At 44.3% G+C, this 72,089-nt stretch overlaps 1 protein-coding gene across 2 annotated transcripts; it reads left to right on the top strand.

The window, feature by feature from the left end:
* The first annotated feature begins 29,562 nt into the window (after positions 1 to 29,562).
* Positions 29,563 to 56,347, top strand: GEMIN4 (gem nuclear organelle associated protein 4). Of its 2 annotated transcripts, XM_073615132.1 has the most exons (4): positions 29,563 to 29,859; positions 31,280 to 31,456; positions 33,742 to 33,797; positions 52,454 to 56,347. In XM_073615132.1, the coding sequence occupies exons 3-4, from the start codon at positions 33,788 to 33,790 to the stop codon at positions 55,642 to 55,644; spliced, it is 3,201 nt and encodes a 1,066-aa protein (XP_073471233.1). In that variant the 5' UTR covers positions 29,563 to 29,859; positions 31,280 to 31,456; positions 33,742 to 33,787; the 3' UTR covers positions 55,645 to 56,347. The 2 variants fall into 2 exon arrangements, with proteins under 2 accessions (XP_073471233.1, XP_073471232.1); XM_073615131.1 differs by lacking the exon at positions 31,280 to 31,456.
* The last annotated feature ends 15,742 nt before the right edge of the window (positions 56,348 to 72,089 follow it).

Genomic DNA, 72,089 nt, shown 5'->3' with positions numbered 1-72,089 from the left:
CCCACTGACACAGGGCCATGTATTACTCCCACTGACCACTGACACAGGGCCATGTATTACTCCCACTGACATAGGGACATGTATTATTCCCACTGACACAGGGCCATGTATTACTCCCACTGACCACTGACACGGGGCCATGTATTACCCCACTGACATAGGGCCATGTATTACTCCCACTGACATAGGGCCATGTATTACTCCCACTGACATAGGGCCATGTAATACTCCCACTGTTATAGAGACATGTATTATTCCCACTGACATAGGGAAATGTATTACTCCCACTGACAACTGATATAGGGACATGTATTATTCCCACTGACATAGGGACATGTATTATTCCCACTGACATAGGGACATGTATTATTTCCACTGACCACTGACACAAGGCCATGTATTACTCCCACTGACATAGGGACATGTATTATTCCCACTGACATAGGGACATGTATTACTCCCACTGACCACTGATATAGGGACCTGTATTATTCCCACTGACCACTGACATAGGGACATGTATTTTTCCCACTGACATAGGGACATTTATTATTTCCACTGACCACTGAAACAGAGCCATGTATTACTCCCACTGACATAGGGACATGTATTATTCCCGCTGACACAGGGACATGTATTATTCCCACTGACATAGAGACATGTATTATTTCCACTGACCACTGACATAGGGACATGTATTATTCCCACTGACACGGGGCCATGTATTACTCCCACTGACACAGGGCCATGAATTACTCCCACTGACCACTGACACAGGGCCATGAATTACTCCCACTGACACAGGGCCATGTATTACTTCCACTGACACAGGGCCATGTATTACCCCCACTGACACAGGGCCATGTATTACTCCCACTGACACAGGGCCATGTATTACTCCCACTGACACAGGGCCACGTATTACTCCCACTGACCACTGACACAGGGACATGTATTATTCCCACTGACATAGGGCCATGTATTATTCCCACTGACATAGGGACATGTATTGCTCCCAATGACCACTGATATAGGGACATGTATCATTCCCACTGACATAGGGACATGTATTATTTCCACTGACACAGGGCCACGTATTTCTCCCACTGACCACTGACACAGGGCCATGTATTACTCCTACTGACATAGGGCCATGTATTACTCCCACTGACCACTGACACAGGGCCATGTATTACTCCCACTGACATAGGGACATGTATTATTCCCACTGACATAGGGACATGTATTACTCCCACTGACCACTGATATAGGGACATGTATTATTCCCAATGACATAGGGACATGTATTATTCCCACTGACACTGGGCCACGTATTACTCCCACTGACCACTGACACAGGGACATGTATTACTTCCACTGACCACTGACACAGGGCTATGTATTACCCCCACTGACACAGGGCCATGTATTACTCCCACTGACACAGGGCCATGTATTACTCCCACTGACCACTGACACAGGGCCATGTATTACTCCCACTGACATAGGGACATGTATTATTCCCACTGACATAGGGACATGTATTATTCCCACTAACATAGGGACATGTATTATTCCCACTGACATAGGGACATGTATTATTTCCACTGACCTCTGACACAGGGCCATGTATTACTCCCACTGACATAGGGACATGTATTACACCCACTGACACAGGGCCATGTATTACTCCCACTGACATAGGGACATGTATTATTCCCACTGACATAGGGACATGTATTACTCCCACTGACCACTGATATAGGGACCCGTATTATTCCCACTGACCACTGACATAGGGACATGTATTATTCCCACTGACATAGGGACATGTATTATTTCCACTGACCACTGACACAGGGCCATGTATTACTCCCACTGACATAGGGACATGTATTATTCCCACTGACACAGAGACATGTATTATTTCCACTGACCACTGACATAGGGACATGTATTATTCCCACTGACATGGGGCCATGTATTACTCCCGCTGACACAGGGCCATGTATTACTCCCACTGACCACTGACACAGGGACATATATTATTCCCACTGACATAGGGACATGTATTATTCCCACTGACATGGGGCCATGTATTTCTCCCACTGACACAGGGCCATGTATTACTCCCACTGACCACTGACACAGGGACATGTATTATTCCCACTAACATAAGGACATGTATTACTCCCACTGACATAGGGCCATGTATTACTCCCACTGACACAAGGCCATGTATTACTCCCACTGCCATAGGGCCATGTATTACTCCCACTGACACAGGGCCATGTATTACCCCCACTGACACAGGGCCATGTATTACCCCCACTGACACAGGGCCATGTATTACCCCCACTGACACAGGGCCATGTATTACCCCCACTGACACAGGGCCATGTATTACCCCCACTGACACAGGGCCATGTATTACCCCCACTGACACAGGGCCATGTATTACCCCCACTGACACAGGGCCATGTATTACCCCCACTGACACAGGGCCATGTATTACCCCCACTGACACAGGGCCATGTATTACCCACACTGACACAGGGCCATGTATTACCCCCACTAACACAGGGCCATGTATTACTCCCACTGACACAGGGACATGTATTACTCCCACTGACACAGGGCCACGTATTACTCCCACTGACCACTGACACAGGGCCATGTATTATTCCCACTGACATAGGGCCATGTATTACTCCCACTGACACAGGGCCAGGCATGTACTGGCCATTGGGACTACAGGGAGTTTCCCGGTGGGCCGATGGCTCAGTGGGCCGATTTCAGTGACAGTGGACCGCTGCCTCCCTCCAGTCCTCTGTCCCCCCCCCCCCGCAGTGCTCACCTCCTCTCCCTGGCTAGTTATGCAGCGCGCCTGAATACAGACATGAGGCTCAGTAGTCAACAATTAGAAGCTCATCATACGATCTGGAAGGAGGGCGGCCTCACTTTCCTGCCTAATCTTGTTCCATTGGGGGGGGGGGCGCCAAACTGATTCTTTGCCCCAGGTGAAATAATGTCTAGCTTCCCCACTGATACTGCCTATAAGAGAAATAATGTAGAACGGCTAATAGCTAGTGGGGGGGGGGGGGGGGGCTTGGGTGGCAAGCCGGCATGGGAGAGACCTGTCAAAGTGGGCCAGTCTGGGTGAAGTCCAGGGCCAAATTTTTGTCCCAGTCCAGCCCTGCACAGGGCCATGTATTACTCCCACTGATCACTGACACAGGGCCATGTATTACTCCCACTGACATAGGGACATGTATTATTCCCACTGACATAGGGACATGTATTACTCCCACTGACATGGGGCCATGTATTACTCCCACTGACACAGGGCCATGTATTATTCCCACTGACATAGGGCCATGTATTACTCCCACTGTTATAGAGACATGTATTATTCCCACTGACATAGGGACATGTATTACTCCCACTGACATAGGGCCATGTATTACCCCCACTGACACAGGGCCATGTATTACTCGTACTGACATAGGGACATGTATTATTCCCACTGACATAGGGACATGTATTACTCCCACTGACCACTGATATAGGGACCTGTATTATTCCCACTGACCACTGACATAGGGACATGTATTATTCCCACTGACATATGGACATGTATTTTTCCCACTGACATAGGGACATGTATTATTCCCACTGACAGAGGGACATGTATTATTCCCACTGACATAGGGACATGTATTATTTCCACTGACTACTGACATAGGGCCATGTATTACTCCCACTGACATAGGGACATGTATTATTCCCACTGACATTGGGACATGTATTATTCCCACTGACATAGAGACATGTATTATTTCCACTGACCACTGACATAGGGACATGTATTATTCCCACTGACACAGGGCCATGTATTACTCTCACTGACCACTGACACAGGGACATGTATTACCCCCACTGACATAGGGACATGTATTACCCCCACTGACACAGGGCCATGTATTACTCCCACTGACATAGGGACATGTATTATTTCCACTGACCTCTGACACAGGGCCATGTATTACTCCCACTGACATAGGGACATGTATTACCCCCACTGACCACTGATATAGGGACCTGTATTATTCCCACTGACCACTCACATAGGGACATGTATTATTCCCACTGACATAGGGACATGTATTTTTTCCACTGACCACTGACACAGGGCCATGTATTACTCCCACTGACACAGGGCCATGTATTACTCCCACTGACATAGGGACATGTATTATTTCCACTGACATAGGGACATGTATTATTCCCACTGACATAGGGCCATGTATTACTCCCACTGACCACTGACACAGGGACATGTATTATTCCCACTGACATAGGGACATGTATTACTCCCACTGACATGGGGCCATGTATTACTCCCACTGACACAGGGCCATGTATTACTTCCATAGACCACTGACACAGGGACATGTATTATTCCCACTGACATAGGGCCATGTATTACTCCCACTGACCACTGACACAGGGCCATGTATTACCCCCACTGACACAGGGCCATGTATTACTCCCACTGACACAGGGCCATGTATTACTCCCACTGACATAGGGACATGTATTATTCCCACTGACATAGGAACATGTATTATTCCCACTGACACAGGGCCATGTATTACTCCCACTGACATAGGGACATGTATTACACCCACTGACACAGGGCCATGTGTTACTCCCACTGACATAGGGACATGTATTATTCCCACTGACCACTGATATAGGGACCTGTATTATTCCCACTGACCACTGACATAGGGACATGTATTATTCCCACTGACATAGGGACATGTATTATTTCCACTGACCACTGACACAGGGCCATGTATTACTCCCACTGACACAGGGCCATGTATTACTCCCACTGCCACAGGGCCATGTATTACCCCCACTGACACAGGGCCATGTATTACTCCCACTGACATAGGGACATGTATGATTCCCACTGACATAGAGACATGTATTATTTCCACTGACCACTGACATAGGGACATGTATTATTCCCACTGACATGGGGCCATGTATTACTCCCACTGACACAGGGCCATGTATTACTCCCACTGACACAGGGACATGTATTATTCCCACTAACATAGGGACATGTATTACTCCCACTGCCATAGGGCCATGTATTACCCCCACTGACACAGGGCCATGTATTACCTCCACTGACACAGGGCCATGTATTACCCCCACTGACACAGGGCCATGTATTACCCCCACTGACACAGGGCCATGTATTACCCCCACTGACACAGGGCCATGTATTACCCCCACTGACACAGGGCCATGTATTACCCCCACTGACACAGGGCCATGTATTACCCCCACTGACACAGGGCCATGTATTACTCCCACTGACACAGGGACATGTATTACTCCCACTGACACAGGGCCACGTATTACTCCCACTGACCACTGACACAGGGACATCTATTACTCCCACTGACATAGGGCCATGTATTACTCCCACTGACATGGGGCCATGTATTACTCCCACTGACCACTGACACAGGGACATGTATTATTCCCACTAACATAGGGACATGTATTACTCCCACTGCCTAAGGGCCATGTATTACCCCCACTGACACAGGGCCATGTATTACCCCCACTGACACAGGGCCATGTATTACCCCCACTGACACAGGGCCATGTATTACCCCCACTGACACAGGGCCATGTATTACCCCCACTGACACAGGGCCATGTATTACTCCCACTGACACAGGGACATGTATTACTCCCACTGACACAGGGCCACGTATTACTCCCACTGACCACTGACACAGGGACATGTATTATTCCCACTGACATAGGGCCATGTATTACTCCCACTGACACAGGGCCATGTATTACTCCCACTGACCACTGACACAGGGCCATGTATTACTCCCACTGACATAGGGACATGTATTATTCCCACTGACACGGGGCCATGTATTACTCCCACTGACATAGGGCCATGTATTACTCCCACTGACACAGGGCCATGTATTACTCCCACTGTTATAGAGACATGTATTATTCCCACTGACATAGGGACATGTATTACTCCCACTGACATAGGGCCATGTATTACTCCCACTGACACAGGGCCATGTATTACTCCCAATGACACAGGACCATGTATTACTCCCACTGTTATAGAGACATGTATTATTCCCACTGACATAGGGACATGTATTACTCCCACTGACAACTGATATAGGGACATGTATTATTCCCACTGACATAGGGACATGTATTATTTCCACTGACCACTGACACAAGGCCATGTATTACTCCCACTGACATAGGGCCATGTATTACTCCCACTGACACAAGGCCATGTATTACTCCCACTGCCATAGGGCCATGTATTACGCCCACTGACACAGGGCCATGTATTACCCCCACTGACACAGGGCCATGTATTACCCCCACTAACACAGGGCCATGTATTACCCCCACTGACACAGGGCCATGTATTACTCCCACTGACACAGGGCCACGTATTACTCCCACTGACCACTGACACAGGGACATGTATTATTTCCACTGACATAGGGCCATGTATTACTCCCACTGACACAGGGCCATGTATTACTTCCACTGTTATAGAGACATATATTATTCCCACTGACATAGGGACATGTATTACTCCCTCTGACACAGGGCCATGTATTACTCCCACTGCCATAGGGCCAGGTATTACTCCCACTGACACAGGGCCATGTATTACCCCCACTGACACAGGGCCATGTATTACGCCCACTGACACAGGGCCATGTATTACCCCCACTGACACAGGGCCATGTATTATTATTATTATTATATTATTATTATACAGTATTTATATAGCGCCAACAGTTTACGTAGCGCTTTACAACTTGAGGGTAGACAGTACAAGTACAATACAATTTGATACAGTAGGAATCAGAGGGCCCTGCTCCTTAGAGCTTACAATCTAAGAGGGGAGGTCAAGAGATACAAGAGGTAATAACTGTGGGTGATGTGCTGATTGAGAAGATAAATGTACAGTTGTTAGGTGGGGGCCAGATAGGCTTCTCTGAAGAGATGAGTTTTCAGGGATCGTCTGAAAGTGGATAAAGTAGGAGAAAAACGGACGGATTGGGGTAGAGCATTCCAGAGGATGGGGGAGGCTCTGGAGAAGTCCTGAAGGCGAGCATGGGATGAGGTGACAAGGGAGTTTGAGAGCAGGAGGTCTTGGGAGGAGCGAAGAGAACGATTAGGTTGGTATTTTGTGACTAGGTTAGAGATGTAGCTAGGGGCCAAGTTGTGGATGGCTTTGTAAGTTATAGTTAGTATCTTGAATTTAATTCGGTGACTGAGTGGCAGCCAATGGAGGGATTGGCAGAGGGGTGTAGCAGACGCTGAGCGGTTTGTGTGGTGGATGAGCCTGGCCGCAGCGTTCATGATAGACTGAAGTGGGGATAGCCTATTTAGAGGTAAACCAATGAGGAGGGAGTTGCAGTAGTCAAGGCGGGAGATGACCAGGGAGTGGATTAGAAGCTTTGTGGTGTCAATGGTTAGGAAGGGGCGTATCTTGGAGATGTTGCGAAGACAGAGGCGGCAAGCTTTGGATAGTGATAGAATGTGGGGTCGAAAGGTTAGTTCAGAGTCCAGGATTACACCTAGGACCTTGGCGTGGGGAGAAGGGTTGATAGTTGAGCCGTTGATCTTGACAGGGAGATCAGGGGAAGTGGCACCTGAGGGAGGAAATATCATGAGCTCGGTTTTGGATAGGTTGAGTTTGAGAAAGTGATGTGACATCCAGGCTGATATGTCTGCTAATAAGTTGGTAATGCGTGAGGAGACAGATGGAGAGAGCTGGGGGGTGGAGAGATAGATTTGGGTGTCATCAGCGTAGAGATGATATTTAAAGCCGTGGGAGGCAATCAACTGACCCAAGGAGGTGGTGTAGATTGAGAAAAGGAGAGGTCCGAGAACAGAACCTTGGGGGACCCCAACGGAAAAAGGAAGAGGAGAGGAGGAAGTAGAGTTGTAAGTGACACTGAAGGAGCGGTGGGATAGGTAGGATGAGAACCAGCGAAGAGTGCAGTCACGGAGACCAAAGGAGTGGAGTTTTTCGAGGAGGAGTGGGTGGTCCACTGTGTCAAAGGCAGCAGAGAGATCCAGGAGAAGTAGTACAGAATAGTGTCCATTGGCTTTAGCCATTAGTAGGTCATTTGAGAGTTTAAGGAGAGCAGTTTCCGTGGAGTGTTGAGGGCGAAAACCGGACTGAAGAGGATCAAGAAGTTTATTCATGGTCAGATGGTCACTTAATCGGTTGTAGACCAGTCTTTCAAGAAGTTTGGAGGAGAAGGAGAGTAAGGAGATGGGACGTAAGTTGTTGAGATTGGTGGGATCCAGTGAGGGCTTTTTTAGTATGGGGGTGACTAGCGCATGTTTTAGAGAGTTTGGGAAGATGCCACAAGAGAGGGAGAGGTTGAAAATGTGAGTTAGAGAGCGTAGAATCGAGTCAGAGGGTGAGCGTAGCATTTGCGAGGGAACAGGATCCAGGGGGCAAGTGGTTAGATGAGTGCTAGATAAAAGTTTAGCAACCTCAGTAGTAGTAGCAGGGTTGAATGAGGGAAGTAATGACTGTATCTGTGGACATGGGGTGTTGCATGGGGGAGGTTTTTGCGCATTGGCGATCTCCTCATGAATTGTATCAATCTTAGTTTTGAAGTGATTGGCAATCTCCTGGGTGGTGATTGAGTTGGTGGGTGGAGGCAGTGGAGGACAGAGTAGAGTGTTGAAGGTAGAGAAGAGTTGACGTGGACTGGATGAGAAGGTGTTGATGAGTGTGATAAAGTAGGTCTGTTTGGCAGTGTGAAGGCAGGAGTAGTATTTTAGGAGGGCAGATTTATATTGTGTGAAGTCTTCCTGGGTCTTAGTCTTATGCCACAGGCGCTCAAGAGCGCGGCTACGTTTTCTGAGACTTCTGGTGTCACCTGTTTGCCAGGGTTGTAGCAGTCGGGGCCTAATTCTGCGTGTAGTGAGGGGGGCCAGCTTGTCTAGGGAGGAGGACAGTGAGCTGTTGTAAATGAAAGTAGCTAGGTTGGGGCAGGACAGGGGGGAGATTTTGTCATAGAGGTGATCAGTAGCAGAGTAGAGAAGAGAAGGGTTGAGGTGGCGAAGGTTTCTGCGTGTAACTGTTGGGCGGTTGGAGGGAGAAGAGGTGGAAGACAAGGAGAGAGCAAAACTAATAAGGTGGTGATCAGAGAGTGGGAATGGATTGTTGGAAAGGTTGCACGGAGTGCACAGATAGGAGAAGGCAAGGTCAAGGGTGTTGCCGTTGGAGTGGGTAGGAGCCTGTATCCATTGCTTCAGGTCAAGCGATGAGGTTAGACTGAGAAGTTTAGAAGTAATAGTAGTGTTAGTGTTGACAGGGATGTTGAAGTCCCCAAGAATAATTGTGGGGATTTCAGAAGAGAGAAAGTAGGGTAGCCAGGCAGAGAAGTCATCAAGAAAGGCTGATACCGGTCCAGGGGGCCGGTAGATGACAGCAATTCTTAGAGAAATGGGAGAGAAAAGACGAATGCAATGTGCCTCAAAAGAGGAGAGTGTCAGAGAGGGAGGTGGGTGAAGAACCTGATAGGTGCTGCATGGGGCTAGAAGGATTCCCACTCCACCTCCCTTCCGTCCACTTGGTCTGGGGGAGTGAGTCCAAAGAAGGCCCCCATGGGAGAGGGAAGCAGGAGAAATAGTATCCGATTCATGAAGCCAGGTTTCAGTAATGGCAAGTAGGTTAAAGGAATTTGTGATGAAGAGGTCGTGGAGGGCGGTGAGTTTGTTGCAGACAGAACGTGCATTCCACAGGGCACAGGAAAAGGGGGGGCTGGTTTTGGAAAGAGGAATATGGACTAAGTTCTGTGGGTTGCGGCTCCTGCCAGAGGGTGTAGGGGGATGGGAGTGTTGGGCAAAGACAGATGATGGTGGCCCAGGGTTTGGGGATATGTCACCAGAGATTAGGAGAAGCAGGAGGGTGAGGGAGGTAATGTGGGACTGTGATTTATGTGAAGGGGCATGTCTCAGAGTACTGGAGGTTTTATCAGTGTATGGATGTAGAATGAGCGAGAGTTGGTAAGAGCAGTAGTAGGGGGAAGACAGAAGGCAGGGTGATATGTATAAGCAGGCGGGTGGAGAGGGGGGGTGAAGGTAAGAGAGTTTGAGGAGAGAGGACAGGAGTGTCAGAAGCAGTGGTAGAGAGTGCATGTTACAGAGTGGAAGGAGAGCTTAATAGAGAGCTTATTACGCCCACTGACACAGGGCCATGTATTACCCCCACTAACACAGGGCCATGTATTACCCCCACTGACACAGGGCCATGTATTACTCCCACTGACACAGGGACATGTATTACTCCCACTGACACAGGGCCACGTATTACTCCCACTGACCACTGACACAGGGACATCTATTATTCCCACTGACATAGGGCCATGTATTACTCCCACTGACATGGGGCCATGTATTACTCCCACTGACCACTGACACAGGAACATGTATTATTCCCACTGACATAGGGCCATGTATTACTCCCACTGACACAGGGCCATGTATTACTCCCACTGACCACTGACACAGGGCCGAGTATTACTCCCACTGACAAAGGGACATGTATTATTCCCACTGACACGGGGCCATGTATTACTCCCACTGACATAGGGCCATGTATTACTCCCACTGACACAGGGCCATGTATTACTCCCACTGTTATAGAGACATATATTATTCCCACTGACATAGGGACATGTATTACTCCCACTGACACAGGGCCATGTATTACTCCCACTGTTATAGAGACATGTATTATTCTCACTGACATAGGGACATGTATTACTCCCAATGACAACTGATATAGGGACATGTATTACTCCCAATGACAACTGATATAGGGACATGTATTATTCCCCCTGACATAGGGACATGTATTATTCCCACTGACATAGGGACATGTATTATTTCCACTGACCACTGACACAAGGCCATGTATTACTCCCACTGACATAGGGCCATGTATTACCCCCACTGACACAGGGCCATGTATTACTCCCACTGACATAGGGACATGTATTATTCCCAATAACATAGGGACATGTATTACTCCCACTGACCACTGACATAGGGACATGTATTATTCCCACTGACATAGGGACATGTATTATTTCCACTGACCACTGAAACAGGGCCATGTATTACTCCCACTGACATAGGGACATGTATTATTCCCACTGACATAGGGACATGTATTATTCCCACTGACATAGAGACATGTATTATTTCCACTGACCACTGACATAGGGACATGTATTACTCCCACTGACACAGGGCCATGTATTACTCTCACTGACCACTGACACAGGGACATGTATTATCCCCACTGACATAGGGACATGTATTACCCCCACTGACACAGGGCCATGTATTACTCCCACTGACATAGGGACATGTATTATTTCCACTGACCTATGACACAGGGCCATGTATTACTCCCACTGACACAGGGCCATGTATTACCCCCACTGACACAGGGCCATGTATTACCCCCACTGACACAGGGACATGTATTACTCCCACTGACACAGGGCCATGTATTACCCCCACTGACACAGGGACATGTATTACTCCCACTGACACAGGGCCATGTATTACTCCCACTGACACAGGGCCATGTATTACTCCCACTGACCACTGACACAGGGCCGAGTATTACTCCCACTGACATAGGGACATGTATTATTCCCACTGACATAGGCACATGTATTACTCCCACTGACACAGGGCTATGTATTACTCCCACTGACATAGGGACATGTATTACTCCCACTGACACAGGGCCATGTATTACTCCCACTGACCACTGACACAGGGCCATGTATTACTCCCACTGACATAGGGACATGTATTATTCCCACTGACACAGGGCCATGTATTACTCCCACTGACCACTGACACGGGGCCATGTATTACCCCACTAACATAGGGCCATGTATTACTCCCACTGACATAGGGCCATGTATTACCCCACTGACATAGGGCCATGTATTACTCCCACTGACATAGGGCCATGTATTACTCCCATTGACACAGGGCCATGTATTACTCCCACTGACACAGGGCCATGTATTACTCCCACTGTTATAGAGACATGTATTATTCCCACTGACATAGGGACATGTATTACTCCCACTGACAACTGATATAGGGACATGTATTATTCCCACTGACATAGGGACATGTATTATTCCCACTGACATAGGGACATGTATTATTTCCACTGACCACTGACACAAGGCCATGTATTACTCCCACTGACATAGGGACATGTATTATTCCCACTGACATAGGGACATGTATTACTCCCACTGACCACTGATATAGGGACATTTATTATTTCCACTGACCACTGAAACAGAGCCATGTATTACTCCCACTGACATAGGGACATGTATTATTCCCACTGACACAGGGACATGTATTATTCCCACTGACATAGAGACATGTATTATTTCCACTGACCACTGACATAGGGACATGTATTATTCCCACTGACATGGGGCCATGTATTACTCCCACTGACACAGGGCCATGTATTACTCTCACTGACCACTGACACAGGGACGTGTATTACCCCCACTGACATAGGGACATGTATTACCCCCACTGACACAGGGCCATGTATTACTCCCACTGACATAGGGACATGTATTATTTCCACTGACCTCTGACACAGGGCCATGTATTACTCCCACTGACATAGGGACATGTATTACTCCCACTGACCACTGATATAGGGACCTGTATTATTCCCACTGACCACTGACATAGGGACATGTATTATTCCCACTGACATAGGGACATGTATTTTTTCCACTGACCACTGACACAGGGCCATGTATTACTCCCACTGACACAGGGCCATGTATTACTCCCACTGACATAGGGACATGTATTATTTCCACTGACCACTGACACAGGGACATGTATTATTCCCACTGACGTAGGGCCATGTATTACTCCCACTGACCACTGACACAGGGACATGTATTATTCCCACTGATATGGGGCCATGTATTACTCCCACTGACACAGGGCCATGTATTACTTCCATAGACCACTGACACAGGGACATGTTTTATTCCCACTGACCACTGATATAGGGACATGTATTATTTCCACTAACCACTGACACAGGGCCATGTATTACTCCCACTGACCACTGATATAGGGACATGTATTACCCCCACTTACCACTGACACAGGGCCATGTATTACTCCCACTGACCACTGATATAGGGACATGTATTACTCCCACTTACCACTGACACAGGGCCATGTATTACCCCCACTGACATAGGGACATGTATTACTCCCACTGACATAGGGACATGTATTATTTCCACTGACATAGGGACATTTATTATTTCCACTGATCACTGACACAGGGACAAGTATTATTCCCACTGACATAGGGACATGTATTACTCCCACTGACACAGGGCCATGTATTACTCCCACTGACCACTGACACAGGGCCATGTATTACTCCCACTGCCATAGGGACATGTATTACTCCCACTGACACAGGGCCATGTATTACTCCCACTGACATAGGGACATGTATTATTTCCACTGACCATTGACACAGGGCCATGTATTACTCCCACTGCCATAGGGACATGTATTACTCCCACTGACACAGGGCCATGTATTACTCCCACTGACTCAGGGCCATGTATTACTCCCACTGACCACTGACACAGGGCCATGTATTATTCCCACTGACATAGGGACATGTATTACTCCCACTGATATAGGGACATGTATTATTCCCACTGACCACTGACATAGGGACATGTATTATTTCCACTGACCACTGACACAGGGCCGTGTATTACTCCCACTGACTCAGGGCCATGTATTACTCCCACTGACCACTGACACAGGGCCATGTATTATTCCCACTGACATAGGGACATGTATTATTCCCACTGACATAGGGACATGTATTATTCCCACTGACATAGGGACATGTATTATTCCCACTGACATAGGGACATGTATTACTCCCACTGATATAGGGACATGTATTATTCCCACTGACCACTGACATAGGGACATGTATTATTTCCACTGACCACTGACACAGGGCCGTGTATTACTCCCACTGACCACTGATATAGGGACATGTATTATTCCCACTGACCACTGACATAGGGACATGTATTATTTCCACTGACCACTGACACAGGGCCGTGTATTGCTCCCACTCACACAGGGCCATGTATTACCCCCCCTGACATAGGGACATGTATTATTACCACTGACATAGGGACATGTATTATTCCCACTGACCACTGACATAGGGACATGTATTATTCCCACTGACATAGGGACATGTATTATTCCCACTGACATAGGGACATGTATTATTCCCACTGACATGGGGCCATGTATTACTCCCACTGACACAGGGCCATGTATTACTCCCACTGACACAGGACCATGTATTACTCCCACTGACACAGGGCCATGTATTACTCCCACTGACACAGGGGCATGTATTACTCCCACTGACCACTGACACAGGGACATGTACTATTCCCACTGACATAGGCACATGTATTACTCCCACTGACACAAGGCCATGTATTACTCCCACTGCCATAGGGACATGTATTACTCCCACTGACACAGGGCTATGTATTACTCCCACTGACATAGGGACATGTATTATTACCACTGACATAGGGACATGTATTACTCCCACTGACACAGGGCTATGTATTACTCCCACTGACACAGGGCCATGTATTACTCCCACTGACACAGGGCCATGTATTACTCCCACTGACCACCGACACAGGGACATATATTATTCCCACTGACATGGGGCCATGTATTACTCCCACTGACCACTGACACAGGGACATGTATTATTCCCACTGACATAGGCACATGTATTACTCCCACTGACACAAGGCCATGTATTACTCCCACTGCCATAGGGACATGTATTACTCCCACTGACAAAGGGACATGTATTACTCCCACTGACATAGGGACATGTATTACTCCCACTGACAAAGGGACATGTATTACTCCCACTGACAAAGGGACATGTATTACTCCCACTGACATAGGGACATGTATTAAAAAAAAAACAAAAAAATGTAGAGCTGTGTGATACTGAACCTTACAAATGCATAAATAGTGCCATAAACAATGAAAATCAATATTGCTAAAAAATGTAACTATGAATATAAAAAAAAAAATATTTTGTGTAAGCAAGCTCACAGTGAAAAAATTAATATTATTCCTTAATATCAAGTGTCCAAAAAAAAAAAGAGAGATTTTTTCTCCCAATTTACATCAATCCACAGAGACAAAAGTGCAAATTGGGGTATTATACATATTAATGTCCAAAAGGTGACTCTAGTGATGATAATCCTGATCAGAAGAGGGTGACTTCACACACACATGCTGTCAAATTAGGCTGTTAGTGAATGTAACGAAGACAAAATGTATCCGAAGTTACGAATTATCCGAAATAACAAATGCCGTATCTAAACGAATGTAACGTAACAAATTAATAATAAATAACAATAATAACAAAAAACTTGTTATTATTATTATTAATTTGTTCCGTTACATTTGTTTAGATGTGACATTCATTATTTTGCATAATTCGTAACTTTGGATAAATTTGTATTCGCTACATTTACTAACAGCCAAATTTGAAAGGAACTTATAATTTAATAGCTATTAGTAGTTAGTTATTTTTTTGGATTTTCTAATTCGGAATATGAAAGTTCGGAATTTTTGAAAAAAGCACAAAACAAATTAAATGAAAATGAACAAATTTTTCGGCAGTGCACGTCTACTAGGGCCATATATTACTCCCACTGACACAGGGCCATATATTACTCCCACTGACACAGCGCCATGTATTACTCCCACTGACATAGGGACATGTACAGTATCTCACAAAAGTGAGTACACCCCACACGTTTCTGTAAATATTTTATTCTATCTTTTCATGTGACAACACTGAAGAAATTACACTTGCTTGTATAACAGTGTAAATTTGCTGTCCCCTCAAAATAACTCAAAACACAGCCATTAATGTCTAAACCGCTGGCAACAAAAGTGAGTACACCCCTAAGTGAAAATGTCCAATTTGGGCCCAAAGTGTCAATATTTTGTTTGGCCACCATTATTTTCCAAGAGAATATGAAAACACTGCGCTCTAATAGCAAAAATAAAATATATGTGAGCCAGCAGCTGCATACATTGTGACAAACAATAACTGGTAACTGGGAAAAAAATGCATGGAGTCAATGGTGCATGGAGCCAAACCTAGGTTGGAAAACGATATCCGGAACGGTGGAACCTCTGTCTCACTTCTCGACTTCTCTGGTGGGGTGAAGAAACATCAGGAAGGGCCGCCAACTGGGCGATATCCCCTTCCTTACGCTGCTTAGATTTTATTTTAATTGTGATCACTTTTATCCATTTTTTGTATGGTATTTTTAGAAATAAAAATGCCTGGTTTACCTGCACTATGCAGAAGCTTTTTATTTTTTATTTGCATATAACCCCGATGCAAGAAACTGCCTTCCAGTAGCCCTACTTCCACCACGGGGTCTGGATTAAATCTGTCCCTGGCTTCTCCTTGGAACACATCCTTGAGGTCTTTTGGCTGATATCCAGTTGGCGGCCCTTCCTGATGTTTCTTCACCCCACCAGAGAAGTCGAGAAGTGAGACAGAGGTTCCACCATTCCGGATATCGTTTTCCAGCCTAGGTTTGGCTCCATGCACCATTGACTCCATGTCATATGACAGTGGAGTCCATGTCATCTGGTAAGAGTACCCATCTTATCTTACTTCCTGATGTTTTCATTCTGATGCCCCATATCGAGATGGTTTACAGCTACGGAAGTTCTGTACCCCGTTGTTGACTCACAGTCACAGATCCACACCGTGCACCATTGACTTTATTTTCTAGTTTCACATTATTTTTTGGTCCATACCAGTTCCTCTTATTAATTTGAGTTTGGAATCATCCATTTACCATATGTGGATACTTTATACTGTGTTTGTTCATTTCATTTCACTTATGGTTTTTGCACATATGCTTTACTGTTCAGTACAGCATCTCTTATTTAATTTTCACTACACCTGAACTTGCTAATACTTCTTACCGCTGCATTTTTTTCCCAGTCACCATTGTTTTCCACCACTGCCTTAACCCTCTTGGGCATGGAGTTCACCAGAGCCTCACAGGTTGCCACTGGAGTCCTCTTCTACTCCTCCGTGATGACATCATGGAACTGGTGGATGTTAGAGACCTTGCGCTTCTCCATCTTCTGTTTTGAGAATGCCCCACAGATGCTCAATAGGGTTTAGGTCTGGAGACATGCTTGGCCAGTCCATCACCTTTACCCTCAGCTTCTTTAGCAAGGCAGTGGTCGTCTTGAAAGTGTGCTTGGGGACGTTATGCTGGAATACTTACTGCTCTGCGGTCCAGTCTCCGAAGGGAGGGGATCATGCTCTGCTTCATTATGTCACAGTACATGTTGGCATTCATGGTTCCCTCAATGAACTGTAGCTCCCCAGTGCTGGCAGCACTCATGCAGTCCCAGACCATGACACTCCCACCACCATTCTTGACTGTAGGCAAGACACACTTATCTTTGTACTCCTCACCTGGTTGCATCCCTCTGTCAGAACATAATAGAACAGCAGGGGAAATATTTGTACTAACATTGGATTGTTAGTACAGCAGCTCTGACTAGAGCTGTCAGTTTTGTTTCGGAACTTAACCAAAAAAAATCATAGGCAGTCCCTTAAGGGCCCGTACACACAATCAGAAAATTGTACGAAAAATACTGCTTTTGAAGCAATTGTACGATAATCTGATCATCGTTACACAGCTTTCGAGAGCTGATCATGACAGTTCATGCAAAATTACTGATTGGACAAGCACGGAAATCTTTCTCGTATGATACCAGATCGTACAATTTTCATTCAATCAGTACAGTTGTCATCCTAAAATAAAATACAAATACATTAATCAGTACAGTTGTCATCCGAAAATACAATACTTCACTCCTGAATTTTCATTCTGTAAGTTTAAAAGCCTCTTTTATTTTTGATATGAGACTAGCATGCAACAACAAAAAAAAAAAAACAGTTGATCATGCATCTGATAATCTCATCATGTGTACCAGGCATTAGACTAAATTCTGAGCTAGGTTTCCAGAACTTGGAATGGCACTTGAAAATCAGGCACAGTTGCATTCTCTTGAGGACATAATGAAGACTTATTCAAACTGTTCACTGTGCTTTTTAATACACATTCCTGCACAATAGTAATGTGTTATACATTACAGAGGCATTCAATCAATTTCTTTCAACATGGTATGGAATGCACCTGTGGCATGTTACTTTGTAAAAAAAAAAAAAAAGTCACTGTGAATGAGCCCTGAAGGAATGAATATAGCTGAACATGATTAATTATATACATTTCTCCCTGTACCACTGGATGGCAGCATATCCCAATATCACTTTGTCTCATATACTGTACAATACATAGCTACAAGTGCATTGTTTCTATATACACGTGTTACAATTTTAAAGCATAAAGCCTCAATTTTAAAAAAATATACTAACATATTACTACTATTCTGTTTTATTGCTATCTGTGTCCCCACTGTGAGAGATGTTTTTAAAAACACTTGCATCTGTTTTGCTCTGTTTGAGGGGCAATTTACAATGAATGGCACTGCAAGTGCAACAAATTCCTTTGTGCATTTCGTAAATGTGTGCAAAATTGTGCGATTTGGCATCAGCAGCCTTAAGCCCAGTACGCATTGGCCTCCATAATCCTTAAATGGAAGACGTTTGGGACGACCAGAACCCTTCCTAGAGCTGGCCGTCCGGCCAAACTGAGCTATGGGGGGAGAAGAGCCTGCTTTTATCTCCTGTGTGAAGAACTTGTCAGGAGTTATCAGGCTGATAACAGAAGAACAGGGCAGGAGAAAGCTATGGGACACAGGGCTTTGAAGAGAGATAACAAAACACTGCAGATATTTGTGCCCAGTTCAAATTTTATGAATCAGGTTTACATCCACTTTAAGCCTGGGCTCTGACTAAGCCATGCAAGGACATTCATCCTTTTCTCCTTCAACCACTTTGTGGTGATTTTTGCTGTGTGCTTTGGATCATTGTCATGTTGGAAGGTAAACCTTCTTCCCATTGACAACTTTCTGTCAGAGGGCAGCTGATTTTCCTCAAGAATGTGATGGAATTTTGCCCCATCTATTTTTCTACTATCCTGAGAAGTTCTCCAGTCCCTGCTGCAGAGAAACACCCTATAACAGGATATTACCAGCTTTATGTAGAAATGGTGCTCCTTGGATAGTAGTTGTATTGGATTTCCACGAGACATCGTTTGGTGTTGAGGCCAAATAATTAAATTTTAGTCTCATCTGACCACCTTAAACGCATCTTAAAGATTCTGAGGCCACATGAAAAAAGGTTTTATGGTCAGATGAGACTAAAATTGAATTATTTAGCCTATACACCAAACTATATATTTGGCGGAAATCCAATACATACGGATCACGATCCAAGTAACACCATACCTACAGTAAAGCATGGAAGTGGTAATATCCTGTTATGGGGGTGTTTCTCTGCAGCAGGGACTGGAGCACTTGTCAGGATAGAAGAAAAATGGATGGGGCAAAGTACTGTCAAATTCTTGAGTAAAATCTGCTGCCCTTTGCCAGAAAGTTGTCAATGGGAAGAAGCTTTACCTTCCAACATGACAATGACCCAAACACACAGCAAAATGACCACAAAGTGGTTGAAGGAGAAAAGGGTAAATGTCCTTGCATAGCCTAGTCAGAGCTCATTGAAAAATCTGTGGAATGACTTGAAGACTGCAGTCCACAAACGGTCACCATCAAATGTAACTGAACTTGAGCAATTCTTCAAAGAAGAGTAGTCTAGATGTGCAAAGTTAGTAGAAACATATCCCAACAAACTAAAGCCTGTAATTAAAGCAAAAGGTGGTTCAACAAAATACTGACATAAGGGGGTGATTCTTTTTCCAACTCAGTGATTCAGTGTTTGATTTTTTTTTTTTTGCAATGTTGGTGTTATATCTTTCACTTAAGTTGCACTAGTAAGTACAGCTGGATAAAACTGTGTCTCTCTTCTAGTGTGTTACTTTACTATCCAACAAGTCGTAATCACTCGTATATAGGTTAACAGCCTCCGTTTATGGCAACAGGATATTGAATCACTGGATGATGAGGAGTATACTCAGACATTGGACATTTTAATGAAGGTATCCTCATCTCCTTTGCAATGCCTGACTCAATTATTAATTGTCCACAGAGAGCATTATACTCCACAGAAATGACATTCCTGAGGAAGGGTCACAGATGTACTTTATCCACGGGTACCCTTATACACATGCTATGGCACTGCCCCAAACTATACAGATATTGTGAATATATTTTTACAATCCTCAATTCCCTATGTTCTATACAGATTCCGCTAGATCCAAAACTTGCTCTCTTGGGAGTGATACCAGAGGATGTGCTACCAGCTGAAGTGCACTCACTGTGGACAAGATCCCTATATTTGGCTCAAAAACATATCCTTCAGAAATAAATCTCGCCCACTCCCCCAACATATACCCAATGGCGGAGGCTTAACTTTAACTTGAGGAGAGAGGAGTTGACATACAAACACAGGGGTTGTCCTAAAAAATTCTGAAAATTTGGTCTTAATGGTTGGAAGCTAATGAGTCAACTAATACGTAAACAACTCCGGATAATGTAGAGCAGTGATAGTAAATTGAGTTGTACTCAGGATGGGAATTATACTCTGCTTACAGTAGTTTTAGCGGCACTTTACCGCTGTTTAAGTGGTGCTTTGCTGCTGCTAGCGGTGCGCTTTAACCCCCCCAAAGAAGCTCTTTGCAGGCGCATGGACAGCGCTGCCCATTGATTTCAATGGGGAGGGGCGGTGGAGGAGTGGTGTATACAGTGCTCCCGCACCGCTCCAAAGATGCTGCTTGCAGGACTTTTTTTCTTGTCCTGCAAGAGCACCGCTCCAGTGTGAAAGCACTTGGGATGTCACACTGGGGCTGCAGGTGAGGCAGTTTACAGGCGCTATTTTTAGCACTAAAGCGCCTGAAAAACGCCTCAGTGTGAAAGTAGCCAAAGCAGAGTAAAGAGGCAATACTACCACTGGGACATTTTTTTTTTACCTTTAGAGTGGTAGTAAACTGACGGCTTTTTGTAACAAAAAACCTGCAAGGCAAAGTTTTAATGTGCTAGTATGCATCGCATATTAGCACATTATGTGAAACTTACCTTAAAACGAAACCCTCCAGCGGCGTGCTATCATCACTCTGACAGGTCTTCCATCTTCACCCAGGCATCCATCTGGGTTGGCGGGCTCCAGTCTTTTGACTGGATGAGCTGCGATGACATGGTTCATGGCACAAGACTCTGTAGGAATGGCACCGGTATGCCATTCCTTCAGAGCGCATGCGCCAGTGACATCACCAGCGGCTTTGCAAGTAAATATCTCCTAAACGGTGCACATTTAGGAGATATTTACTGTACCTCATTATAGGCTTACCTATAGGTAACAATCAACCAAGGGAGTTTACTCCCACTTTAATGCATGAAATACATTAAAGAGGAGTTCCAGTCTGGATTTTTTTATTTTTAAGTCAGTAGCTACAAATACTGTAGCTGCTGACTTTTAATATTAGGACACTTACCTGTCCAGGGATCCCGCGATGTTGGCACCAGGGGCGGACTGACCCATCGGTCACTCGGACACGGACCGAGGGCCCGTGCCGCTAGGGGGCCCGTGAGAGCCTCTGCACCGGCAATACATGATGCAGTCTAACAGCAGGACGCGGCTGTGATAATATCTCTCAAAGCGCTGCTCCTTGCCGGCTCCTCCTTCCCTCCCGTCCACCCGAGATGCTTGCACATGACATCACCTGGGAGGAGAGGAGGAGCCGGCAAGGAGCTGTATCATCACAGTCGCGTCCTGCTGAATCCCTGTTAGAGTGCATCATGTATTCAGGCATCGGGTGAGGCGCTGCTTTTGCTGGAGGTACCATGGATGATGGCCACCATCACGGGGCAGCAGAGAGTACAGGTCCCGGGCCCCAACAGGACCGCAGGAGGCCCCTAGTCTCCTGAGCCCCCCTGTCCTCCACCCCCCCACAGTGTGTGTCCCCCTGTGCCTTACACCCCCCACAGTGTCCCCCTGTGCCTTACACCCCCCCAGTGTCCCCCTGTTCCTTACTCCCCCCACTGTGTCCCCCTGTTCCTTACACCCCCCCACTGTGTCCCCCTGTGCCTTACACCCCCCCCACAGTGTCCCCCTGTGCCTTACACCCCCCACAGTGTCCCCCTGTGCCTTACACCCCCCCCCACAGTGTCCTCCTGTTCCTCCCCCCCCCCACAGTGTCCCCCATGCTTTACACCCCCCCCACAGTGTCCTCCTGTTCCTTACACCCCCCACAGTGTCCCCCTGTGCCTTACATTCCCCACAGTGTCCCCCTATGCCTTACACCCCCCACAGTGTCCCCCTGTTCCTTACTCCCCCCCACTGTGTCCCCCTGTGCCTTCTCCCCCCACGGCTGCCCTGAGAGACACTGTGCTGTGTCTGGAGGATCCCAGTGTTCTGCTTTGTCCCCCGTGTTTTGGTTTGTGCCCTGCTATTTGCCCTACTGTGTGCCTCGTGGCCTGTGATGTGCCCTGCTGTGTACCCCTTGGATGTGCCATACTGTGTTCCACATGCCCTGTGATGCATCCTTTGCCCTGCTATGTGCCCCATGCCCTGCTGTGTACCACCTGATGTGACCTACCGTATGCCCTGTGATGTGCTCTACTGTGTGCCCCATGCCCTGTGATGTGCTGTGCACTCCCTGATGTGCCCTACTGTGTGCCCCATGCCCCGTGATGTGCCCTGCTGTGTACTGCCTAATATGCCCTGTGACCCATGATGTTCCCTACTGTGTGCCCCATGCCCTGTGTTGTGCTCTGTGCCCTGCTGTGGTCTCCTTGATGTGACCTGTGCTTTGCTGTGTACCCCCTGATGTACCCTACTGTTTGCCTCATGCCCTGTGATGTGTCATTTGCCCTGCTATGTGCCCCATTCCCTGCTGTGTACCGCCTGATGTGACTTACTGTGTGCCCTGTGATGTGCTCTACTGTGTGCCCCATGCCCTGTGATGTGCTGTGTACTCCCTGATGTGCCCCGCTGTGTGCCCAATGCCATGTGATGTGCTGTGTACTCCCTGATGTGCCCTACTGTGTGCCTCATGCCCTGTGATGTGCCCTGCTTTGTACCACCTGATGTGCCCTGCTGTGTGTCCTGTGATGTGCCCCATACCCTGTGATTTCAGTGCCCTGCTGTGTACCCCCTGATGTGCCCTACTGTATGTCCTGTGATGTGCCCCATGCCCTGTGATGTTCTCAGTGCCCTGCTGTGTATCCCCTGATGTGCCCTTTGCCCCATGATGTGCCTTCCTGTGTACCCTGTGATGTGCCCTACTGTGCCCCATGCCCTGTGTTGTTCCCTGCTGTGTACCCCTTGATATGCCCTGCTGTGTGCCCCATGCCCTGAGTTGTGCCTGCGCCCTGCTGTATGCCTTACTGTGTGCCCCATGATTTATGTAGGTGGGGCTTTGTGTAGGTGTGGCTTGCGTGTGGGTGGGGACATAGGGGGCCCCATGATCTTCTGTTGCCCGGGGGCCCCATGAGTTGTCAGTCCGCCCCTGGTTGGCACCCCGAGCCAACTTGGCAATTGGCTTTGAGTGAAGACGCCAGCATTGTAGATAAGGGAAACCGGCAGTGCAGCCTTGCAGCTTCACAGCCTGCTTCCTACAGCACATGTGTGAGTTGTGCTGCGCTTTCTGAATGGTCCCGCCATCTTCTGGGACCTCTGTGTGTCTCCCCCAGAAGGTAGCGGGTGGAAGGAGGAGGGAACAATAATGTTTTAGATCGCTGATCTTACCCAGAAGTGGGAGTAACTGTCAAAATGAACAAGTGGAACATCCCCTTTTGGGTGGAGCTCTGCTTTAAGGTTAAAAAACAGAAAATTGTTTCATAATTAATTTTTTTACCGTAATTTTCTTTTCCTGGTGCCTATTCATGGCAGCATACCTGTGACAAGCTCCGCCTTGGCTCCTCACTCAGGACCAGTGAATATTATAAAAGAAAAGGATTCGTGCACTCCCAGAATTCTCCTTTTTTTCCCCCTCATACCTCATGGCCAGTGAATGGTGGTCGAACGTCCCTTACCTCTGCAGTCGGCAGCTTCCAGCTGGGTTCAAGCCTCTCCCAGGTGCAGTCCCTATTCCTGGGCAGCTAAATGCGCTAAGATAGGGAGTCCCTTCTGTGGGTCTTTTGGGACAGCAGTTGTCTCTTAGCATTCTACATAATATAGCATACTGAGGGTGGGATTGTATGCTGCCTTGGATAGGCACCAGGAAAAGAAAATTACGGTAAGTATGAAACAAGGTTTTCTTGGTACCTCCATGGCAGTATACCCATGACAAATAACTAGCTGAAATGGGTGGGATGATGCATAGTAAAAGATTTATTTGAAAAAGAATTTAAAATAGGCAAATGGCGGCCTGATAGCTTGTATGTAGCCAGTTTCTACAGATAAGAAAGCTGCAATGTCTACTCTGTAACGACTCATAAATGCATGTTGGGGTCCACCATGATGCTACCCTTTAGATCGTTTTGATGGATACGTCTGCTCTGGCTGTCCAAGAAGCAGAAAACAATTGGGTGGTATACAGCCCAACTGAAGAGGGGGTTCCGGTCCCCTATACCTGTACACCTTTTTAACCGACTTGATTATCCATGAAACTATTGTACTAGAGCAGGGATCTGTAAACTATGGCTCCCCAGCTGCCACAGAACCACATGTCCTATGAGGTATTGTAAAGCTCTGATATTCACAGACATGACTAGACATGATGGATACTGTAGTTCCGGAATGGGCGGAGGGCCCCTATGATGCTTCTTTGACCCTGTCTTTTTTTTTTTGAGTATTACAAATAGGTTACATGAAAGTCTGAAATGAGTTGTGGCTTGAAGATAGTGTCTTAGTACCAAAGTAATATCGTCTTCATGAAGAAGGTCAAAATTGGATCTGAAAAGATTGGCAGGGCCCAAGGCTCAGAGATAGTAGAGGAAGAGGAGAACTTAGGGATGAATCCATGTACCATTGTAAGTTCCACTCTATCCGAGTACAAAAAATAATATTATTGTCTTCTGATCTCAGAGCCTGAAGTCCTGATACTCCCCAGCCCAATACCATCGCCACAAAGAAAAATTGTTTCTAAGTGAGATTCTACAAGGATGCTGAATCAGATGGGGCAAAAGGCTGTTTGGATAAGGGCTCCAGAGTGATAGAGAGTGGGAAAAATGTGTTTTAATGGTGGGCTTATCTTCCTGACTGTCTTGAAGAATTTGATTATTAAAGGATTTTTGGCCTATCTCTTGTTGTCACAGCAGAGATTGCCACCAGCTGTACCTTTAAATTGCTTAATCCTAATCCTAAATCAAGGTCTGCTTGCAGGAAGTCAAGGAGTTGGGAGGAAGAGGGTACATCGGGATTGAAGTTTTGCCATTTGAAAAAGATCTAAAGTTATTCCAAACCTTGTCCACGTATTGTTCATTGAAGGTTCCTGTGCTTTGAGCAGAGTTGAAACATTTCTGGAGGAACATCCTAATGATTAAAGCCTCTGTTTTAACATTCTAATGTAAAGGTTCAATCTGTGAGGATTCTGATGGATCTGATACCTTGAGCCAGAAGAAAGGGTATCAGGGGAATATTTACAGGTGGCTGGACACTAAGAAATATTGCCCTAGGGAATCATAGGTCTCCCTGCAAATATGGCAGGACTGTTATCACCGTTTATTGTTGATATTGCAAGTCTCGTTAGAATTTGAGGTAGGAGGAGGCCTAAATTAGATTGCATGCCCAAGGACTTGGACAGGGCATCTACTGCTTCTGCCCAAGGATGAGATAGATGTGAAATTAACCTCCGCAGTTTGGTATTGCTTGCTGTAGCAAAAGGATGCACTTCAGGAAAGGTCCACTGGCCCACAATCCAACTGAATAACTTCAGTTGTAGGGACCATTTGTTGGAATCCAGGAATCCTTGGGATAGGTGATCGGCGTCTGTGTTTAAGTGGGCTGGAAGATAGACTACACTTAGGTCCTTCAGATTCCCCTCTGCCAAAATGAAGATGGGTTCCACTTCCCTTAGTAAGGAACTGTTGGTTCCACCTTGGTGATGTATGTCTGATATTGCAGCTCTAGTGTCTATCCGAATCAGAATTGATTTGTCCTTGATCTGAGAGAGCAAATGCTGTCTTTGCGAGATAAGCCGCCTGGGTTTCCAGGATATTTGCGATGATGTCTGCCGCATTGATTGTTCTTGAACCAACATCTAGTTGCAATGTGCCTCCTAGCCTATTGCATTGGCGTCTGTGGTAACTCCAGAAGACATGCCTTAATGGACATGGCTTTACAGGCATCTCTCTCTTTGTCCACTAGTGCAGACCCCTGTGCATCAAACTTGTTTGATATATGGACTGGGATAGACGGTTTGCTCCATTGCTTCAGGAATTCTAGCTAAAAGGTGCCTGAGGTATCCATGTGTCCATGGGACCATCTGAATACAAAAAGACAAAAATCCCTATTAAGTTGAGTTAGCTTGAGGCTGTTATGTAGGACCATGTCCTCACTCTCCTTACTTTCTGAAAGATCGCCCACACTTTCTGAGATGGCAGGGACACTATCCCTTTTGCGGTGTTGAATAAGGCGCCTAAACTGGAGAAAAGAGGACTCGTTTGATGATTTACCATACAACCGTATCTTGATAGTGTAGGCCACAGCATCCAGCTGTGTTCCACTAGCTGGGCTGGATCTTTTGATAAAAGAAGGATATTATCTGGTTAGTGATAAGAACTGAGACCCAGCTCTCTTAAAGAAGCTTGGATAGTGGTCCGAGCCCTCGTGACTTTCCTCCTGTGACATGGGAAATGGCTTTCTGTAACCTTTCTGCAAAGAGTGATTTACCATCAAAAAAAGGGTACTTATACTAATTTTGTTTTGACAGTGTCAGCTGCCCATAGTTCTGACCACAATACCCATATGGCTATCACAAGTAGTGACATTGATCTTGCGAAGTAACGAATTTTATGCATCGCCGTCTCACCAGTGACATCTGCTAGGAGCCATAATTCGTCCAAAGCCTTGACTATATTTTCCCTAGGAACATTTTGATGAATCACTGTTTCCATGTTTTTGGTCCATGCCCATAGGGCTTTGGATACAGATAAGGCAATTGATGACTTTCAGGCATTTAGTAAGGCCATTTGGTAAGCTCCTTTAAGTTGGGGTCTATTCATCTGTCTAAAAGATTCTCAATTGAGGCTGAATTATCAATGGGTGAGATGAAATTCTTTGTTATACGAACCACTGCCGCATCTACCTCCGGCGGACTGCCTGGCATTGCAGAATCTTGTTCTGACCATGGATAAAGTTTTCCTAGGCAATTGAGAGGAAAAAAACATTTTTTCTTTTTTCCTTTCCTCTTCAACAATGTCTCCTATATCATCCATCAGAGTAAGCCTATGTTTCCACTATTGCGACCTTAAAGTTGCACGATTTTGCCACGATTTTGATGCGACTTGAAACAATGCCTGTGTATTCTTGAGGTCTATGGACCTCAAGCCGCATCAAAGTGGGACCAAAGTAGTGCAGGGACTACTCTGAAGTCGTTGCGACTTGAAATCGCACAGATAAATGGTACTCATTGGAAATTACAACTCGTCATGTGACTTTGCAGTCCCAAGTCACATGACAAGTCGCACTAGTGGAAACAGAGCCGAAAGAAGGAAACCTTCTTCTTTAGAAATGGGAAGTACATCTTTTGACTACTCAGATGTAGTGTGGGCTTTCTCCCAGCCAATAGCTGGCTTTACAGGCTGGACATAGGGCTGAACTAGGAAAAAGTTGAAGCCAGAGGGCCGAGCTCTTCTGAGGTATCCTCAGATGGCCCCCCATCATCCAGATGTCTAGGAGGGATACTTGCTGCGTGGTTAGAGGATTTTCTCGAGGATGGGCCAGGAAGAGTTAACTTCTCTGGGGGAGATTGAGCCAATTGCTGCAGAAGAACTGGGTGTTATCTGATGCGGGGAGGAGCCGCGAGAACCGCCGGGAGACCCCAGAAGACGAGGTTCTGGGCCACTCTGTGCAAAACAAGCTGCACAGTGGAGGTAAATTCTTTGTTATTTTTTTTTTTAAACTAACCCTTACAATCACTTTAAGATACAACTGCTGTCCCAAAAGACCCACAGAAGGGACTCCCTATCTTATTATCGCATTTAGCTGCCCAAGAATAGGGACTGCATCTGGGTGAGGCTTGAACCCGACTACAGAGGTAAGGGACCACCATTCACTGACCATGAGGGAAAAAAGGAGAATCCTGGGAGTGCACAAAATCCTTTTCTTTTATAACCACTTCCCACCCAGGCCAATTCTGACATTTCTCTCCTACATGTAAAATTCATCATTTTTTTGCTAGAAAATTACATAGAACCCCAAACATTATATATGCTTTTATTTTAGCAAAGACATTAGAGACATTAGAGAACACACTGGTGGTTGTTACAACTTTTTATCTCGCATGGTGTTTGCGCAGCAATTTTTTGAACAATTTTTTTTTCGGAAAAAAACAGTTTCATGCTTTAAAAAAAAAAAAAAACATTAAAGTTAGCCCAATTTTTTTGCATATTGTGAAAGATGTAGTTACGCCGAGTAAATAGATACCTAACATGTCACACTTCAAAATTGCTATCGCCATCCTAGGTTTACATAGCTCCCAGCTGTCCCTGGTTTGGAACAATGTCCCTCTGTCCCTCTTTCCTCCTCATTTTGGTCTGATCCATATAGTTGTATATAAAATGCACCTTTTTATTTTTCAAAAAGTGTTTCCCAGTGCTAAACCTTTCATCTAATTTCTAAATTGCTGCATTGCTGCATTTGTAAATGTCAAAAGCCAATATAAAGGAATAGGTTAAAAAAAAAAAAAAACGTGGGTTTAGGAATTTTTTTTTTTTTTTGTATAATCCTCCCTTAAAGGGGACGTGGCAGGGGGTGTGTCCTATGTCTACATACTTTTCCCATCTAAAACGGTTGGGAGGTATGTGTTTATACTTTGCTATGTGTATACACTATACAGGAGACAGAAGACACACCCACCCTCCCTATCCACTAATCACTATCCTGGGTTTCTAACTTTTCTCTGTGTATACGCCGTACAAGACTAAAGACACACCCACCCTTCCAATCCACCAATCACCAATCTCCTAAGTGTCGAGGCGCATCCAGATGACATCACTAGCTTTCATTTCTGTCTTAATGTCTCCATATCAGGGGCCATTTTTCAGTAGATTACCGAGCTCGGGAATAGCCTGGGCTTCAAAAAAATGTCCCCTATAGAAGGGTAGAGTTGTGTGAAGTGCACATTTCATACAGAATTTCTCCTCGCCGTTAGACGAGTGTGTGCTCCGTGTGTCAGGCTGCTATCTTCACCCTACGTGTTCTCCTCTGTCCTGTATGTGTGATACAATGGAAGTGATATGTCTCCTCTGAATAATACCTGAGGATTGTCACATGTGGCTCTAGACATAATTCCAGCTGTACCTACCTGCCGGGGACAGTCTATAACACCTGTAAGTAGCACCCTGTGGACTTTGATATTGATGTATGTGTATAGTTCTCTAAGTAAGTGTCCCCCAGGATAGAGAGCAGGGTGAAGTGCAGTGTAGATGGTAGACGCAGGTTCATATTTTCTTTACAGTGGTACACTCAGTATTAAAGCACACCTGTCACTTCATGTTCACATGGAGGAAGTGTAAACAATATCATTCCGTACACCTCAAGTATGTTTGGACACAAGTCTGAAGCCACCTGAGCTATCCCCGCCAGGAGGCTGTCAAAGCGGACAGCCAATCATAGGCAGGTAAAGGCATGCCTTGCAGCCACACATCTACAAGGGGCGTGTATGTGCAGGTCGCGGGAATGCCCTCCCCCGCCTATGATTGGCTGTCTGCAGTAACAGCCTCCTGGCAGGGATAGCTCAGGTGGCTTCAGACTTGTGTCCAAACATACTTGAGCTCATCTCTCCCTGCACCTGTAGTGCCTGTATCCTTGGGCATATGTCAGTGGGTAATGCAACATGCTTTTAAAGGAAAAGTTCACCTTTTGTAAAATATATAATGCATGCATGTCTTTTTGCAGGTAAAAAAATTGCATTTGTTGTATTTTGTTTTTTTTCCATTGCTGCCTTTAAAGCGTTTGTAAAGGTGTTTTTTTTTTTTTTTAAAATAACAAACATGTTATACTTACCTTCACTGTGCAGCTCGTTCTGCACAGAGTGGCCCCGAACCTGGTCTTCTGGGGTCCCTCGGCGGCTGTTTCAGCTCCTCCCCGCAAGCATTCACCACCTTAATGCGAGCTCCCTCGCACGGTGGTGAGTGCTTGCGGGCGCGCTCCCGTGATACAGCCGGCGGCTATAGCCGCTCACTGTATCACTCGGCCCCGCCCCCCGGCGCGCCGCGTCATCGGATGTGATTGACAGCAGCGCGAGCCAATGGCTGCGCTGCTTTCAATCCATCCACTGCAGCCAATCAGCGGCCAGGGTGAGCGGAGGAACAGATGTCGGGAACGCGAAGCTGACTTTCGAGGCGTCAGGTAAGTAAAACGGGGGGGCTGGGGGCGGCGGTTCTGTCAGAAGTTTTTTCACCTTAATGCATAGAATGCATTAAGGTGAAAAAATTTTTACCTTTACAACCCCTTTAAGCACTTCAATACCAGGCACTTTCGCCCCTTCCCGCCCAGGGCAATTTTCAGCTTTCAGCTCTGTCGCATTTTGAATGACAATTGTGCGGTCATCCATCACTGTACCCAAACTAGATTTTTTTTTATCATTTTGTTCCCACAAATAGAGCTTTCTTTTGGTGGTATTTGATCAACTCTGCGGTTTTTATTTTTTGCTAAACAAACTAAAAAAAAGAACAAAATTTTTGAAAAAAAAAATTTTTTTTTTTCTTCGTTTCGTTTATAAAATTTTGTTTTCTCCTTCACTGACAGGCACTGATGAGGATGCACTGATATGTAGAATTGATGGGCACTGATATGCAGCACTGATGGGCACCAATAGGCGGCACTGACATGCAGCACCGATGGGCACTGACTGGCGGCTGTGATGGGCACTGATTGGCAGATAGGTGGTACTGATTGGCACTGATGGGCAGCACTGATGTTGAGGTACTGACCGGTTTTACTGCTGGGCACTGAGATTGGCACTGTGGTGGGCACTGATTGGCACTTTGGGCACTGTGAGCTGTGTTTTTATGGGGCACTGACTAACAGCTTATGGGCACATTTTAAAACATGTTGTGGCACATCTGAGGGGGATGTGCTGATAATCAATTTGCTGATTATCAGCACAGACCACCCTCTGACAGGGAGAGCTCCCCTCACTGGGAGCCGGTGGCTCCCAGTGAGGGGAGCTCTGAGAGCTGATTGGAGGGAAGGGACACACGCCTACACCTGTCAATCAGCTAGAGATACCTCCCCTGTCACCTTTTTTCTCTTGGTGTCAGAAAAACTTGTCAGAAGTGATTCATGCTGATAGCAGAACGAAGCAACCAGAAATTATACTTAGTGCTGTGGATTGAGACAATTACACACTATAGAGGGATATGCTTTGTTCATATTTCATGTCTGAGGTTTACAGCCACTTTAACTGAGAACTACACAATGACTGACGGTACTTGTAGTCTAATGAATTCATAGGAAACTGTGAATGAATGATGGGGCCGTGTGGGCGGAGCCCCACACAGCCTTACTGGTTTCAAATTGTGACTGCAGGTGCGGGGAGATGACCTCCCACCTTCTGTCACAGAGCAGGGAGCACTGGCAACAGGAGGTGGGTGAGAAGGGGGAACACAGGAAGCGCTACCTGAGTGTAGTATTAGAGCACAATTTAATGGCAAAATAAGCAATAACACTCACAGGATTAAGATTAAAAACAGGCTTGTCTATATATGGTATCTCTCCTGGCGTCCAAGACAGACATCCACGCGTTGTGTAGATGGCAGGGGGTCCGCTGTCTGTCATGTGGCCACCAGGAAGTCAGCCCCCTGCCATCTGTCACCAGTCTTCTATTACTTAAATCCAAAAATCACAAAACACTTCTCCTGCGCTTGTGTACTGGGTCTAGGGATGTGTGGTGCATTCAACCCTTCTTGTATGAAAAGTCAATTGCCTTGCTGCCCTCCTCAGAACAATGGGTGTCTTTGGAACTGTAACATATAAGAAAGAAGGGAGGGCACACAACCTTGTGTATTACCAAAAATAATTTAAATAAAGGTAAAAACAGCAATGGTTCTACTCTCATAAAAACGTGGTAACAAGGCAACAGCAATAGCAAACAGTTTCTCTTAGGTCTGTAGTTAAAACCGGAGATGCCGGAGGACCATGCGGTATTGCGGGGTGGCTAACGCGTTTCAAGGGTGGACCCTCTTCCTCAGAGTCAAAGCAATTAATTTTATTACCTAAATCCACCCTGTGTATCTTCTCCACATGCAAACGTGTCCTTCAAGCCGTCATATACAGTGCAATCCAGTAACCAACAATCTTATGCTCTTGCTTAGTGACGGGATTGCACTGTATATGATGGCTTGAAGGACACATTTGCATGTGGAGTAGATTGGTGACATATATCATAAATAACACAGACACTGTTATATGGGGTACTGGAAAATAATTTATTGCAAACATTTTTTTTTTTGAAAAAGTATTATGTTGATTCTATATGAAATATGCTGAGATCATTTATTATTTAGGAAGTATCATATTGCACATTGATTTGCTGGAATGGAAGTATTGTGCGGCACTTTTAGGTATATTTGTTGATCATTGGTGTACATGGGAATACACTTCGTGTTAGCAGCAATACACATAGAGGTTGATTTACTAAAACTGGAGAGTGTAAAATCTGGTGCAGATCTGCATTTAAATCAGCTTCCAGGTTTTGTCAAAGCTTATTTGAACAAGCTGAAGTTAAAAGCTGATTGGCTACCATGTACAGCTGCACCAGTTTTCCAGTTTTAGCACTCTCCAGTTTTAGCCCCAGTTCATGCCGAATGCACTCTGTCAGTGCTATGTCATGTGCAGCTTGTTGACATCTGTGCAATTATTATGCACATGAAATCGCCCAAAATAGTGCAGGAACCTTTCAAAGTAGTGCAAGTTGGAGTTGCACCGATTTGAGCAGTTCCATAGGCACAAATAGGAATGCGACTTGTCATGCGATTTTAAACTGTCAAATTACATGACAAGTCACATCGGTGTGAACAGGGGCTTGGTAAATCCACCCCAGAGTGATTGAATCTTCACAATAAGTTGTTATATTTGCGCCAGGGTTTTTTTAAATGACCTTGTTAAAGGAGATCATGCCTTAAACAGGGCACTTGGAAGCTATATTTGTGTATATGAAAGCAGTTCTAATGGTAATATAAATAAATATGTAATGTCATTTTTGCTAGGTTAACACTTAAATGATGCTGTAAATTAGAGAAAAGTGACGAAACTATGGATTTTGGTAAGTTTTTCCTTTCTGTTTAATGATATTAGTACTCAAGCGCTGGTGTGGTAAAAAATATAAACAATAATAAAACTATATATATATATATATATATATATATATATATATATATATATAGTGATAAAAGCTGCAACCAAAAAGGTGATCTCTCACTAATACAAATAATATGAAATAAAAAATATATGGTGTGCTAATATCAAAAATGCTGATATTAATAAGTGCTATAGTGATTCCTATAGGTGGCTTAACCACTATATAAAGTGCAAAGTGCCTATAGACAAACCTGGAAAACTTATAATTAACAAATAAAAACAAATGTGCTAAATATTGGGTGTGCACAATGAACTAATTCCCACTCTAATGGTGAATTGCAACAAAGGTATATACATGCTTAAACCGATCACATCCGATGTTATTCCTGCTAGTAATATAAAGCCAGGTATATGAAATATTAGGTTTATGCAATGGACTGAATATCACTGATGACGAGTTATAAGCAGAAAGTGCATGTTTATAAGGTCCCATCCATTATTGTTTCCGCTGGTAAAGCTGAAGCCAGGTAAGGAAGCATGAGAAATAAATAGCAAGAAATAAAAATGATGGATCTTCCAGAAGATAGCTACCACATGAGATGGCTTGCAGTTCTAATTCAACCAGCTGATTTGATCACCCCTTTCTGTTCATAATCTCCATATCCTCCAGAGCTCAAACATATAACAGAAGAGAAAACAATAGTGTAATACTGCAAAACTAGTGTCAGCTAGCTAAAGCCGATACACTCACATACGCCCAGTGGAAAACAGCGGTTTGCGTCACAGGTCACGTGACATTCTCAAGTTTCCCTTGAGAATGTCACGTGACCTGTGATGCAACCCATCGGGAGGAGGAGCCAGTGACGTCAGCCACGAGTGTGCAGCTACACGAACAGGCTGTGAGGAGGAGTGAGCCTGACTGTCATTCACGCTGTTTTCCATTGAGCGTATGTGAGTGTATCGGCTTTACCTAACTGACACTAGTTTTGCAGTATTACACTATTGTTTTCTCTTCTGTTATATGTTTGAGCTCTGGAGGATATGGAGATTATGAACAGAAAGGGGTGATCGAATCAGCTGGTTGAATTAGAACTGCAAGCCATCTCATGTGGTAGCTATCTTCTGGAAGATCCATCATTTTTATTTCTCATGCTTCCTTACCTGGCTTCAGCTTTACCAGCGGAAACAATAATGGATGGGACCTTATAAACACGCACTTTCTGCTTATAACTCGTCATCAGTGATAGTCAGTCCATTGCATAAACCTAATATTTCATATACCTGGCTTTATATTACTAGCAGGAATAACATCGGATGTGATCGGTTTAAGCACATATATACCTTTGTTGCAATTCACCATTATAGTGGGAATTAGTTCATTGTGCACACCCAATATTTAGCACATTTGTTAATTATAAGTTTTCCAGGTTTGTCTACAGGCACTTTGCACTTTATATAGTGGTTAAGCCACCTATAGGAATCACTATAGCACTTATTAATATCAGCATTTGTGATATTAGCACACCATATATTTTTTATTTTCCTTTCTGTTGCATTTCTTACTTGTAGTTTAATACTGACAAGACAGTTCATTGTACATTCTTCTTTAGAATGATCAAAACTAGGTAATGCAATGGCCTATCTGAAGAATCCATTTCTTTTGTAGACAGACAGGTTTTTTTTTTTTTTTTTTTTTTTAATCTATCATCAGATTGTAACATGTTTGGTTATCTTAAAGCTGAATTCAAGAAAACTAGCTAAACTCGCCATTTAAATATACTATATACTGCACCCAGCATAAATGAGTACACCCCTTATGAAAAGTAAGATTTTAATCAATATCTCAATGAACACAAGAACAATTTCCAAAATTTGCTGAGTTTTATAGAACATTTGTTTAGCTCATTACATGGAAGTAAGGTTAACCACTTAAAGACCAGCCTCGTTTTGGATTTTAGGTGTTTACATGTTTAAAACAGTTTTTTTGCTAGAAAATTACTTAGAAACCCCAAACATTATATATTGTTTTTTTCTAACACCCTAGAGAATAAAATGGCGGTCATTGCAATACTTTTTTTTTGCACCGTATTTGCGCAGCGGTCTTACAAGCGCACTTTTTTTTGGAAAAAATTCACTTTTTTGAATAAAAAAATAAGACAACAGTAAAGTTAGCCCAATTTTTTTTTTTATATTGTGAAATATAATGTTACGCCAAGTAAATTGATACCCAACATGTCACGCTTCAAAATTGCGCCCGCTCGTGGAATGGCGTCAAACTTTTACCCTTAAAAATCTCCATAGGCGACGTTTAAAAAATTCTACAGGTTGCATGTTGTGTTACAGAGGAGGTCTAGGGCTAGAATTATTGCTCTCGCTCTACCGGTCGCGGCGACACCTCACATGTGTGGTTTGACCACCGTTTTCATATGCGGGCGCTACTCACGTATGCGTTGGCTTCTGCACGCGAGCTCGTTGGGACAGGGCGCTTTAAAAAAATTTTTTTTTTTGTTATTTATTTTACTTTATTTTTTCACTGTTTTAAAAAAAAAAAATTTGGATCACTTTTATTCCTATTACAAGGAATGTAAACATCCCTTGTAATAGAAAAAAGCATGACAGGTCCTCTTAAATATGAGATCTGGGGTCAAAAAGTCCTCAGATCTCATATTTAGACTTTAATGCAAAAAAAAAAAAAAAAAAAAAAAAAAGTCGTTTAAAAAAATGACACAAAAAAAAATGTGCCTTTAAGACAAGAAGACAAGTGGGCGGAGCTGACGTAATGACGTCGCTCCCGCCGTCCTATGGTATGGAGACGGGTGGGCGCCATCTTAGCCTCACTCGTCTCCATACTGAGGAAGTGAGAGGACCCAATCACCTCCGCCGCTACCGACGGCTCTGGTAAGCGGCGGGGGGCGCGGGAGGGGGGTGGCACCTCTCCCGCCACCGATTACGGTGATCTCGCGGCGAACCCACCGCAGAGACCACCATTATCGTGTACAGAACCGCTGGCCCTAAAGATGGATACCTTGGTCGTGGCAGCAGCTGCTGCCGTTACCAAGATATCCATCTTTAAAATAATGACATATATACAGTGGTCGGTCGGTAAGTGGTTAATAATATAACTTTAGATTACAAAATCTTCAGTTTTACTCAAATTAGTTGATGCAAAAATGAATATACCCCACAACAAAAACTGCTCCATCTAGTATTTGGCTGGCTTCAAAACTGTATGGCGTCGCAAAGGTGAGGAGTATAAAGAAAAATGCATTGTGCCTACAGTAAAACGTGGTGGTAGCAGTGTCCTTCTGTGGGGCTGCATGAGTGTTGCTGATGTCAGGGAGCTGCATTTCATTGAAGGTATCATGAATTCACAGGTGCACTGCTCTATATTGGAATAGAAGATGCTACCATCACTCTGTGCCCTTGGTCGTCGTGCACTTTTCCAACATGACAATGATCAAAAATACACATCTAAGGCCACTGTTGCATTTCTGAAGAAGAACAGGGTGAAACTGATTCAATGGGCAAGTATGTCTGCTGATCTGAACCCAAACACCTATGGGAAGTTCTGAAGAGACAAGTAGAGCATCACTCTACATCCAGCATCCAGGCTCTAAAAGAGGTCGTTCTTGAAGAATGGAAAAAGATGGGTGTTGCAATATGTCGCCAACTTGTTCATTCCATGCCTAGAAGACTTGGTGCTGTCCTTACAAATCATGGAGGTCATACAAAATACTAGATGACCTATGACCTCCATGATTTGTAAGGACAGCACCAAGTCTTCTAGGCATGGAATGAACAAGTTGGCGACATATTGCAACACCCATCTTTTTCCATTCTTCAAGAACGACCTCTTTTAGAGCCTGGATGCTGGATGTAGAGTGATGCTCTACTTGTCTCTTCAGAACTTCCCATAGGTGTTTGGGTTCAGATCAGCAGACATACTTGCCCATTGAATCACTTTCATCCTGTTCTTCTTCAGAAATGCAACAGTGGCCTTAGATGTGTATTTTTGATCATTGTCATGTTGGAAAAGTGCACGACGACCAAGGGCACAGAGTGATGGTAGCATCTTCTATTCCAATATAGAGCAGTGCACCTGTGAATTCATGATACCTTCAATGAAATGCAGCTTCCTGACATCAGCAACACTCATGCAGCCCCACAGAAGGACACTGCTACCACCACGTTTTACTGTAGGCACCATACATTTTTCTTTATACTCCTCACCTTTGCGACGCCATACAGTTTTGAAGCCATCAGTTCCAGAAACATTTATCTTGGTCTCATCGCTCTAGAGTACAGAGTCCCAGCAGTCTTCTTCATTTTCAGCATGGGTTCTGGTAATTTTTTTTTTTTTCATGGACTTTAGGAGAGGCTTCCTTTTGTGGATGACACCCATGCATGTCATTCCTCTGCAGTGTATGCTGTATTGTGTCACAGGAAACGATCACCCCAGTTTGGTTTTCTATTTTAGCTAATTGCAGTGAACTCGCATGATGAATTTCTTCAACCCTTGTCATCAGAAGACGCTCCTGTCCAGGTGTTCATTTCTGTGGACGGCCTGGACATCTCTGTGATATGGTTGCAGTCCCATCTTGTTGAGATTTTTGTATCACTTTTGCTACAGTATTCTGACTGATAAGTAAAGCTTTGCTGATCTTCTTGTAGCCTTCACCTTTCTTGATAGTTTAATTGGCTTCTGTAAAAAAAAAAAAAAAAATTTTTCCCTAGTATATGAATGTGAGTTGAGGACTTTGGATTGTGGGCTTCTTGAGGGTAGGGTGCGATGTATGTGTGGAGCGCTGTGTAAATTGATGGTGCTATATGGGTACCTTAATCACTTGAGCCCCGGACCATTATGCTGCCTAAGGACCAGAGGTCTTTTTCCAATTTGGCACTGCGTCGCTTTAACTGCTAATTGCGCGGTCATGCAATGCTGTACCCAAACAAAATTTGCGTCCTTTTCTTCCCACAAATAGAGCTTTCTTTTGATGGTATTTGATCACCTCTGCAGTTTTTATTTTTTGCGCTATAAACGGAAAAAGACCGAATATTTTGAAAAAAAATTATATTTTCTACTTTTTGTTATAAATAAAATCCAATAAACTAAATTTTAGTCATACATTTAGGCCAAAATGTATTCGGCCACATGTCTTTGGTAAAAAAAATGTCAATAAGCATATATTTATTGGTTTACGCAAAAGTTATAGCGTCTACAAACTAGGGTACATTTTCTGGAATTTACACAGCTTTTAGTTTATGACTGCCTATGTCATTTCTTGAGGTGCTAAAATGGCAGGGCAGTACAAAACCCCCCCAAATGACCCCATTTTGGAAAGTAGACACCCCAAGGAAATTGCTGAGAGGCATGTTGAACCCATTGAATATTTATTTTTTTTTGTCCCAAGTGATTGAAAAATGACCAAAAAAAAAAAAAAATATTTACAAAAAGTTGTCACTAAATGATATATTGCTCACACAGGCCATGGGCCTATGTGGAATTGCACCCCAAAATACATTCAGCTGCTTCTCCTGAGTATGGGGATACCACATGTGTGGGACTTTTTGGGAGCTTAGCCGCGTACGGGGCCTCGAAAACCAAGCACCGCCTTCAGGATTTCTAAGGGTGTAAATTTTTTATTTCACTCTTCACTGCCTATCACAGTTTCGGAGGCCATGGAATGCCCAGGTGGCACAAACCCTCCCCCAAATGACCCCATTTTGGAAAGTAGACACCCCAAGCTATTTGCTGAGAGGCATGGTGAGTATTTTGCAGCTCTCATTTGTTTTTGAAAATGAAGAAAGACAAGAAAAAACTTTTTTTTTTTTTTTTCTTTTTTCAATTTTCAAAACTTTGTGACAAAAAGTGAGGTCTGCAAAATACTTACTATACCTCTCAGCAAATAGCTTTGGGTGTCTACTTTCCAAAATGGGGTCATTTGGGGGGGTTTTGTGCCACCTGGGCTTTCCATGGCCTCCGAAACTGTGATAGGCAGTGAAGAGTGAAATCAAAAATTCACGCCCTTAGAAAGCCTGAAGGCGGTGCTTGGTTTTCGGGGTCCCGTACGCGGCTAGGCTCCCAAAAAGTCTCACACATGTGGTATCCCAGTACTCAGGAGAAGCAGCAGAATGTATTTTGGGGTGTAATTTCACATATTCCCATGGCATGTTTGAGCAATATATCATTTAGTGACAACTTTGTGCAAAAAAAAAAAAAAAATTTGTCTCTTTCCCGCAACTTGTGTCGCAATATAAAATATTTCATGGACTCGACATGCCTCTCAGCAAATAGCTTGGGGTGTCTACTTTCCAAAATGGGGTCATTTGGGGGGGGTTTTGAACTGTCCTGGCATTTTATGCACAACATTTAGAAGCTTATGTCACACATCACCAACTCTTCTAACCACTTGAAGACAAAGCCCTTTCTGACACTCATTGTTTACAGGAAAAAGTTTTTTTTTTTTTTGCAAAAAAATTACTTTGAACCCCCAAACATTATATATTTTTTTAAAGCAAATGCCCTACAGATTAAAATGGTGGGTGTTTCATTTTTTTTTTTTTCACACAGTATTTGCGCAGCGATTTTTCAAACGCATTTTTTGGGAAAAAACACACTTTTTAAAATTTTAATGCACTAAAACACACTATATTGCCCAAATGTTTGATGAAATAAAAAAGATGATCTTAGGCCGAGTACATGGATACCAAACATGACATGCTTTAAAATTGCGCACAAACGTGCAGTGGCAACAAAATAAATACATTTTTAAAAGCCTTTACAGGTTACCACTTTAGATTTACAGAGGAGGTCTACTGCAAAAATTACTGCCCTCGATCTGACCTTCGCGGCGATACCTCACATGCATGGTGCAATTGCTGTTTACATTTGACGACAGACCGCCGCTTGCGTTCGCCTTAGCGCGAGAGCAGGGGGCGACGGGTGCTTTTTTTTTTTTTTTTTTTTTTTCTTTATTATTTTTTTGCTTTTTTATCTTATTTTTAAACTGTTCCTTTCATTTTTTTTTTTTTAATCATTTTTATTGTTATCTCGGGGAATGTAAATATCCCCTATGATAGCAATAGGTAGTGACAGGTACTCTTTTTGAAAAAATTGGGGTCTATTAGACCCTAGATCTCTCCTCTGCCCTCAAAGCATCTGATGACACCAAGATCGGTGTGATAAAATGCTTCCCCAATTTCCCAATGGCGCTATTTACATCCGGCGAAATCTAAGTCATAAAATGCTCGTAGCTTCCGGTTTCTTAGGCCATAGAGATGTTTGGAGCCACTCTGGTCTCTGATCAGCTCTATGGTCAGCTGGCTGAATCACCGGCTGCATTCTCAGGTTCCCTGTTGAGACAGGAGAGCCAGAGAAAAACACGGAAGACGGTGGGGGCATTCCCTCCCACGGCTTGTAAAAGCAGTCTAGAGGCTAATTAGCCACTAGGATTGCTTTTACATGAAAGCCAACCGCTGGCTGAAAAGAATGATACCAAGATGATACCTAAACCTGCAGGCATCATTCTGGTATAACCATTCAAAGTCGTGAATGGCGTACTTGAAGACAAAAAAATGGTTAACAATAAAGCACAGTAAACGGTAAAGTATAAATAATTGCATACCTGAAAAGCAAACATGATAAAACATTGCAGAATAGAATACAGTAAAAAAGAGCAGAACAAGAGAGAGAGAATAGAGAGAGAGAGAACAATAAAACGACAACTATTTTTTTTTATTTTATATATATATTTTTTTTTTTACACTTTTTTTTGTAACTAACTTTTGTAACTGTAACCGGTTCCAGGTTCGGGTCTCTCAAAATGCGATGGCATCTTGGGAGACCTTGTGAAAGTGTGCCTAGTCTGTGCAATGCTGTACCCTACGCTAATACTCAACTAATGAATGGTAGCGTTCAAAACATTCACCAATGCAAAGACCAGGATTGTCAGGACAGGAGGGACAATAATAGCGGGTGTCACGCCTATATTCGCGCTTGCTGCAGACACGACATCTTTTTTGGGGGTTCGTTGGGTAGGGGTACTCGGGAGGACATAAAGAAAATGCCTCTCATGCAGCCGACTGCATTTGGTTGGGGATGTGAATGGGGGAAGTACGGGTGCTGCAGAAGTGGTGGGTTCTCAATTAGGATTGGCAAATGCAGCAGGAAGGGCACTATCGGCACGGCGGGCCTGTGTTTGTCTTCTTAGTGGCAGCGGGACACTACTTGTGCTTGCCACCTCACCAGCTTGAACTGCACTTATGGGACTCGCCACGTCACCAAGTGTTACTGCAGTGCTGGTTTGACTACGACCAGGGTGTACTAGGCCGCTGGCGCTTGCCAGTTCAATAAAAAGCTACCAAAAAAACTGTTAGCGATCGCAGGGATCAGGCCTGACTCTGCGAATGCTGCAGTTATGCGTTAAGTGTTTTGTAAGTGACAGTGATCGATCGATACTGCACTTGGGTGGGCTGGGCCGGGCGGAGGGGCAAAATGCAGGTGCTAGCAGGTATCTGGGCTGATCCCGCTAACACTGCGTTTTTGGGAACCCTAAACTGCTGGGGACGCCAGTATAGATCTGATCGGATCAGATATTGATCCGTTCAGATACTATACCACTAAGGGAGGTGTACGGTGCGGGCATGGGTGTTAGCGCTACTGGCGCTAACCTGACGCTGCCTGGGGCTGGTGCTTGCCAGTTCACCAAAATGCTACCAAAAAAACTGTTAGCGATCGCAGGGATCAGGCCTGACTCTGCGAACGCTGTAGTTATGCGTTTAGTGTTTTGTAAGTGACAGTGATCGATCGATACTGCACTTGGGCTGGGCCGGGCGGAGGGGCAAAACGCAGGTGCTAGCAGGTATCTGGGCTGATCCCGCTAACACTGTGTTTTTGGGAACCCTAAACTGCTGGGGACGCTAGTATAGATCTGATCGGATCAGATATTGATCCGATCAGATACTATACCACTAAGGGAGGCGTATGCTGCGTGCGTGGGTGTTAGCGGCACTGGCGCTAATCTGACGCTGCCTGGGGCGACGCATATCACCGCCGGGCGATCAGGGGGCTAAACCTTTATTCGGTAATAAACGGCGGGTGCCCTGACACTATAAAAAATAAACAAACTAACCAGCGTCAACCGTAACAGTTATACGGTGATCAGTGGTGAAAGGGTTAACTAGGGGGCCATCAAGGGGTTAAAACATTTATTCGGTAGTATATGGGGGTCCATGTCGCTATAAAACGCTGACGGCGAACCTAAATATTTAGGTCCCTAACTAGCGTCACCAGCGACACTAATACAGCGATCAGAAAAATGATCGCTTAGCGACACTGGTGACAGGGGGTGATCAAGGGGTTAAAACTTTATTAGGGGGGGTTAGGGGGGTATCCTAGACCTACAGGGGGCTAATACTAACTGTCCCAACACTGTAACTGTCACAAACTGACACCAATGCAGTAATCAGAGAAAAAAAAAAAGAAAAAAAAAAAAAAAAACTGCTGGAGTCAGTTTGTGACAGGGGGGGGGGGTGATTGGGGGGGGGATCGGGGGGGCGATCGGGGGGGGGGGGGTCGGGGTGTTTTGTGTGCCTGGCATGTTCTACTGTGTGTGTGTAGTGTTGTGCACTCACATACCTGTCTTCTCTCCTCGGGCCGGAACGGAAATTACCGAGCCGAGGAGAGATGACATCATTTCCTTTGCTGCTGTTTAGCATACAGCAGCAAAGGAATGATGTGATTGGCCGGCGGCGATCGCGAGGGGGGGGCCACGAACGGATGGCCTCCCCCTCATCTCCGATCGCCGTGGGACAAAAGATGACCGCCTCGATCGGACCCCCCACCCGCGGAAGGCAAATCACGTATATGTACGTGATTTTGCCTGTCCGTGCCACCTTGCCGACGTAAATCGGCGTGAGGCGGTCGTCAAGTGGTTAAATAATAATAATAATAATAGAGGAGTATATTAATGAGTCACTATGTACAGGAATAGGGACAATTGTAGACACGCACCCACACTCACTCAGGTTGAACTGGATGGACTGGTGTCTTTATTCAACCTTACTATGTAACTATGTAATGAAATTATTTTCTTTCTCAGGCCTTGTGACATTTTTCTTCCATGTGGTGCCATTGCTGACAGCATGAAATGGGAAGGGGTTTTCTTTAACCACTTCAGCCCCAGAAGAATTTACCCCCTTCCTGACCAGAGCACTTTTTGCGTTTCACCACTGCGTCACTTTAACTGACAATTGCGTGGTCGTGCGACGTGGCTCCCAAACAAAATTGACGTCCTTTTTTTTCCCCACAAATAGAGCTTTCTTTTTGGTGGTATTTGATCGCCTCTGCGGTTTTTATTTTTTGCGCTATAAACAAAAAAATAGTGACAATTTTGAAAAAAAACAAATTTTTTTTTAAACTTTTTGCTATAATAAATATCCCCACAAAAATATTTAAAAAATAATTTTTTTTCCTCAGTTTAGGCCGATACGTATTCTTCTACATATTTTTGGTAAAAAAAAATCGCAATAAGCGTTTATTGATTGGTTTGCGCAAAAGTTATAGCATTTACAAAATAGGGGATAGTTTATGGCATTTTATTAATATTTTTTTTTATTTGACTAGTAGTGGCGGCGATCAGCCATTTTTATCATGACTGCAACATTATGGCGGACACATCGGACATGTTTGACACATTTTTGGGACCATTGTCATTTATACAGCAATCAGTGCTATACAAATGCACTGATTCCTGTGTAAATGACACTGGCGGTGAAGGGGTTAACCACTTGGTGGCAGTGTAGAGGTAAGTATGTCCTGGGGAATGTTTCTAACTGTGGGGGGGGGGGGGGGGGCGTGGCTACGTGTGACACGTCACTGATCTCTGCTCCGATAACAGGGAGCAGAGATCAGTGACACTGTCACTAGGCAGAACGGGGAGATGCTTGTTTACATTAGCATCTCCCCGTTCTTCCTCTCTGTGAGGCGATTGCGGGTATCCCTGCGGCGATCAAGTCAGTGGGACCCGTGACCCGACTCACGGAGCTCCCGGCCAGGGCACGCGCGTGCCGCCGGCTGCGCACACGCAATGGCACGGCAGCACATTTAAAGGGACGTACGGGTACGCTCATTTGCCCAGCCGTGCCATTCTGCCGGCGTACATCGGCGTGCGCCAGTCGGGAACTGGTTAAGTAACACCATTAATAATCATCTGTCTGCTGGACACCTGTTTAATGAATAATTTGACTCACCTGTAGTTGAATTCTTGTTAATTAGGATTTTGTTGTCTAAAATTTAGCATGAATTTGTTAGGAAAAATACTTTTTTGTGTGTGCAAATTAAACAATTCTTGGTTGCAATGATTGCCCCGTATTTGTAGGAGTATTTTGTAGTATAGTGTCCCATAGAAAATGTTGATTCTGACAGATCTGTTGTGGTGTGCTCATTTATGCTGAGCGCAGTGTGTGTGTGTGTATATGGCGATATAATTATATATCTCCTATATAGGAGCCTTCCCTGCCAAATGATTTGAATTCCTGTGCACACACAGTCATGTCAAAAACTCAACAATGGAAGACAGCTATGAACAAATCCAGCTGCATTTATTTAAGGAATATAGTATGGTTACCTCCCTGCCTGTAGGTTGATGGAAAAATTCAGGTGCAGCAACAGACTGATTATGTAATTTCTCTGCTCTCTCCTCATCCCAGTAAGTTTCTTGTCAGAACATGGGAATGCAGCACACCTAATTGGCCCCAAGCGCTGTCTTCCCTCTATCAGACTGCTGCTGTACAGGGGATAACAAGGGGCTGATATCGGGTCAATTACGGTACTTTGACAAGATGAACTTGAAAATACATTCCATCCTAACCTTGGGAAATCTGAGGATTCTTCATTGCAGTGGGGCTGGACCTGCACTGCTAGAGTTAAAGGGTATCTCCACTTTCGTGGGGGAAAAAATAGCAAAAAAAAAATTATATAGTGTATACAATTGCGACACAAGTCATATTGTAATTGAATGTTATTAAAAATGACCTTTACTTTTCAATCTGCAGCTGCTGTAATTTTCTGTAAATGCAATATGGCTACCTGTAATGTTCTGTATACAAAGTATATACTGGACACACCCCAGAAACATAATTTCCTGCTTGAGTGATTGGCTCACTGATTTTGCCAGAAGTCTGCCTAAAGTACAAGTCAGATTTCTGGCATCCCTGCAACAAAAATGTCGTTTTTGGTGAGATACTTCCAATAGGAACATGTCTTAAGGGATGCAGGCCCAGCAGATTTCCTCATTGGTGCTCTGCAGCTGCACAGCTGATTGATAATTATGAAACCACTCCCATTGGACCCACTCAGCACAGAGGAACAAATAGTGATTTCTTCAGAATAACAAACGGTAGGAATCTGCAGCAAAGTTTGTTATAATCCTTGCAATGTACAAAGATCACCCAGAGTGGAATGTTTTTTTTTCTCAACCAAAGAAGTTACGCTTTAACCACTTGCCGACCGCCGCCGTCGTTATACGTCGGCTGTTTGAAGAGGAATATTGTTGCTATGGCAGCAGCTAGCTACCATAACCCCGGCACCCCCTCCCGCCTCGCTCCAGTGCCCTCCGCCGGCTTACCGGAGCCGCTGGTAGCGGCAGGGGCGTTCGGATCCTTCTCCGTGTATGGAATGTAGCGAGTAGTGAGTGGAAGATGGGCCCCCACCCAGCTCCATACCATTGCAGGGCAGAAGCGACATCAAAATGTCACTTCCGCCCATAGCTCTTAAAGGGACATTTTTTATAAAACATTTTTTTCAAATGACTTTTTTTTTTTTTTTTAGTGTAAGTATGAGGTCTCTTTAAATTTACAGTTCTTGTCATGCTTTTTTTCTATTACAAGGAACGTTTACATTCCTTATAATAGAAATAAAAGTGACACATTTTTTTTTTAAAGAACAGTGTAAAAATCAAAAATAAAATTAAATAAGAAAAAAAGAAAAAAATGTTTAACGCCCCCCGTCCCGCCGAGCTCGCGCACAGAAGCGAACCCATACGTAAGTAACGTCCGCATATGTAAACAGTGTTCAAACCACACATGTGAGGTATCGCCACGATCGTTCGAGCTAATTCTAGCCCTAGACCTCCTCTGTAACTCAAAACATGCAACCTGTAGAATTTTTTAAACATCGCCTATGGAGATTTTTAAGGGTAAAAGTTTGTTGCCATTTCATGAACGGGTGCAATTTTGAAGCGTGACATGTGTATCAATTTACTCAGTGTAACATCATCTTTCACAATATAAAAGAAAATTGGGCTAACTTTAAAGTTGTCTTATTTTTTTAATTCAAAAAAGTGTATTTTTTGAAGACCACTGTGCAAATACGGTGTGACAAAGTATTGCAGCTCCATTTTATTCTCTAGGGTGTTAGAACCCCCAAACATTATATATTTTTTTTCTAACAAAAAAAAACTGTTTTAAACCAGTAAATGCCAAATCTCAAAATGAGGCTCTGTCCTTAAGTGGTTAAAGTAGAGCTAAAGGCAAAACTTTTTTTTTGGTTTCATTTTGGTTAGAGGAAGTGAGGGTTATAACCCCTGTCAGTTTTTTTTTTTTTTAACATCTCCCATTGGGGAGATTTCCCTTAGCTGAAACTGGGAGTGTAAGGAAATCCTTCTTCCAAAGTGAGTTATAGAGGAAGAACAACTATGGAGAGTGAAAACGCTCCAATTTATTTGTTGCCAACATCCCAATATTTTGTATGATCAAAAGAAACTGCAGGTGGTGCAAAACATCACCATACATAATAACAGTACAGCATATACATATAGTACCTTGCTCAAAAGAGCTAGGGAGACTTTGAAAGAAACACTTCTCCTATAGCCCGACGCCTTTCGAGAATCTTGAAGTATATCCCTTCTTCAGGGGCATAGAGAAGGTAGAAGTGGTTAAAATTTCTCTGAAACAGAGAAAATAAAATGTGCGGTTCAAAAACATAAACGGAGCAAAAATTGCGTCAACATGTGGAACACACTAGCCGTAAAAAGTGCATATACCAGTACTGTGTCATAAAATCAGATATTCCTAAAGGGTTGAAAAGGAGCTGAGCAAATAAGGAAACGCATTTTGAAAAATGACCAAATGGGTGGGGAAGCCCCCAGGCTCAAGAAGTCCCTCACAAGGATCCCCAGAAGGGGTCTCTGCAGCCAACACAAAAGAGCATGATGTAGGACTGGCATATTGGATAGTTAGTCCTGCAAGAAAAAAGATATTCGAACATAATGGCACATATGGATCAATGTAGAAGGGGGGGGGGGGGGGGACATTAATATTATGATTAAGGATTAAATGGCGAAACCAGAGAGTACATGATGAGTTTAAACATGATCAAGATTATGTAAAATAAACCAAATAAGTTTATATCCTTGATGTAAGTAAGTAAATATATATATATATATATATATATATATATATATATAGTGACGGTATGCAAGGTGATATAGTGGATAATCGCTACATTTCACCTCGTCCTGTTGTAGGGGGTTGAACCGGAATCCGGCCCGGGTTTTTCCAGCCTCTGTGGCAGGCTTGGTTCTGGTCCGGATGTTCTGGTCCAGTTGAGCCCACACTCAAGTGGACTTTAAATAACCAGGAAGAGAGCTCAACAGGGCTCTGGTTTTGAGACTCAGAAAGAAACCTAAATGAGAGGAGCTCTGGGTGTTGGACTAAAAGGTCTACTTTTCCGCATGTTTTTTGTGGGTGGCGGGGACCAGCCCCGCACTGTATAGAGAGGAGACTATTTGTTTAGTTAGCGCCGGAGGGCAAGGATTTCATTTACTGTTTGTTTTTATTTTTGCAAACCTCCTGCAAATAAACCTGGCATCTGCCAGATTTTGAAGAAAGTGCCCGTTTGCTGACTGTCATGCAGAAAAAAGGTGATCCCCACGAGCTAATTCCCCACAATATATACACTGTATATGGGAATAAGGAGGTTCAGCACTATGGCAACTATTCAATGTAAAAATGGCCAGAAAAGGAAGAATCCTCAGTCCGGTCCTTCAAACAATGAATTAAATGAAAAACCAAGAGAGGGGGGGGCGGGATTATTAAAGCCCATAGGGTATTGCATACGGTATAAAAGAAAGGATAGAACTCTACCTTGATGGAAAATGTGCGCCGGCTTGGTCCCTAAGAAACCCCTGAACAGCAGCATCCGCAAGGAGCAGGCGCGTCGTCCGGAGTTATAAGGGGACGCCAGCGCATGCGAAGTGCTCACATTAACGGCGTTGACGTCATACACTGTGTAAACAGCGACGCGTACACCCACGCTGTTTACATGTCGCCAATCATGGCAACCAGAGTGCCAGTGTTGACGTCAGCGGCGGCGCCACGTGACGACGATGTCAAAGCACAACAAGGGCGTGATTAAATACAAGGAAACGCCCACTAACCCTAAAACCGTTCAGCACAATAAAATGGCCACCTTGGATGCCGAAACAAGCACAGAAACATGCACAATCAGGGGGGCTACATAGAGAATCATCAAAGGTGCCAGTATATACAGAGGGGCTCAGGGGAGTGTGAGGCTGCCGAGAAAACGGGGATCCCCAGATGAGTGGGAGGGCGCCGTGCACATACAGCCCACCGGCACACAATAAGCAGCGAATGCAGGGAATATAGCAGAGTCCCACCGGGAGGTGGGACCGTGCCACGCCCCACAGTGGCACGTACATAAAGGCCCACCCTGCAAGGGAGTGGGCCTTTGTGCGCCGGGCGGGGACAAAAAGAGCCAAGGGGGGAGAGGAAACAGGCAAATGGTCTGAACCGCAAATAAATAAATAAACATATCAATAATACACCCATAGGGAGAAACAGCTGTAAGATGAATAGGAAACAAAAATGATGATAGTTGGATCAAAATAATGGTATGAATGTGCATGCAGACACGGCTGGAATGTGCCCATGGTACGCTTAGGAATGGTGGTCCTGGCAGCAGATAGCAACATAAAAGATCAAACAGTATCCTGAAATCATTTGATGGTAAATAGGATAAACAAGGAAAGGGGAGAGAGGGATTGGTACAGGAATGACAACAGTGCATGAATTGGAAAAAGCATGGGAATACAGAATGAAAAGTATTAACATAAAAATAAACATTAAACATCGATAATATCCATTGTTATGCCCATGAAACATGGCATACTTGTACTGGACATAGTTTATACAGAAGTAAAGCCGTATCTAGATATAACTTAAATGACAATCCACATTGTCAGCACTGTAGACAGATTTAAAGAGAGAGTCCAGATGTATGGAAGTGACCATCCAAGAAGGAATGTATCCACAGAGGATCTGAACATAAATCTATTCCTTTTTGCATCCCCCTGAAGCAAAGAAGGGACAGTAGCTCAGTTGAGTATTAAAGTCTGGTGATAGGGTAGCATTAAGCTCAGCAATCCACCATGCTTCATGTTGGAGTAGAACTTTGTTCCAGTCCCCGCCTCTGTTGATGGGATGTACCCGATCCAAGATGGTAAAATGTACACGGGGAGATATGCCCTGGTGGCAATATCTCCCGTGTCGTCCAAGAGGGAGGTCGGGATTGGCACAAGTCATGCTGGTGATGTGTCTTGCAGCCCTTCTCCAAAATTTGAGGGTTTTTTTTTTTTTACCTATATAAAAACATTGGCATTGGCATGTCAATAAATAGACGACCCCTGCAGTTTTGCTATTTGTGTAATGTTTGGGTTTGTAAGGTTTACCATTAGGCAGAATCGTATTGGGTTGTATGTTCATGTATCTACAATATGAACAATCTCCACAAGTGAAGGTGCCCAATCTTTTACATGGATCAGATCTGAAGGTACCTACATATTCGCTTCTTACTAGTTGATCTTTCAAAGAATGGGCTGTATGCATGTAATGGCCGGGGTTGTAGATATATGTTGTTTTAAAGTGAGATCAATCTGTAGCAAATACCAATGCTTTTCTATTATGTTGTGATTAATCGTGTAGTTTGTGTTTTGGTATCTCGTTTTTTATGGGAAAAGAGCAAGTCCTGACGTAAATGTCCACGTGCTCGTCGAAAGGCCTTTTTGAGGCATGTCAAGGAGTAGCCTCGATCAAGGAGTCTGTCTCAGAGTGAAATTCATTGTGAAATGTAGGTTGGAAATATTGTTATTCGTGACCTGAATGAATGCCTGCAGAGCCTCGGACGTGCCGTCCCATATCATTAAAATATCATCAATATATCTAAACCATGAAACGACATGGGTCGTGAAAGATGCCAAGTCGCCGCTTAATAAAAGAGAATGTTCCCACTCCCCCCAGGTACTGGCTGGCGTAAGATGGGGCACAGCAAGTCCCTATTGCCACCCCCTGCACCTGTAGGTAGTGGGACCCATCAAAGGAAAAGACGTTGTGTGTTAAGATGAAATCAAGAGCCTCTATTATAAAGGTATTGAATTTGCGGTCATCTTTGTGAGACTGAGATATAACATGTTTTACAGCAAGAAGACTGAGGTCGTGAAGAATCCTATATCGTATAACTACACTCCTCACGACCTCTGTGCAGGCCAGTCAAGTTCCTCCACCCCAAACGTGCTCATCCATGTCTTTATGGACATTGATTTGTGCACATATATATATTTGAAAAATGATCAGTCCTGATGTATATTGACTGCCTATCTCATTTCTTGAGGTCCTAAAATGTTGGGGCAGTGCAAACATCCCCCCAAATGACCCCTTTTCTGAAAGTAGACAGTGCAATGTATTAAGAGGAAGGGCAAGTTTTTTGAATTTGTAATTTTTTTTTCTCACAATTTTCTGGTGATCAGGAATTTTTTTTCTTTGTGATTGCTTGTTACAGTGATGATCACTGTAACGGGAATCGTTTGAACTGTCATGAATGGCTTCCATTCATGACTCATTGTTTGCTATTGTGATGCTGTGATTGGCCCACAGCTATCACAGTACAGGGTGCTGTGATTGAACCAGGTACCATATGATCACTGATGACCAATCACAGATCACACACAGTAGTAAACAATGATGTCATGGATTTGATTCATGACTGTTGCCCCGTGACTTACGGGTACATCGCGGTGCCTGGGGGAGCCGCTAGCAATAAATGTACTGTTGGTGGTCGGCAAGGGGTTAAAGCAAACCTGTCAGTTGCTTTCCATTCTCGAACCCCTACATCATTACAGGAAGTGAAAAAATCTAAAAGAGGCTGTGGCATTAGAATAGAGCTATGGTAATACACACAGACTGCCAGAAAGGGGAGTATAATTGCTTTTTTCTATATCAGGGAACTCTCATTTCAGTTTTAAGTAACCTGATCTTACGGTTTTCATGTTGTTCTCTTCTCAGTACTTCTGTTTCCCCCTTTAGGTGTTCCCTCTGTTCTTGTAGCTACTCCCACTAACTCCCATAAAGTAACCATGTCTATTCATAAATATTTCGTATTCTTTCTTTTGAGACTAGCAGATGTTCTGAGATCCGCTCTGATTATGCAACATGCAGTTAAACAGGTTCTTCCATGTTTATTCATTGTCTATTAAGTATAGACTTGTATAGAAATAATATAAACATTATCTTTGGTAAGTAAATCACTATGTGTGTTTTATTATACAGGATATTGGAATGTATGTGAACAAACCGTTGTTCTCCAAGGAGCACTGCTTCTAGCAGAGAAACTTGCAGTACACAAATCATTACTGGAATTTAAGAAGCCTGACTGGCCTCTCATTGAAAAGCCAATAACTGATGCTCTAAAGGAAATCAGCTCAGGTACCTGGTCACAAAGCCACGGATGGAGGAAAAGAGCCATCGCTATATTTTGGGCCAAAATAATTTCTTGCCGGTCACAGCTGTCCCAGGATGCCGACCTGGACATCGAGAGGAAGTGGAAAGAGGATGTTTTCTTTCCAGTGGGAAACATGATGCCAAAAATAAATAATACATTTCTGTATGAACTGCTGAAAGCTACGAAAGCAGCAGATATATTTGCAGAGCTGCTCTTGGCACTGCCAGCAGATTTTTGGGTGAATGAAGTATCCTTGTTGCTAGACCATCTTTGTGATGAAACGTCTATAGAGGATGTGACTTTCTTTTTGGATGTGTGGTGGGAACTAATGAAAGGTTATAAGCACAGACAGGATGAGACTGTTGGGATATTTTCAGCTGTTGCATATCAGTACTTGTCTAAAACGAATGATGAACTTTTGCCAAGCTCAAAGAGATTTAAACCTGACCCTGAGCAAGCTTTACCTCCAGATAGTAGTATCCTTGCAGAAATTCTGGATAGACTTCATAATATTAGGCCATACATCACTAATGCCAAGTTGAAGTGCTACGCAATTGCTAACTTAGCAGACATGTTATGCTCCTCTGCATTCCTGGAGAAAGAGTCAGGGCATCTTCCCGTAAGGCAGTACTTAGAGAAACTGGTTGCTGTTCTTTGTTTTTGTAATACTGAAACCAAAAACCTCCATCCCCAAAGCTACCTCCCGAAAACGATAAGGGAAGCAGAGAGGGTTGTTCAAAGTGGAAACATAGCTTCCAAATTTAGATTAACAAAAGAGGCTCAGCAGTTTAGTTTAAATTTACTCCAAGATCTGCTTCTTCAGTGGGGAGAAGAACTGCACAATTATATTAATAACAATGAAGATATTGGGTACGAGTGTTACAGGATGAACAGCAGCCTAGCATCCTTGCAGAAAATTCTGTTTGCATTGGAATGTCCAGAGCAAAGGGAGAATGGTTTAAAAATGGCAAAGTATATTGCCAGCCTACAGGAGAAGACTGCTACGGGTCAAATAAAATACACAAGAAATGACACTGATGCGATGGCAGCCGTTGCCATGAACATAATTAAGGATAAGATGGACCGCTATGAAGAAGTTTGCGATTTATTTGCTTCAGAAGTTGCCTGGGCATTTACTAATTACTGGTTTAATTGCCTTAACAAGAACAAGGAACTGTTTCGAGATGCAGACCTGATTTTTAAATTACTGGAATCTGTGGATAAAGCAACATTGGAGCAAAGCAATCAAAATATTAAGCAAATTGAAAAGTGTGCCAGTATTGTTTTAGATCTGTACTGTGATCTCCCTTTAGAAAAGATGAATAATGTGCTTCTAAAAGTGTTATGTAGATGGGGAAAGAAAGGGCTGTCTCATTGTATGATGGCATTTACAGATCACTTCCAGGAAGAGCTCAACATGACATTCAATCAGATCTCCCAGAAAGTAACAAATGACAACCCGGTTGCTAGAGTGGCCAGACTGGCTTTGTTGCACCCTGAACAAGTGGTCAGCAAAGCATGTCACATTGCTGTAACCAACCTTGGTGCTCATGTCTTTTTATCAAAGATACTGATTTCACTTCCTGCCTTAGGTTTTAGGAATGCTAATAACACAGAGGTATCTGACTCATTAATATGCCAGTGCTTGATGGAAACCTGCTGGGGCAAACTTTCCTCAGATAAGGAAGAAAGTCAATTTTTATACTTACTAACTTATTTAATGGGGTCTTCTGAAAATGCAGACAATAACACCGCATCTCTACTGCAGCCAGCAGAAGTGGTAAGGGCATTTGTTCTTCCATACCTACTTGATGAATGTGTTCATTTGAAGTCCTGTTTGCATATTCTTCAAAAGGCACTTGGTGTAGAGAATCCAATAGATACCTCTGGCAAGCACTGGGTTCTCTCCTGCTCACCATTTCCACTTATGATGTCTCTATGTAAACTCCTTAATAGCTATAGTAGGTGCTGGCAGCATTCTGATCAACCATATTGCCTTACATTGGAATCCAAAGAATTAATCATAGACATTCTTACTCAGCTATATATTGTGATCTTGCCAGAGGCTGATAATTGTACAGAAACTTGGAATAAGTCACTCTTTTGGCTACACAGAAAAATGGAGCACTTAGATTGGGTTGTACGATTGAGAATGAAGCCAATATTTGGAAAGCACTTCAAGTATGAAGTCCCGGCTTCTTTGTTTGAGGTTTGCAAACTTTCAGAGGACGAGTGGACAACACTTAACCTTCCAGAGTATGGGCTGGGAACAGGTCTTTTGGCTTGGATGGAATGCTGTTGTATATCAAGAGAAATGAAAGACCAAATGCTGTCCCTTTTGTGTGTCAACATAGAGGACCCAGAGGAGGTCAATTTCTTTAGCAAGGGGTTCTTGGTGGCCATGGTTCAAGTCCTTCCCTGGTGCAGTTCAACTGAATGCAAGCTTCTCAGTGAAGTTGTGAGGACTCTCCTGGAAAAACAACTTCTCCATGTGCCATATACTCTTGAATATGTGCAGTACATGCCTCTTCTTAACCTCCGGCCATTTGCCTACCATCTGCAGTACTCTGTCCTCCTCTTACGAGTTTTCCAGCTCCTCTGCAGCTCTAGCTGTTCTAATTGGCTTACCCTTGATGGCCAAAAGCATATTGCAAGGCTTTACAGCGGCTGCGTCTCAGATATATTAGATGGGGTTAAAAAGCAGTTGTTGGACTGCAGTCTTCAGTTGCAGAAGGAACAGAAAGAAGTAGAATATGTTCAGGAGGTTTTGTTCATTTATAGTCAAGTATTCTGCCATGTCCTCCATATTATAGCAATGATGTTGGAAAACACATGTGAACCTCTTTTCTTTTTGTCCCTTGAAATTCTTTCCTTGTATGAGACCCTAAGAGCTAGTGATACTTCTAAAAACAGCTTGCTGAGAAAAGCAAATGATAGACACTTCTTAAAGTCCATCACTGCAGGCGTGAGTAATGAGCACCATCGGGCCACTCTGATGCAGAAAATTAACAAACTTTAAACAGCAGGTGATTGAAAAGGATCTGTAAGTGTACAAGCTAAAAACTATTACACAGGCCAATTTAAATCAGCCATAGAAAATAAGTCATAACATTTGCGTTACCTTATTTAGCATATGCACATTTTAACTCCTAACTTGGTTTATACTCCTAATGCAAGCAAAGCACGCAATCAAGCCAATGTCTGATTTAAATACTACATTATAACATCCATTTGAATAAATATGTCAGTTACACAAGAGCAATACAATAATTTGTTCCAATTGCAAAAAGGTTATACCTTAAAGATACCTGTATGAGGAAGTATGCCATTGCTGACCTCCATTATGAAAATAACAGTTCCCTGTTTCTCATTATGATCCAAAGGCTTCAATACATTTTCAGTCACTGACATGGAACAAGTATGCAAGTTAGAAGCTTTGACTTATGCTCTGCATAAGTGTTTTCAAATATTGCAGCTACAAACAGCCAGCCAGCTAGAATTAAGTAGTTAAGCATAGGTTAAACCCATATTTTTGTCTTTGAATGGCTCCTTAGTTTTAACATTGTACTTAATTAATTTTGCTTGCCACGAGTAAATGTCCACTAGCTAATTATTTGAATCACAAGGTTTTTTTTTTTTCTTACTATGAATGACTTTGTTATGAATACCATGCACTGTTTATTTCAACTTGTTTGACTAAATAAAATATTAATACCTGTGAATGTCGTTATTCAAAATTGCAACATTCATTTCATCTTTCACTAAATCTCACATCAGCAGACTGCTCGGCATGCTGATATGAAATCATCTTCCATTCATTAAAGATTTTTTTTATTTTACTTACAATTTCTGTTTCACGCTTTCTGGTTGAATGTGGCGATGGTGATGTATGCAGGGCCTCAAAGATGCATCCTTGGAAGGCTTCATGACCAGGGCCTTCCCCCTTGAGATGGACCGAGATCAGGCTCAGGTAAGTGTAAGTGGGGCTGCATGCAGAAGGTTTTTTTACCTTAATGCAGAGAATGCATTAAGGTAAAAAAAACCTGTTTTTAGAACAACTTTAGGCTACTTTCACACTGAGGCGCTTTATGAAAGCCCGAGGGTTTTCACAGTGGAGCGGTGTGCTTGCAGGACGGTCAAAAAAGTCCAGCAAGCCGCATCTTTGGATGTGTATTCTCCACTCCTAAAGCGTCCCTTCCTATTGAAAACAATGGGGCAGCGCCGCTCCGGTTTTAACCCTTTTTTGGCTCTAGCGGGGATTAAAACCGCCCCGCTAGCGGCCAATTAGCGCCGATAAAACGACGGTAAAGCGCCGCTAAGTATAGCTTTACCGCCGACGCCCACAACGCCCCAGTCTGAAAGTAGCCTTAAGTATACATGTTATCAAGCTATATGGGGGATTATTGAGGGGAAAAAAAACAATATTTTTATTTTTTTAAACAAGTGTGTTTCTGCACTTTAGTGTAATGAGTTAAAGAGCTCCACCTATATATCACCCAAATACCACAGTATTTCACAAAAGTGAGTACACCCCTCACATTTTTATAAATATTTTATTATCTTTTCATGTGACAACACTGAAGAAATGACACTTTGCTACAATGTAAAGTAGTGTGTACAGCTTGTATAACAGTGTAAATTTGCTGTCCTCTCAAAATAACTCAAAACATAGCCAATAATGTTTAAACCGCTGGCAACAAAAAAGAGTACACCCCTAAGTGAAAATGTCAAAATTAAGCCCAAAGTGTCAATATTTTGTGTGGCCACCATTATTTTCCAGCACTGCCTTAACCCTTATGGGCTTGGAGTTCACCAGAGCTTCACAGGTTGCCACTGGAGTCCTCTTCCACTCGTTCATGACAACATCACAGAGCTGGTGGATGTTTTAGACCTTGCGCTCCTCCATGTTTCATTTTGAGAATGACCCACAGATGCGCAATAGGGTTTAGGTATGGAGACATGCTTGGCCAGTCCATCACCTTTACCCTCAGCTTCTTTAGCAATGCAGTGGTCATCTTGGAGGTGTGTTTGGGGTCATTATAATGCTGGAATACTGCCCTGCGGCCTAGTCTCCGAAGGGAGGGGATCGTGCTCTGCTTCAGTATGTCACAGTAAATGTTGGCATTCATAGTTTCCTCAATGAATTGTAGCTTCCCAGTGCCGACAGCACTCATGCAGCCCCAGACCATGACACTCCCACCACCATACTTGACTGTAGGCAAGACACACTTGTCTTTGTACTCCTCACCTGGTTGCCGCCACACACGCTTGACACCATCTGAACCAAATACATTTATATTGGTCTCATCAGACCACAGGACATAGTTTCAATAATCCATGTTCTTAGTTTGCTTGTGTTCAGCAAATTGTGTTTCGGCTTTTCTTGTGCATCATCTTTAGAAGAGGCTTCCTTCTGGGAAAACAACCATGCAGACCAATTTGATGCAGTGTACGGCGTATAGTCTGAGCCCCCACCCCTTCAACCTCTGCAGCAATGCTGGCAGCACTTATACATCTATTTCCCAAAGGCAACCTCTGGATATGACGCTGAGCATGTGCACTCAGCTTCTTTGGTCGACCATGGCGAGGCTTGTTCTGAGTGGAACCTGCCCTTTTAAACCACTGTATGGTCTTGGCCACCATGCTGCAGCTCAGTTTCAGGGTCTTGGCAATCTTCTTATAGCCTAGGCCAGGGATCTCCAAACTTTCCAAGCAAAGGGCCAGTTTGCTGTCCTCCAGGCTTTAGGGGGGCTGGACTGTGACCAGTGGGTGTAGAAAATACCCTGGCATCAGTGCCTCCATCAGTTTTAATGGGAGGAATAGTGCTCCATTGTTGATATCAATGAGGAGAATAGTATGTCAGTAGGGGGAATGGTGCCCCTTCATTGATATCAGTTGTTGCAATAGTGCCCCAAGGGCAAGCAAAGGGCCACTTCCGACCCGGGCCATATTTTGCAGACCACTGGCCTAGGCCATCTTTATGTAGAGCAACAATTCTTTTTTTCAGATCCTCAGAGTTCTTTGCCATGAGGTGCTATGTTGAACTTGCAGTGACCAGTATGAGAGAGTGAGAGCGATAACACCAAATTTAACACACCCACTCCCCATTCACACCTGCGACTTTGTAACACTAACAAGTCACATGACACTGGGGAGGGAAAATGGCTAATTGGGCCCAATTTGGACATTTTCACTTAGGGGTATACTCACTTTTGTTGCCAGCGGTTTAGACATTAATGGCTGTGTGTTGAGTTATTTTGAGGGGACAGCAAATTTACACTGTTATACAAGTTGTACACTCACTACTTTACATTGCAGCAAAGTGGCATTTCTTCAGTGTTATCACATGAAAAGATATAATAAAATATTTACCAAAATGTGAGGGGTGTACTCACTTTTGTGAGATACTGTACAGTAAAACCTTGGATTGCGAGTAACTTGGTCCAGCAACATTTTTTTATTTATTTATAAATTTTAACTTAATAAACGATCGAGGCCTTGCAATACGAGTAGCGTCAAATCACAAGAGTATAATAGAGAAGAGAAACCATTTTAGTCAATGAGAGTTGTCATAAAGAGGAGTTCCAGCCAAAAGTGGAATTTCTCCGCTTTAAGGCCTCCTCTACTCCTGTTTGTGAAACCGTTTTTGAGGAAGAGGGGGGTTGCAGGTACCTGCTCCCACTTTTGCTCCAGTTGCCTAGGCGAACGGAAGCAGAAGCTTTCCCTTCCGAAGTCTTCTGGGACATATGACAGGTCCTAGAAGACTTTGGGGCCAGTAACAGACCGCAGCGCCGGTCGTGCATGCATAGTGGGCACTAGGCTGTGAAGCCACAAGCTGTCACAGCCGGATGCCCATAGTAGAGATGCCAGTGCTGCCGAGGGCAGATACAGGGAGAACACAGCTGCGGGATGAGTACATCGTTGGATCGTGGGACAGGTGATTGGCTGTTTATTGAAAGTCAGCAGCTACACTTTTTGTAGCTGCTGACTTTTAATAAACAAACAAATGACTGGAATTCTGCAGCTTCTTTTTTTTTTTTTTTGGAGCTGCAGTGTGCATGAGTCCCAAGTCGGATCCTCATCTTAATTCATGTGATTTGGATCCGAAGTTACAGGAAGATTACCCAGGCATTCCCTGAAATTGACTCAAACTCACATTGCTGTAATCTTTTTATATGGACTATAGACTGAAGGACTTACGAATAAATGGTTGTGGAACGAATCATCTGACTTTCCATTATTTCTTATGGGAAAATTTGCTTTAATATACGAGTGCTGTGGATTACAAGCACGTTTCTGGAACGAATTATCCTTGCAATACAAGGTTTTACTGTATATACATCTAATAGTGCGCTTCTGGTTACAACGCATGGAATGAAATACTGAAAATGTATCAATATACAATAGGGGTGCGTATCTTCACTGGTCTCAAGATTCGTTTCTGATTATCCTGTCCACGACTAGATTCTACGAAGCATCACGATTAATGCGCAAATGCACATGGTTAAAAACATTTTATCCAAAAATTCAAGCAGTCAGAAAAACTAAATTTTTCTCCAGTGGAAGAGTGATGGATAGGATCAGTGGCAGAGGGGTGGCTGGGATCAGTGGCAGAGGGATGGTTGAGATCAGGCAGAGGGGTAATGGTAGAGGAGGGATGGGATCAGTGACACTGGTACTCACCTGCCCTGTGGCAGTTGATTCCCCCCTCCTCCATGCTGCTCAGTGTATCTTCGGTGCCTCCAGTGAAGCCTCTCCTGATGTCGGGTCTTCTGCACTGTACTAGCTTCACCTCATCAGCTGACTTTCTGCTTCAGTGAAGTGGAGGGGGCCTTATCCACCATACAGGCCATGCAGGCTCTGCCTGTGTTTCTTCCAGAGAGGCAGAGCACTGCGCGGAGCGTCGGATGATGTCACCAGACATCTATTGGCCGAGTCGTAGCATTGTGAACGTCTGAATCGCGATGCATCGACGCTGCGATTATATTCACCACCCCTAATATACAATCAAATAGTGAATTGAATAGTCCATAAGGTTCAATATGGAAATAAGTCCATGTGCCAATAGCAATGAAAACATAGTGTAATGAAGATGTACCTAATTCTTCTCAAGATAATTATATATCCCACTGGGTGGCAAACCACATGAATTGTTAAGGGATTCCACCATGCACACGTGCCCTCCACCGTAATCAAGCCTCTTACCAGATGGTTGTGATCTCCAATTACAGAGATCAAACACACATGAAAAATAATGGACCCCTTCGGGCGTCTCTAAATAGGATCAGTATGATCCAATGGGTTTCAACATATGATGTTCCCCAATACCAATGCCACAACTTCGGATCCAACTCAGACAGCCGCCAAAGTGGAAAAGGAACGGAGGCCGCATATAGCGTGAATACTGTTAGTACAAGTTTAAATTGTTAAAACACAAGGTACTGACATAATTCAGGACAATAAAAAGCATTTAAACAGCATTGAGCCTCGCTGACAGCTGGCATTGGTAGGTGTGAAAGACGTCACACGTTTGTGGCCACACCAAAATCGGGAAAAAATGGTGTGGGGTCCCACCCAAAATCCCATACCAAACCCTTAGGTCTGGTATGGATTTTAAGGGGAACCCCATGCCAAAATGTAAAAAAATGTGGTGTCCCCCTCCCACAATCTGTACCAGACCCATATCCAAACATGCAGGCCAGGAAAGGGGGGGGGGCAAGCAAGGCCACATTCCCTCAATATGTGGTCCCTATTTTAATGAGGACAAGGGCCTCTTCCCCACAACCCTGGCCCGGCCCCCCTTCCCTATGTGATTGAGTATGGGATACATAATACCCCTACTTGTTTACCAAAAAAGTACAAAGTAAATATAAACAACAGTTTTTGAAGAAAAAAAAAGGCTCCCGAAGTAGATCCACTTAGTAGATCGTGATTGACGTGATCATGATTTGTCAATCGTGACTGACATTGGATCTGCTTGGGGGGACATTTCTTTTTCTTTATCGTACATCACGGGACACAGAGCACCATAATAATGACTATCTGGGTTATATGCTACCTTTAGGTGATTGGACACTGGAAACCAATAGTAAGAAGGTTCCTCCCATATAACCCCCCCACACAGGAAGTACCTTTAGTTTTTTGCCAGTGTCTTGAAGGTGATGGTCACGGCTGTGGAAGCTCTTCAAATTCTTCAATAATGTCCCAGTGAGGATGTTATAATCGGATCCATTCGGATGGCATATTAAAGCTAAAGTGGATGGTACCCGAGCCTTGGTTCAAGAACAAGGTTTTGCCTGTAATGTGTCCTTTATGGCGCTGGACCCTTGTTATATGGTATTCCTGGTCTATCATCTGCCCAAGGAAACCAGAAGGGTGCTTTACAGGTCCAAGGGTGTGGACCCCGAGAAAAAGGGGGACCCGGTCCTTTAAGGTCCTCAGTGGTGCTACCCGCGGTGATGGGGGAAGATTGGGCCTGTTCCAGGCCCTGCAGCGAGGATCGGTGAGTGCTCCCTCTGGAGGCCTAAACTGTATTACTGTGTTGCTATAACATGTGTTGTTTTTTGCCAAAATTCAGTGCCTCATGTTCCCTCTGTATGGAAGCAAACGGCCGCAAAATGCACTTAGGCGGGTGCCTCCCGCATGGTGGCGTGGGCGCCGGGCACACGCGTGCGCAGGAGCGTGCGCGTGTGTCTGGGATAGGCCCCGCATCTGCGTGCGCTACGGCGTTCGCGGGGCGGGGAGGCCGCCGCATGCATCGCGGGGTGGCTGTGGGCGCAGCGATTTTCCCCGCGGGCGTGCGCATGTGCAGTAAGATAGATATAGAATGAACAGTGCAGCGCTGGACATAGGTCACAAAATGTGAAATGTGATATATCAATGAATAAGATAACCAACAACAGTGAATAACATCCAATGAAATAATATCGGCTGATATATAATCAATTATGTGCTCATAAAGTGTTGCAGAGACATGATAAAATATATAATATAGTGAGGAAACAGTTCATATGATAAAGTGAAGGTGAAATAAAGTCCAAAAGTTATGATATTCTATGCGGAATCCTGGGTCAGTGTTCCACCGCTAGTGCTGCCCACTACCTGGTGATAAAGTAATGGAGGCTTACCAGAAAGCCTGCGACCACTCTTATTCAGGGGGGTCAAAACAGGCTTAGTAGAGATATATGGACCACAGGGGATGTCCCGCAGGAGACACTGCTGAAATCTCACCAACCTCCTTCCTGGACAGCTAATCAGTGACAACAAGGAGCACTTCAGAAGATGTAATCCCAGGAGTACTTCTCATCAATCAATGTATGCCAGTTGTTGAATCAATCAGTGATGACACAGAGTGTAGCGTGTCCCTGATCCCAAGGGGTAGATTTCATCTCACTTCCACTTTTGGTGGGATCAGAGTACTCCTGGGATTACATCTTCTGAAGTGCTCCTTGTTGTCGCTGATTAGCTGATATGTCCAGCGCTGCACTGTTCATTCTATATCTATCTTTTGTGCCCTTATATCGGGGTTATAGTGTTCAGCAGCAGGACTCTCTTCACGGTTTTTCTACATAAGTATTTTTGTATGTATTGTTTATGCACCTAGCGCAATTCTTTTTCTTTATATTATGCGCAGTAAGATCCCGGGCATGCGTGCATCACGTGGCGGCGCATGCATATGAGGGAAGTCAGCGTCCGCGTGTGTCATTGCTGCTCGTCAGTATTGGCTCGCAAGAGCCAGGACAGGTGCGGTGGAACACAAAGGTCTGGGCGTGTGAGTTGGGCATTTGCAACACGTTGAAGGCCGGGAGAGTTGCTATACGCTGGGCTCGGCTATATAGCAGAGAGAGTATATACATATATTTTCCCTCAAACCCTGTAAGCAATGTCTTCCAGAAAATGAGGTACAGGGAGCAGGGCTAGTCCAGGGGTTAAAGGGACTCCTTCAAAAACAGGAGCTCAACCTCAGGCTACTGCAGTATCAATCTCCCCTGAAAGACCTACGGCATTTGGCCTGGCTGTGCCATTGCATTTGTTAGGCGTTGTGGCCACTACCAATATCCCTGCATCGGCTTACGTTACTAAGGATGATTTGGCATCAGCCCTAGCTGGCCTTGAGGGCAAAATAGCGGGTATGATTGCCTCAGTAACGCAGGGAGGGAATAAACGTCATAGATCTCTCTCTCCTGAGCCTGGTCCCAGTGGAGTATCACTAGAGCACCAGGACTCTCTTAGCCAGTTGGGTCCTTGTGATTTGGATCCAGAATGGGCAGAGGATTTGGAGGAGGTGGCCGCAAAAGATAGGGAGTAAGCAGAGGCTCAGGAGTCCTCGGCGGGGGATTCAGGTTCCGAGGAACCAATGTCGGCTTCCCAATCCCAAAAATTATTCATCCAGTCTTTGGCTGAAATGGTGAGAGCAGGGTTTAAGTTACCCCCAGTACAGGGACTGGGACTTTCCTGTTCTACGTTGGGATCCTTGCGGCCTCAGCAAGGTTCCCAGGCATTCCCTGTGCATCCATTATTGGAGCAGCTGTTTTACGCTGACTGGGACCACCCAGACAGGATATATTTGCCTCCAAAAAGGTTTTCCTTTTTATACCCTATGGAGGAAAAATTCAGAAAAAGGTGGGATACGCCTTTGGTTGATGCTGCCATTTCATCAGTGAATAAAAGCTTAACCTGTCCAGTGGATAATGCCCAAGGGTTTAAAGATCCAGCGGATAAAAAGCTGGAATCTTTACTAAAAGCCTCCTTTGCGGTGGCTGGGTCAGCAGTACAACCGGCAGTTGCGGCTATCGGTATTTATCAGCCCTTGAAGGATCATTTTAAAAGATTGGTCAGGAACGTACCTGTTCAGGAGGAGTTTTTCTGACAAATTGTCAGAACTTCCTCGCGCTTTGTTTTGCGTTAGACGCATTAAAGGACTCGATTCAGCAGATGTCTTGTTTTGCGCCACTCTCAATACATATGCGCAAGGTCTTGTGGCTAAAGAACTGGTCAGCCGAGATGCCATGCAAAAGGCTACTCGCAGCTTTTCTCTTTCATGGTGAGCATTTGTTTGGAGAAGATCTGGATAAATATGTCCAAATGATCTCAGGAGGTAAGAGCTCCTTGCTTCCAGTTAAAAGAAGGAATAAGCAGCCTTCCTTTTAAGATTCCCAACGCTCCCGGGCCAGGCGCCTCTTCTCCCAAGAAGTATTGACGGCCTCAACCGCCTACCTTTAAGAAACCTCAGGGTTGAAAAAGACCTTTTACCCAGAAGCCAGCCAAAACCAATTCCAAGTCCTCCTTGTGAAGGGGCGCCCCCACTCTTGCAAACGGGGGGCAGGCTGCGGCGGTTTGCAGACGCTTGGGGGAAATTGGTTCAGGACAGGTGGGTCATTTCCACTGTAATACAAGGTTACAAAATAGAGTTCCGGGATTTTCCTCCGAATAGGTTTCTGGTATCCAGAGTAAAAAGGACCCAGTAAAAAGGAAAAGCCTATTCCTAGCTTTAAAACAGCTAGAAAGGCAGAAGGTAATTATCGAGGTTCCACGCAAAGATAGATTCAAAGGATTCTATTCGAACCTATTCACAGCGCCCAAACCAAATGGGCAGGTAAGGCCCATTCTGGACCTCAAGTCCCTAAATTCCTTTTTAAACGTCCGAACCTTCCGTATGGAGTCGGTTCGTTTAGTAATCGCATCCTTGAGAAGAGAGGATTTTTTAGCATCCATAGACATCAAGGATGCGTACTTACATGTGCCAATTTTTGGTCCGCATCAAAGGTTTCTGCGCTTCGCAGTAGAGGGGCGTCATTTCCAATTTGTGGCACTTCCGTTCGGTCTAGTCACGGCCCCTCGAGTCTTCACAAAAGTTTTGGCTCCAGTATTGGTTTTTCTAAGGTCCCCAAAGATCTTGGTGGTAGGATATCTGGACGACCTTCTGTTAAGGGATCAGTCTTACTCCACCTTAGTGGAAAACGTTTCAACTACCGTTCGTTTCCTGAAGTTCCTAGGCTGGATCCTGAATACGGACAAATCAGCCCTTCGGCCAAGTCAGGTCTTGACATATCTAGGCCTAATCCTAGATACAACCCAGGAAAGGGTAATTTTAACTCCCTTAAAGGTCAGGTCCATAGTGGAGCTGGTCCGAGAAGTCAAAGGGGTAGAAAGGCCTTCAATTCGGCTGTGCATGAGGCTGCTGGGCAAGATGGTGGCGTCTTTCAGCGCAGTTCCTTATGCGCAGTTTCACTCCAGGTTGTTCTAAAGGACTATCCTGGAAGCCCTCGAACAAGTCTGTTCTAACCTTAGATCATCCCATGTCTCTATCCCTACAGGTAAAACAGGACCTCTCTTGGTAGTCAAAAGCCAACAACTTGAAGGGCGGAAAATCTTTTCCACCTGTGACCTGGAAGGTGGTGACTACGGATGCCAGCCGTCTCGGCTGGGGAGCAGTCCTGGAAGAGGACTCAGTACAGGGAATGGTCCCAAGTAGAGAAGACCTTGCCCATCAATCTGCTGGAAATTCGGGCAGCTCCTTTGGTTTTCCTATTCTGGACGTCCAGATTGCGGGGGTTTCTGGTCAGAGTCCAGTCCGACAACTCCACGGTGGTGGCATCAATCAACCACCAAGGGGGCACCCGGAGCCGGCAGCCCAAAGAGGAGTAAATCACATATTAATTTGGGCAGAAAGGTACGTGCCGTTTCTGTCGGCAGTCTTTATTCCAGGTGTGGACAATTGGCGGGTGGACTACCTAAGTTGTCAGCAATTGTTACCGGGGGAATGGTCCCTTCACCCCAAGGTTTTCCTTCAAATCTGCCAGCGTTGGGGGATGCCAGAGGTGGATCTTCTGGCCTCCAGGTTCATCGCCAAAGTGGACAGCTTTGTATCCAGAACCAGGGATCCACTTGCTGTAGGGACGGATGCGTTGGTGATTCCCTTTGATCCTATTAACTAGGAAATTGGTCTTTTTGGTGGCCATAACCTCGGCTAGAAGGGTGTCAGAATTGGCCGCCCTTTCTTGTGAAGAACCCTTTTCTGTTTGTACATCAGGACAAGGTGGTAATGCGACCCCGCCAAGATTTTTTACCTAAGGTGGTTTCCAATTTTCACTTTAATCAGGATATCATTTTACCATCCTTCTTTCCCAACCCTGGGTCTAAGAAGGAAAGGTCGCTTCACGCACTAGATGTGGTGAGAGCAGTCAAGGTTTACTTAGATATGTCAGCTCCTTTTCAAAAGACTGACTCTCTTTTCATTCTGCCAGACGGTCCTAAAAAGGGACAGGCAGCAACTAGTTTAACTATCTCTAGGTGGATTCGCCAGGTCATTATCCAGGCTTATGAGTTAAAACACAAGGTTCCACCTCAATATCTCAAAGCTCACTCTACTAGAGGAGTTAGTACATCATGGGCAGTCCGCCAACAGGTGTCTATGGCTCACGTTTGCAAATCAGCCGCCTGGTCTTCGGTTCATACATTCACCAGGTTTTATCAACTGGATTTTAGGTCTCAAAGGGAGCCTGTTTTTGGCCACAGCGTGCTGCAAGCAGCTTTATAGGTCTGGGCCTAAAAAGGGGTCTAGAAATACTATGTTCCCTCCCCTCAAATGCTTTGCTTTAGGACATCCCAGATAGTCATTATTATTGTGCTCTGTGTCCCGTGATGTAAAAAAATGGATTTTCTAAACAGCTTACCTGTAAAATCCTTTTCTTGGAGTACATCACGGGACACAGAGGTCCCTCTCCTCTTTTTCTTGGATTCTTCATTGCTTGCTACAAAACTAAAGGTACTTCCAGTGTGGGAGGGGTTATATGGGAGGAACCTTCTTACTATTGGTTGCCAGTGTCCAATCACCTAAAGGTAGAATATAACCCAGATAGTCATTATTATGGTGCTCTGTGTCCCGTGATGTACTCCAAGAAAAGGATTTTACAGGTAAGCTGTTTTAAAAATCCATTTTTTTACATAGTGGGCACTTATACTCCCTTCCTGCTCAGGCCAATTTTCAGCTTTGAACGCTGTTGAACTTTGAATGACAATTGCGCAGTCATGCAACACTGCACCCAAACAAAATTTTTATGATTTTTTTCACACAAATAGAGCTTTCTTTTGGTGGTATTTAATCACTACTGTTTTTTTTATTTTTTGCTAAAGAAACGAAAAAGATTTCATAGTTTGTTATAAAATTTTGCAAACAGGTAATTTTTTTCCTGCACTGATGGACACTGAAGCGGCACTGATTGGTGGCACTGACAGGTGCCACTGATGGTGAGGCACTGATTGGCGGCACTTATAGGTGGCACTGATAGACACTGATTAGCTGCACTGGAGGGCATCGAGGCAGGGACCGATGTCCCTGTAACAGAAGCCGGTTACCGGCTTTCTGCTTCTTTCCTCACACTGATTGTGAGGAGAAAAAAAGCTGATAACCGGCTTGTTTACTTCCATGATCAGCTGTCTTTGGCTGACAGCTGATCACATGGTAAAAGGCCCGCTGTGATTGGCCTTTTACCCTGTTCTGTCATCAGCCGAGTCAGAAGAACTTGGCAATCACAGAGCAGCATGATCATGGGAGAACGTCTATTGACGCCCTCCCAGCACTGGAACCCTGCACTGTAGCCGTCATTCGGTTATAGCACGGGTGGAAAGTGGTCAATAAAAAACTTGTCAAAAACTTGCTGTGTTTTTATTTACTTTTTCCATTTTCCGATAAGTCTTCCCCACAACCACCGGGACAGAGTTGTGGGTAAGAGGTTCCTGTCCTCATCAACATGGGGACAAGGTGCTTTGGCTCAGATAAGGGTATGGTATGGATTTGAGGGGGCTCCGTGCATTTTTTTTTTTTTTAATTTTGGCGTGGGGTTCCCCTTAAATCCATGCCAGATCCAAAGGGCCTGATATAGGCCCCTGCAGTTCTCTTATTTTTTATTTTGCCGCCAGTTCCGTTTATATTCGTCTGTCAGTGGGTAACCCACTGCTTTTGTCTTGTAAACAAAATTGTTAGGAAAGGGTTAAAAATAAAATTAAAATGGCTCAAATTCACACTGATATGGACACAGGCGTGACTTCAGTGCGATTTCCATTACAGTCTATGAGAGATACAATCGCACTGAAGTCGGGAAAAAGTAATACATGAAAAGGAACTGCAAAAAATGCTAATAAAACGTGAACGCTCCTAAATGTTACTAAAAAACACTATTACTACCGTTTTTCATCCAGCTTTTTTTAAGCTTAAGTCACGTGAGCGCCGGGAGACACTCTGATATGAGGCATAATCATAATTTTTTTTTTCATACAGCACAGGCATAGGGAAACATCACGTTATATAACAGAGGGGATGGCATGCTTATACCATAGTGGGTTAACAACCACTTTAAGTTAAACCTTTCACAACTTCAGCAGGTTGTAGGAGTCTCCAAACTTTCTAAACAAAGGGCTAGTTTACTGTTCTCCAGACTTTAGGGGGGCTGGACTGTGGCTTACGAGTAGAAATTATCCTGGTGTCAGTGGGAGTAAACAATGCATCTTTGGAATTTGGGGGAGAAATGGTGCCCTATCATTGGTATCAGTGGGAGGAATAGTGCCCTATCATTGGTGTCAGTGGGAGGAATAGTGCCCTATCACTGGTGTCAGTGGGAGGAATAGTGCCCCATTGTTGGTGTCAGTGGGAGGAATAGTGCCCCATTGTTGGTGTCAGTGGGAGGTATAGTGCCCCATTCTTGGTGTCAGTGGGAGAAATAGTGCCCCATTGTTTGTGTCAGTGGGAGAAATAGTGCCCCAACGTTGGTGTCAGTGGCAGAAATAGTGCCCCAACGTTGGTGTCAGTGGCAGAAACAGTGCCCCATCGTTGGTGTCTGTGGGAGGAATAGTGCCTTATTATTGGTGGCAGTGGGAATAATACTGCTCCACTGTTGATGTCAGTTTGAGGAATAGTACCCCATCATTGGCATCAATGGGAGAAATAGTGCCTCATTGTTGGTGTCAGTGGGAGAAATAGTGCCCACATGTTGGTGTCAGTGGGAGAAATAGTGCCCCATTGTTGATGTCAGTTGGAGGAATAGTGCCCCAAGGGCCAGATAAAGGCAAGCAAAGGGCCGCATCCAGCCCCCGACCCGCGGTTTGGAGACCCCTGGTCTAGAGGAAGGCAAAGCAGTAATCCTAGGGCAAAGAAAATGTAATGCCTTCCTAACCCCCAGGAAGAGTCGGATCAACTCCCTGGGTCCATATATTTCCTTTTTTTTTTTTCTTTTTTTTAAATTTTGTTATAACTTTAGTTGTTATTGCAAGAACACTATTTTCTTTTTTTTTAATTCTAATTTCCGTTGTTGTTTTGGCTATTAATACCATATATGGTAAAGCATTCTGGAGAGTAACCGCATGTGTACAGACACTTTTTTCCTAAACTGATGGGGAAAGCATTTTATATGTGTTATATATGTATATTTTCCATATTGAACTGATGCTCAGCTGTCAAAGTGCAAGATACATTGTTCATTTACTGTGATTGAGTATCACCGCAAAGAGCTTATTCACACTTGTTCATTGTAGCAACATGCAGTAAAATGCGCATTACCAAGCTTTCCCACCAGCTCTATGTGCAGCATTCCGGTGTACGGGCCATGTGTGTATATTTTTTTGTTCGTTTTATCTGCTGTAGTGTATTGGCAGCTCATTCAAAATGAAGAAATCCAGGCACAGGATTAGCAGTGTCACTGGCAGCAATAAGGCACAGCAGAGGATAAGTACAGAGTCGCAGGGAAAACGTTCCGGGCACAGCAAGAACATTAAGCAGGGCTTTAAACAAATCTGGCATAGCAAAGAATACAACACAAAGGTACAAGGAATCACAATACAAATGTCTGGCAGTCCTGGGTAGCTGGCTGGGTTGTCTTGGCGAAAGGTGAGTCGGGCAGGATGATCAGCAGCATGAGGGCCTTTCAGAGTCCTTCCAGAGTCCTTCCAGAAGGGGGAATCGTTTGGTGCTGGGAGATACCAAAATCTGGGGAGTCTGAGCTGCAGCTTTAGGTCCAACAGGCAGAAAGGTGGCACAGGATGCAGAGGACAGAACCCAGCTTGGGGTGTCCATAGGCAGCAAGCAGCACAGGACACATAAAGAAAGAGGGCTTTTTTTTCTGCTAACCCTTGCACAGGGTGCAATCCTGCTGCATAGTGTCAGTCTCTGCCACAGTATGGGATGAAGAGTGTGCTGTGCCTGCTGGGAATCCACATAAAGGTCCCAGCGTTAGGCTTAACTGCTTGGCACCCTGCATGCAGGTAGTATGGGGTGGCAGGAGCTGTGTGTAAGGCACTGGGGAAGAATTGGTGGGCTCTGCCTGCCAAGTTTTCCTGTAAGTAAGAGATGTAGGATGATAAGAGGCATGCAGGGACCTTCTGTATACCTCTTAGGCATAACCTAATAAATGCACGTATAGTTGCATGAGAATGACACTCAGAATTAGGAAAGACCATTTTATTAGGTGTTGCACACAAAGATGGAGCTTCATAAACATATACACAAATGTAATGTCCACCACAACTTTACTTAGGTAAATTAATTGTAAAATGGCAACAAATCTACAAAGTACAATGTGTATATCCTAAGCATCACACTGCACATATATGCACATTATTAAGAAATGTATCCATCCATAATATCAAATACACACGTAAATATTTCTTAGTTACTAGCCCTATAACAGGCTTCATAACCTCACAGTGACTGACTGAATTAAATGATGCTAAAGGCATAAAAATTCCATAGGATTTCACCACTTCCCCACCTTCCCCTCCTGGGTGCACACCACATGGCATGTTAGGTCCACCAGCCCCAACAGGAAAAGAAGAAATTCAGCAATGCAACAGGAAGTCCTTGTTTTTGACAGTTTATTGTGACAGCTGATCCTGTGTTCTGCTGAAAACTCCAACTCACCAAAATCTCCAACCACGCCACTTCCGGTGACTCTCCAGCAGCAATAATTGCAGATTTCCACGAGTTGGATGTTTTCACAAAACACCGGCAGACACACAATATGAGTCAACATTGCTAGTCTGCCCACTAGTAACCAACAACATGGCCACCTCCAAGGCAGCGACAACTTCTTTCCTCCTTAACTGGTGTTCTGTCCAAACAGCCAACTCGTTGTGTACTGTAGTGTATACGCTGCTGGTGTTCTGTGAAAACAGCCAACTCGTGGAAATCTCCAATTATTGCTGCTGGAGAGTCACCGGAAGTGACGTGGTTGGAGATTTTGGCGAGTTGGAGTTTTTGGCAGAACACCTGCACCAATTTGGCTCCTGCCTCTAATGCATTTTATAAAGGCCCATTCACATCAGTGCTCTGCAATACTGCGCATGTTACCACCATGCACAGTAACACTGTAACCTGTTGGTGAGCTGCATTTAATTTATTATGAATGGCACCCTAAGGTACCCTTCACTGCACTGTTGAAAATGCAAGCAGATTTATGTCCAATGTAGCACTAC

The sequence above is a fragment of the Aquarana catesbeiana genome, linkage group LG02, assembly GCF_042186555.1.
Source record: "Aquarana catesbeiana isolate 2022-GZ linkage group LG02, ASM4218655v1, whole genome shotgun sequence".
Classification (NCBI taxonomy): domain Eukaryota; kingdom Metazoa; phylum Chordata; class Amphibia; order Anura; family Ranidae; genus Aquarana; species Aquarana catesbeiana.
The sequence above is the reverse complement of the archived record's forward strand: the minus strand, read 5'-3'. Positions and strand labels throughout refer to the sequence as shown.